The 55,056-nt window shown below is 44.7% G+C and overlaps 1 protein-coding gene and 1 long non-coding RNA gene across 2 annotated transcripts; one reads left to right on the top strand and one right to left on the bottom strand.

The window, feature by feature from the left end:
* Positions 1–9,795: 9,795 nt before the first annotated feature.
* Positions 9,796–15,091, top strand: LOC129715241 (protein transport protein Sec23B-like; the record flags this gene model as incomplete). Its single annotated transcript, XM_055665098.1, has 4 exons — positions 9,796–9,853; positions 11,402–11,488; positions 11,627–11,863; positions 14,975–15,091. Coding segments are annotated over 4 exons (484 nt in total), but the record flags the coding sequence as incomplete, so codon positions are not given.
* A 9,039-nt stretch (positions 15,092–24,130) lies between these two features.
* Positions 24,131–32,336, bottom strand: LOC129715242 (uncharacterized). Its single transcript, XR_008726465.1, has 5 exons — positions 32,153–32,336; positions 29,335–29,392; positions 27,712–27,798; positions 27,337–27,573; positions 24,131–24,223 (listed from the first exon to the last, which is right to left on the bottom strand). It is a non-coding gene; the product is annotated as an uncharacterized LOC129715242 (long non-coding RNA).
* Between the last annotated feature and the right edge of the window lie 22,720 nt (positions 32,337–55,056).

Below are 55,056 nucleotides of genomic sequence, written 5' to 3'. Positions count from 1 at the left end.
AAAAACAAGGATTTCATTGTCCTTATACAGGGATACATGACAATGAAAGCTCACTTGAATTTGACTCGTTAAATAAACCACTCTGACGGATTCAATTATCAAACATTGTCAATGTTCGCTCTGAAGACATTTCCCAACGCAGTAGGGTCAGGGGGGGGGTTGGGTGAATCAGTGCGGGATGGATAGATGGGGAGATGGGGGTTGAGAAGGCAATCGGTGTGGAATGGATGGATGGGGCAGGGGAATTAGTGCGTGTTGGTTGAGTAGGTAAAATTGTGCGGGGTGAGTGTGGGGGAGTACGGGATAGATGGGGGTAATCAGTACAGTATGGAAGGGGGGGGGCCAGTGCAGGATGATGGGGGGGCTCAGTACAGGATGAATGGGTGGGTCAGTACAGTGTGGATCGGGGGGTCTGTGCAGGATGGATGGGAAGGGGGATCAGTACAGGATGAATTGGGGGGACAGTGTAGGATGGATGGGGGGGGGGGGGGGGGGGGGGAGGGGTGGTGTTACATATGCTAACATATTCATTGTACCAGTCCCAACCTCCTGCACTACTTTGTATCGGGCACACTCACCACACACACACACACTGTGATTAGGTATGTAAGCACTTTTAGTATCACTACGCAACACAGAAAAGCAGCTGAATAAAGGAGTACAGTAAGGCAACCAAAACAACCTGAATTGTGTCGTTTATTATCAGGATATCAAACACGAAGACACAACATGGTGGCAGCGGTGACTTTCGAGTACAAAACCGCGCTATTGTGAATCACTATTGGGAATTAGGAACAGCGGCTGCAGAGAAATTGATTTTTTTTGTGCACCCACCTAACAACACAAGATGGCGGCCTCCACAGCAGCTGTTGCAGCAGCAATGAACCTCCACCCTACTATGAACTGGGACGCCGATGATGTGGTGGAGGCGTTCAAGAAATTCAAACAAAAGAGCCAGCTGGCATTCAAAAGCTTCCTGAAAGGAACTACAGATGAAGAGAAGGTCAGTTATATTTTACTATGGCTCGGGGAAAAGGGTCTAGACATTTTTAACAGTTGGAGCTTAACAGAGCCCGACTGCAATAATCCGGGAATAGTCCTTGACAGGTTTGCGAACCATATGGAGCCCAAATCAAACCACAGAATCCATCGGTATGAGTTCCAAGGGCTAAGACAAGACCCACAAGAAACAACCGACACTTTCCTGTCGAGACTAAGGAACGTGGCCAAGAAATGCAGATTTGGTGATGAAGATGACAGAATTGTCGACCAGCTAATATGGGGGTGCGCCCACCAAGAGGTCCAAAAGTCCCTAATAGGGAAAGACACCCTCAACCTAAAAGACGCCGTAGATGCTGCCAGAGCTTTCGAAGCTACAAGGAAACAAATGTCCTCCCTCTCCCTTCAAGTTGGCTCATCTCAGAGCAGCACCAGAGTGAATATAGACGCTCTCTCAAAACGTGGCCCTGGCTCCACCTTAAAGGCTCCAAAGCAGACATTTTCTAGGCATGCAAACAAACAAGCAGGCCAAAGAAGCTGCTGGAACTGCGGTACAGAGCATGCATTTGATGATCGCAGGGATTGCCCAGCATACGGGACTACCTGCAACTCCTGTGGGAGGCCTAACCACTGGAAGAAAATGTGTAGGTCAACAAAATCATACAGCACCAAGCCAAAGCAGCAATGGTCAAAGAACGATAGAAATACGAGAAGGAAACAAATACACGCACACGTCCAACAGGAAGAGGAGATAACCTCAGATACCTCTGAGGAAGAATTCCTTTCCGTTGGGACCATTGACGTCCACGAAATGGGAAACAACAAACCACATAGCAACAGAGATGAAGCATATACTATAATACAACTACAGAAAAAAGTGGGAAAGAAAAGAACAACGATTAAGCTAAGGCTCAAAATTGATACTGGAGCCCAGAGCAATATCTTACCAGTCAATCTTTACGGAAAGATATTCCCTGAACACATGACACAAGATGGCAGCGTCAGGAAAGGAATCCTTGGAAGTAGCGATGTAGTCCTAGCTGCATACGGAGGTTCCATAATCCCACAGCTAGGCAAAACAATCATAGCAGGAACATACAAAGGGAAAGAAGTGAAATGCCCCTTCTACATCACTAAATCGAAAGGACCTGCTATTCTCGGCCTGAACACGTGCCAAAGACTGAAGATTGTGTCAATCAACCATGAAATCAAGACAAACTCCTGCAGAATTGACAGAAAACATACCATCAAAAACCGGCCGCCCATCAGGAACAAAGAAGAATTGATTTGACATGTACCCAGAGTGTTTTGACGATACCGTTGGTTGTTTTGAGGAATACGAATACCATATCACAGTAGACCCCAGTGTGAAACCAGTGATCCACCCACCCCGCCGTGTTCCCTTGAACTGAAAGAGAGGCTAAGGGAACAACTAAACGAAATGGAAAAAAAGGGCATCATCACAGCAATAACTAAACCAACTGATTGGGTAAATTCAATTGTTGTTAAAGAAAAGCCAAACGGAAAACTAAGGATATGCCTTGATCCCAGGGATCTGAACAATGCATTGAAGCGCGACCATTATCCAACTCCAACCCTTGAAGAGATCACACCAGCACTGGCCGGTTCCAAGGTGTTCAGCAAGCTGGATGCTAGCAATGGATATTGGAACATCAAAATAGACCGAAAGTCATCAATGCTCACCACTTTCAACACGCCATTTGGCAGATTCAGATTCAACAGGCTCCCATTCGGGCTGAAGGTGAGTCAAGATGTCTTCCAGCGGAAAATAGATGAAACATACAAAGGCTGTAAAGGGGCAATCGGGATAGCAGATGATATCCAAGTATACGGCAGAGATGAAAACACGCATGATTACAACCTCCATGAGGCTATGGAAAAAACTCGAAGAGCCGGCATAAAGCTCAATGCAGACAAATGCATAATCAAAGAAAGGGAGTGCAAATTCTTTGGACTGATTTACTCTGCAGAAGGAGTGAAACCAGAACCTACAAAAGTGGCTGATATCAACCACCTGGAGGAAACCCAAAGACAAGAAACAGCTAAGAAGTTTCCTAGGGCACATACAATACATGGGAGTCTTCATACCTAAGCTTGCTAATCACACAGCAAATCTCCGTGAATTGATGAAAGACGACGCTGAATTTGATTGGTGTGCTTCACATAGCCAAGATTTTGATAAAATAAAACAACTCATCAGCAAAGAAACGATCCTGCAGTACTATGACAGGCAGAAGCCTGTAACACTCCAAGTTGATGCCTCCATGAGAGGAGTCGGAGCAGTACTGATACAAAATGGGCCGACCTATTGCGTATGCATCCAAAGCACTCACTCCTACAGAATCAAGGTACGCAAAACATAGAGAGAGAACTCTTAGCAGTAGTCTATGGCTGCGAGAAATTTCACACTTACCTATATGGAAGGTATTTCGACATTGAAACAGACCACCGCCCTCTAGAACAAATCGAAAAAAAAAACCTCACCAAAGCACCAGCCAGACTACAGAGACTATTACTGAGGCTACAGCACTACGACTACAACATCAGATACAAGCCAGGAAAAGACCTGCTGCTAGCTGACGCCCTATCCAGACTATCAACACATGACAAACAAGAGATGGAAGGGCTGAGCATAAAGATCCACCACATTGTGAGTGTGACAAGCGTGAAGCTGGAACAGATCAAAGAGGAAAAAGTCAGAGATGAAGACATCCAGCACCTCACCCAAATGGTTATAGAGGGGTAGCCAGAAATGAGATAACAAGTTCAGCCTCTCCTCCGCGAATACTGGACCATCCGTGATGATATTACGGTAAAGAATGGAGTCCGGATGGCACGATCACGAATCATCATACCCAAGTCCATGCAAAAAGAAATCCTCGAAAAGATCCACCAGGGACACTTAGGAATGGGAAAAAGTGCAGACTCCGTGCTAAATCCGCTGTGTACTGGATAGGCATGTACAAGGACATAGAAAAGCTGGTATCTACATGCCACATATGCCAAAAATACAGGAATTCACAACAGAAGGAGGAAATGACACCCAGTGATATCCCAAGCCGGCCATGGCAAACCATCGGAGCAGACCTGTTCACAGAGAACCAGCAATGGTATTTGATTATGGCCTGCTACTACTCCAAATTCCCATTTGTGAGAAACGTAAAGGATCTGAAAGCTAAAACAATTGTGTCAATTGTTAGAGGGTTGTTTGCAGAGCAAGGAATACCTGAGCAGATCGTATGTGACAATGGAACCCAATTCACATCTCGGGAATTCAGAGAGCTAGCCACCGAATACGGGTTCAAAATCACAACATCTTCACCACATTACCCAAAGGGCCATGGGTTTATTGAAAGGCAAGTACAGACAGTTAAGAAAACACTAATAAAATGCCGAGAGGCAAAGGAGGATCCAAACCTGGCACTTTTATCCTTACGGGCAACTCCACTAAAGGCTGACATGAAGTCTCCTGCAGAAATGCTAAATGGCAGGAAATATAAAACCACCCTGCCAAGCAAAATCCAACCCCCTATCGACCAAGAAGAAACAAGGGCAAAATTGGCAGCTGCCCAGGAGGAGGGGCTGAAACAATACAACAAAAATGCACAGTACTTGCCTGAACTATTTCAAGGCCAAAACGTACATGCTCAGGATCCAACAACAAAGAAATGGACCCCAGCACAAATCACCAGCAGGGCTGGAACCCCAAAATCATATATCATAGAGACAGAACCGGGCAGGCAGTTGAGACGAAACAGAATTCACATCCGCCCGACACCTGAAATGTCAACACCTGCAACTTCAAAGACAACGCCAGCAACTCCTAGGACACCACCCACAGCAGCAGCAACACCTACCATTGATGACAACACATTCTCACAAACTGCTACCAGTGAGTCATATAGTCAACCAGCACCAACCAACGGCCAGGAAACAACTCAACAAGTTACCAATACATCGAGTGCAACACTGCAGGCAACAACCAGATCTACTAGATCCAGGAGCAACATCTTACCCCCAGCGCGTTATCGCTAGCACTGGAAGGGACAAGTCACGCCAAGACATGACTCTTGACTGGCTACGCACTACCTGAAAGAAAACAAGCTGCCATTATATATTTGGTTGTGTAGTATAGTAGAAAGCAGAATGCCATGAATGTGGGCAGAATAATCCCACGGTATCTGCTACAGGATTGCCACCCTCGCTCTGGCAATCCTCTAATGTCACTAATTTTTGTTCCTTTCTTTTGAGAAGGGGGGATGTTACATATGCTACATATTCATTGTACCAGTCCCAACCTCCTGCACTACTTTGTATCGGGCACACTCACCACACACACACACACTGTGATTAGGTATGTAAGCACTTTTAGTATCACTACGCAACACAGAAAAGCAGCTGAATAAAGGAGTACAGTAAGGCAACCAAAACAACCTGAATTGTGTCGTTTATTATCAGGATATCAAACACGAAGACACAACAGGTGGCAGGGAGAGGGTGTGGCAGGGGAATCAATGCGAGGTGGATAGGGAGGTCAGTGCAGGACAAGAAGAGAAAGAGAGAGAGAGGAGAATGGGCAGGGGAGGTGGTGAGGAGGAAGGAAGGTCAGTGCTCCTCGGACAACACCGGCATGATCGCCCAACAACCCGCCCCTGTCCACCGCCAAAGGGGGAGGCAGTTGGGATCTCCTCGCCACCGCCTCCCTTCCTCCGCCAGCCAACAGGAAGGTGCGGGGCCGAGCGGTGTAGGTGCTTCAGACGGCTGAAGGGGGCCGCCCCCATCTTTCCTCCCGCCCTCTCTCTCTCCTCCCTCCCGCCCTCTCTCTCTCCATCTCCCTCTCTCTCCTCCCAGCCTCGGCGTTGATGCAGGAGGGTTTGATTTGAAAGTGTTTATGGCCGTTGGCGGAGTGACATTCAGCGGCCGGTGTGAGGGGGAGGGGGAGGGGGGGGGGGGGGGGGGGGGGGGAGGGGAGGGGAGGGAGGGGGGGGAGGGGGAGGGGGGGGGGAGGGGGAGAGGGAGAGAGGGAGAGGGAGAGGGAGAGAGAGAGAGAGGGAGCGGGAGAGGGAGAGGGAGAGAGAGGGAGAGAGAGAGAGCCATCGCCGCCGCCGTTGTTGTTGTTGTGCGGGGCCCGTCGTTCACCCCGATAGAGGCGACGGTGGGGGGGCGGGGGACCGGCCGGGGGGGGGGGGGGGGGGGGGGGGGGGGTGTCGACCCGGCTGGAGACAGCGCCCGCCCCCGCCCGCCCGCGTGTGTTGTGTTGTCGCTGCCGGGACGGGGACTGGGTCCAGAGTCCGTCGTTCCTGTTTCCCGCCCGGCGACGGGGAGAACGGTCTCCCCGCACAGACGGACAGACAGAGACAGACGAGCGGCCGCCGGCAGCGGCGGACGGGACGGGCCCCGCTCACTGGGCGCCAGGCTGACCGATGGGGCCGATAGACCGGGCGGGCAAACACCGCAACGTTTTCACGGCCTCACTCACACTCACTCACCCAGACTAGGCCCGGATCATCGAGGCGATGCGTTTGACAATGGCGGCGATCTGATCCCGCCCCGCCCACTGCGCAGGCGCGGGAGAGGCGACGTCCATTGGTCACCAGCTTTCCCCCCCACTGCACAGGCGCGGAGAGGCGACGTCCATTGGCCACCAGCTTTTCCCCCCACACTGCGCAGGCGCGGGTGGCCACAAATCATCCCGCGCCGGAACCAGAATTTTCCCGAATTTTGCTCAAATTTATTTTTCCTGTGAATGTTTTTTACTGGGAAAAAAAGGGGATTTGGTGAAAACCCAACGGACCAAAGATCCTAGAGGAACAAACAAGATAGACCACTCACTCCTCGAAAAACGCGTAGTATGACGTGTGTGACCGTCGACGCCATTTGTCGAGGCATTTATTGGCTTCCCCCACACTGTCATGGCGTCCTGGTCTAAATTCCATCTCACTGCTCTGCTATCAAGTATTCTAATCGTAAATCTAAACGACCCGACCTGTCATTCTTTAGGTTCCCCAATAAAAAAGAAAGGTGAGAAAATATTTTTATTATTTTCAGTCGATATTCTGTCGTGAAAATGTTATTTTCTGTTCTCTCATCAACGGCCATTGGGAAACTAGGTTTGTCGGTACATTAGAAAGTTATTGGACTTATGTTTAATAAATCTTTACTTACCATAATAATAAAGACAATTTTAACACTTCTGTACGTTTTTGGTTTTGTTTTCTAAGGGATTGGTCTCCACAATATGGCCCGCGGACACATTAGGTCCAGTGACCAGGAGATTTTTCGAGCTCAGATTCAAGTCCGAGAATGGGCGGCTGTTACCCATTATATTCCTCGAACATAGGGACATAGCAAACAACACTCACATACATACATACGACATCACAAGCAAAGATCACAAGCCCGCCGTGAAGAAGGGTGCAATCAAATATTATATAACTCTGCTCTATCATCTTTGGGTGCAATGGTGGGTCGGGGGGTTCGGTGGCGGCGGCCGCAATCAAAGATACTAGTGGAGCTCTGCTCTATAATCTTTGGTCGGAATGGGACGGCTGCGCGTTATAATGTGCTATCGTTCCACTCTCCCTCTCCCCCTTGTCCCTCTCCCCCTTGTTTCCTCCTCCCCCTTGTCCCTCTCCCCCTTCCCTTCTCTCCCCCTTCCCCTTCTCTCCTCTCTTCTCCCTTCCTCCTTCTCCCACTCCTCTTCTCTCTCTCTACTCTCGATCTCTCTCTCCCCTCCTCTCGATCTCTCTCTCTCTCTCTCTCTCTCTCCCCCTCTCTTCGCGATCTCCCTCCCTTCCCTCTCTCCCTCCCTTCCATCTCTCCCTCCCTTACCTCTTCATGAGAGTTGGCAGCTCTGCTATGCTTGGGTCCAAAAGAGGATAGATAGAAAATACTTAATGGTCTTTGTCAGAAGATTTTAATAGGCTCTTCTACATTTAAGGTAAATTGACATTGAGGCAAAACGCATTTTCAATATACAGGTCTCTCCACACAACTGAAAACAATTGCATTTAAGTGATATATCATCCATTGTTCTGGCAAGTAGCAGTAGGTTACAATAACGGTGACGGTGGGAGCCAGGAATGGGTCAGAAAGTCGTTCCATTCCTGTTCGGTTTTCAATGCCATCTCTGGCCTCTCGGTGTTTCAACTAGTAAATTTGTCTGGATTTTAGGACGAGGGGGTTGGGGGGGGAGTACATCTGTTGCCGGTTAATGGGTGTTCAACATGTATTTACCTTTGCAATCCCGCTCACATGCAAAATGTCAGGCCTATGTCATCAGGGGTCAGTTTATATTATTAACACTTTCATTCCTTTCTTCGTGTGATCTTTACAGAGTCCTGCTATTCTGGAGGGTTTTAGTTTTCATGATAGAAGCAATTATTGATTTGGACAGTTGTTTATTCAACATTTAGTGTGGGTTCTAATATAATTGAAGAGCAGACTGAGGGAAATCTGAATGAAATCGTGTAGCTTGCATAGATGGCATCCTTGAACCAATTTGAGATGATAATATTTTGTTCCATGCAGTACCTGTGACACATCTTATTCATTTATTTGATGTTTTAGTCAAGCAGATTGCAACAGAGAATGGAAGAATATCATTTCATACATATGGGTTTTGATTTGAAGGTGTGACACAAATTTGACTGTATTTATGTTAAATAAAATAGCTGATGTTTCAACTATGTTAAAATAATAATTAATGGAAGGTTTTGTTACAAAATCCAGTGAATGCAGAACACTGGATTATTTTTAAACGGGGTTTAATATTGATTTAATTACTCTTATAATGCAATTTGTGCAACAATCCAACATCGGAGGTAATGTACCAAAACGTATCTGGCTCATTTACATGGTAACTGTCGAAGGATTATTTTGACGATTGCCATTATTCAACTCTAAAGGAGACGTGGAGGAATACAAAAACCCTCTGAGCACCAATGAAACTCTGCATTCGAAACAGTGGGCTGGTACACCTCATCAGACAACCACCTCAGCATCTGAAGACATCAACTCACAATGGAGTGAAAATAGAGATTTCTTTAAAAGAAAGCAACCAGTGACTGGCCAGTTTAGACACGACCTTGGTGTGTGGGGGAAAAAAACAAAACATGCCCCGGAAGGCAGTGGAGGCCAATTCACTCGATGTTTTCAAGAGGGGGTTAGATTTACTCTTGAGACTAAAGGAATCAAGGGATATGGGGGGAAAAAAAAGCAGAAACGGGGTACTGATTTTAGATGATCAGCCATGATCATATTGAATGGCGGTGCTGGCACGAAGGGCCGAATGGCCTACTGCTGCACCTATTTGTCTAAATCAATTTTTTAAACAGTCTAATGTTTTTTTTTACCAAATTAGAATATATGGTTTTGAATTGTTTTTTTTTAATGCAATTTGAAATAAAACCAGAAAATGCCAGAAGAAATTAAGGGATCAGACTGCATTTGTGGCAAGAGAAAGGGAATTGACGTTTCTGATTGAAGACACCCTGGAAGAACAAAGGGTTCATTCCATATTCCTCATTCTACAAATGCTGCCTGACCCTCTTGAGTGTTTCTATTTGTTTCTATTACATGCTGCCCATCACAAGTTTCATCTGCGTTTTGTATATAGACATGCGCACCAGTGCAATAATGAATGAAATGAAAGATAAAGTTACCTCATTTAGAAATTAAAACCAAACATAATTATTAATGTATATACATGTAGTGGAGGAATAGAGTTCTTGTTTTACTAAAGTAACTAAGAGATTTACACCTATTTTTAAACAGTCAGGTGGACTATCGAGCAAAGCTCTGGGCGTGCAATTTTTGTTTCCAAAGGAACCAGGTAAGTTCTAATTAAATTGTGTATATTTCAATATGCAAACTATTAAAAGGAAATTAGTTGGCTGGAAAAAAGTAAGGGGAAATAACGTTTTTGTGCATTTTATTTTAATGTTCCATATCTGCATACATGCAAAGTGGTGCACATTTCAGGAGTGGCACTAGTTTTAAAAAAAAAGTTATTCTATGTTAAAAGATATTAGACTATGTTTTAATCAATGCCAAACAGAAAGAGCGCTGTTTACAAATAAAGAGGAACTGGTGTTCTTTGCCTCCTTTGTGAAGAAGAATCCCTCTATTTGCCATGTTTGCGAACTTTGCTTGTATACCAAGGACAGAATTAGAACAATCAGCATTATTCATGCTAAAATGACACAACATATTGCTGTACTTTACAGAGGTTTATTTTCAACAGTAACAAATTATCGAGCATTTATTACTTGCATAACCAGCATGTAGTGTATTCATGCTTACCCTACCGAATGTCTAGCTTTTTCTTTTATCACAATTTTCCAAACTTAAATCTGTGCCCTCTAACTCCAGATTCTGTGTATCTATCCTATTAATGACCCTTATAATGTTATAAACTTCTCTAAGGTTGCCCTTCAGCATCCTATATTCCAATCTTTTCTTATAACTACAGCCCTCCATTCGTTGCAATAATCTTGGTGAATCTCATCTGCACTCTCATGATATTGTATCTTTCCAGCAGTATGGCTAACAAGTGTGGTTGAACCAATATTCCATCCAACTGCAACATGACATAATTCATTTACTCACTGTGTCTACCTATGAAGTCAAGCCTGACAAATATATTTATCACCACACTGTTTGGCTCTGTAACCATTTTCTTGGAGCTGTAGATTTACACTACAAGGCTTCTCTGCACATAACCACTAATTAGGTTCCCGGTCTAACAGAAATTGATTTGCCAAAGTTCATAACCTCACACTTACTGGCATTAAATTCCATCTATTACCTGTCTGCCCAGGTGATAAATGTACAGATGAATCCTTAGACAAACCTCTTTGAGATCCATCACTACTCAAATGTTGTTTTGAAAACTTACTAATCGTACCACCTACATTCTCCTTCAAGTCACACACGCACACACACGCACACACACACACACACACACACACACACACACGCTCTCTCTCGCTCACTCTCTTGGAGGCAATTTGCGTACATTCCTCAGATACCTTGACATTTAACCAGCTCGCCATGCAGGACCTTGTCAGAAGCCTTGCCCTAGTCTTTGTGAACCATGTCTACTGCCCTACCATCAATTCTCTTAGTTAGCTAGCTTCCATGCACATACCAATGTTCAATTATGGGACCATGTGCCAGCAATATTAACTGTTGTTAGAATTGTGTAATGACAGGTCTTGATATTAAATAGGTGCCCAATATTCATGTGGGGATATCTCACATTATTTTCACTACGGGCTGAATCTAAGAAAAGTTATTTCTGTATTTTATCAAGGCCGGCAACAACATTGTACTAATAATTCTTGCATATTCTGATTTTTCCAAATGACCTAATTTGTAGTTTTCACCATCTTACTCGGGCATTTCCGAATTGAATCAACCAGCTGAACTATTGCCTCAGTTTTCAACTATTGAATATGTTGTTCAGGTAATATGAGAAGCATGCCTATTCATTGCATTAATATTCTGTATATTACATAATTTGGCAGAACCGGTTAATGAGAAACGGTTACATTGAAGTAAGAACATTAATTCACTAATTGTTCTTTATTTTTGTGTTGGTCAGCGAGGTTCATCTGCCCCTCTCATCTTCTTGTATGTGGTGGACACTTGCTTGGAGGAAGATGATCTACAGGCCCTCAAAGAATCCCTGCAGATGTCCCTGAGTCTGCTCACTCCCAACTCACTGGTTGGTCTGATTACTTTTGGTCGAATGGTGCAGGTCCATGAACTGAACTGTGAGGGGATTTCCAAAAGTTATGTCTTCAGAGGCACAAAGGACCTGACAGCAAAACAAATCCAGGTGTGTTTTAGATTGCTGGAAAGTTGAAACTAGATGTTGCTTATTATTTAAGAGAAATCATATACTAAATCCCACAGATATTTTGGCTTTAAAACTTATGGGGGGGAAAAAGGTTGTGCATTGAAAACTATATTTCTTCAGCTTTAATATTTTGTAATTCTTCTTTCGTCTTTCTCTAATCAAAGTTAATGCATTTGTAATATCAGTCTATCCTGGTTTATGAAAGTGAAGATTATAAAGCATTGTTTAAATCTGACAGATTAATTTCTTAATGGAATATTGTGACAGGAATTTGACTGAATCGTTTTGAACAGATAATGAGGACTGCTGATAAGGAAAGTGTATTTAATGTGGTCTGTAGATTTAAACAAAATAACTGACAAAGTCCCACAGGACAGACTGCAAAAGAGGCGGTCAGATTCAAAATTAATTCTGATAGGAAGCATGTTGCTGTGGTGACTGAAAGACATTACAATGTGATTCCATCATCAGTGCAAGCTCTTTGTAGTACACATCGGCTACAAATATAAATATAGAGATTATGATTAAGGAAGATCAAGATCTTAATTCAAGCATGCCTACTTGGCTGCAATGATTCCTGTCACCTTGCATGCCTCACTTACATGACTACATTCAGTAGGCACCTTAAAAGCATTGTAGAGACAGCAACACTGTCTCAGCAAAATACTCCTGATCCACAAGCAGCATGTTATGTTTTCCTGGCAACTGCTATGTGTCTGATTACATTCAGCCAGTTTCAATGGACACACTCTATACCCAACAAGTTATGTACTCTAGTCTAAGCTTCATTACAGCAAGAGATTATCAGCTAGACAGAGGAAATGATTTACGAAGATACTGAAAAACAGCATCATCCCCTTTTTGTCATGGGAATCCTTAGCCTGAGAACGATACAAAATGGAGCAGCAGAGTTCAAGTAGGCACTAAGGACCTCAAGACCCTTTGTCAGGAATATTCAGGATCTTAGCATAATTAATGGTGGGAATACACTATCTCCTAAAGTATCCGCTCACCCTGACAAACACTTCCAGCCGCACATGGAGAGTCTGCAGTTCCCACATTGGCCTCATCAGCTACTTCAGAATCCTGCAGAGGTGTAGTGGAAGCAAGTCGTCCTTGATCCCAAGGTACTGTTTGAGATGAGAAGAGGACTGCTTAGCCTTATTGGTAGAGTCATAGTTATAGAAACAGGATATTCTTGCTGGGACTGTGTAAAACAAACTAATTAGACCATAACTAAAGTAATGCTTACAGTTGAGGTCACCATATTATAGAAACTGTTATAGTAAGAGAGAGGTAACAGTGGTTTTAATTGTCACGGTAAAAAGTATATTTAGAGCTTGGTCGCAAATATTTTTTGTGAGTCGAGAAGGCTGAAGGGAATGTAACTCAAAACATAGAGGGGAAGAGGTGGGATGAATACTAGAATCATTTTCCCTTGGAAAAGAAACCAATAATTCAGGAGGGATAGGGATATTTTATTTAAGTGAATCGGCAAAAGGTTTGAATGTCTTCATCCAAAGAGATGTCATGGTCTGAAGCTCATTGCCTGAAGCAGTATTGGAAGCAGAAACCAATCTGGATGAGCATTCAATGTGCTGTAATGTTCAATGTTCCTGAGCAAAAGCTGGGGTGTGGAATTGATCTGAATAACGTGGTGTGAATATGATGAGATCATGTCCTCCTTTGGTGCTTTAAAATTCTATGATAGTTTACAGTTATTTCAGAATCAGTATGCTTTATTATCTTGATCTTTCTTGGATTTTAGCTCCATGTATTTGGCAAGACCACACCAAGTTGAGTATATGTTCATATGCACAACTACAGTAAGATGAAAATCTTGTTTGGAGCAGCATCACAGGCACAGACTCTGACAAACACACAGAAATATAAATGATGCATGAAATTCTGCAAAACAATAAAAAGAAAGAAGACTGTGGGGAAAAAAAATATATTGTTGCGAAAAGGGGGAAAAAAAACATGGTAGTGGGTCGTAGTGTTCTGTTGTCGAGGTGGGATTAGAGTTCTGCAGGTTGATTCAAGAACCTGCTGTCCTTAGGAAAGTAGTCGTTCCTGAACCTTGTGCTGTGCAACCCCCGGGCTCTGTACCTCTTGCTTGATGATAGCAGAGAGAAAAGGGCCTTGGCTGGATGGTGGGGATCCTTGATGATAGAGGTCACTTTCATGATGCAGCACCTCATTAGTTTAGTTTACTTTATTGTCACGTGTATTGAGGTACAGTGAAAAGCTTTTGTCGCGTGCTAATCAGTCAGCGGAAAGACAATACATGATTACAGTGTTTAAGGAGGAACTGCAGATGCTGGAAAATCGAAGGTACACAAAAATGCTGGAGAAACTCAACGGGTACAGCAGCATCTATGGAGCGTTGGAAATGGGCAACGTTTCGGGGCAAAACCCTTCTTCAGACGTAGTCAATACATGATTACAATTGAGCCATTCACAGTGTCATGTACAGATTCATGATAAAGGGAATAACGTGAATAACATTTAGTGCAAGATAAGGCCTGTAAAGTCTGATCAAAAATGGTCTGAGGGTCTTCAATGAGGCAGATAGTAGTTCAGGACTTAATCATATAGATGCTGTTAATGGAGGAAAGGGCTGTGCTGATGGACTAGTGTGTTCCATTTTAAAAGTAGGTTGATAAATATAAAAAGAAGAAAATACGCTTTTTTGTTTTAAAAAACAAAAGCATTTTTGTTTTAAAAGTTACTTTTGAATTCAGTGTGCAAAAACATGAGAATTATGCGGTGAATGAATTGGAGGGTTAATTCGGTTACCTAATATTTGTTGTAAAGAAACTTGAAGCAAGATCAACTTTTAGAATGTAATTATTCTTGCACATCAGAAGGTATAAAACTGAATTATTCAAAATCATACTTATTTCTCCTTGCTAAAGATGAATTTATTTATTATTTGATGTCAATTTTGTTGCGAATATGAGAGCAGTGGAAGAGAAAAAATTGACCTCTGGAGTATTATGTCGTTGACATCAAGCCACTTTTAAAGGAGCAAGGTTCATTTCATGTATTAAAATATATGTTCATTTCTCATTTTCCCTTTTCAAACAGGATATGCTGGGACTTGCAAAACCACCAGCAGGAGTTCAAGGAAGCGCCCCTCAACCACAAGAGCACCCTGGTTTATCCAGCAGGTATTATATCTGCAGTTAGCAATGATTTAGAGGAAAATATCTATAATATAAAAGTAGTTAGATTTCCAAATTTTCATTTTGTAAATTCTTTACAATGTGCCATTCTCTTAAACAAATGCAACACACCGTCTTCTCTTGCAAACTGCAACAAGGAAAAAGCTTTTGGAAAAGCTAATGGGAATAAAGATGGACAAGTCACCAAGACCCAATGGTCTGCACTTAAACATTTTAAGGGAAGTGGCGAAGCGTTTGGAGAACAGTAAATGTGTTTCCTCTGTTCAAGCATGCTGGGAGATAAAAGCGGAATAGACCAGTGAAGCTTATCTGTGGTTGTTATGAAGAAAGGGGGTTTCTTAAATGTGCATATTTTAATGCCAGGAGCATTGTAAGAAAGGTGGATGAGCTTAGAGTCTGGATAGACACCTGGAAGTATGATGTTGTGGCGATCAGTGAAACATGGTTGCAGGAGGGCTGTGATTGGAAACTAAATATTCCAGGATTTCGTTGCTTCAGGTGTGATAGAATTGGAGGGGCAAGAGGTGGAGGTGTTGCATTGATTATCAGGGAAGATATTACAGCAGTGCTTTGGCAGGATAGATTGGAGGGCTCGTCTAGGGAGGCTATTTGGGTGGAACTGAGAAGTGGGAAAGATGTAGCAACACTTATACTTTGAGAATTAAGGGACTGAAGTTTAGGGGTAACATGAGGGGGAACTTCTTTACTCAGAGAGTGGTAGCTGTGTGGAATGAGCTTCCAGTGAAGGTGGTGGAGGCAGGGTTGTTTTTATCATTTAAAAATAAAGTGGATAGTTATATGGAGGGGAAGGGAATGGAGGGTTATGGTCTGAGCGCAGGTATATGGGACTAGGGGAGATTATGTGTTCGGCACGGACTAGAAGGGTCGAGATGGCCTGTTTCCGTGCTGTAATATGGTTATATGGTTATAGGGGTGTATTATAGACCGCCAAATGGGGAACGAGAATTGGAAGAGCAAATATGTAAGGAGATAGCAGATATTAGTAGTAAGCACAAGGTAGTGATTGTGGGAGATTTCAACTTTCCACACATAGACTGGGAAACACATTCTGTAAATGGGCTGGATGGTTTGGAGTTTGTAAAATGTGTGCAGGATAGTTTTTTTTGCAGCAATACATAGGGGTACCTACTAGAGGAGGGGCAGTGCTGGACCTCCTGTTAGGAAATGAGACGGGACAGGTGGTGGAGGTATGCGTTGGGGAGCACTTTGGGTCCAGTGATCACAATACCATTAGTTTCAATATAATTATGGAGAAGGTCAGAACTGGACCTAGGGTTGAGATTTTTGATTGGAGAAAGGCTAACTTTGATGAGATGCGAGAGAGGATTGAAAAGGAGTAAATTGGGTCAGTTTGTTTGATGGGAAAGATGTAGAAGAGAAATGGAGGACATTTAAAGGGGAAATTTTAAGAGTACAGAATCTTTATGTTCCAGTTCAGTTGAAAGGAAACAGTGAAAATTGGAAAGAGCCCTGGTTTTCAAGGGAAATTGGACATCTTGTTCGGAAAAAGAGGGAGATCTACAATAATTATAGGCAGCATGAAGTAAATGAGGTGCTTGTGGAGTATAAGGAATGTAAAAAGAATCTTAAGAAATAAATTAGAAAAGCTAAAAGAAGATATGAGGTTGCTTTGGCAAGTAAGGTGAAAGTAAATCCAAAGGCTTTCTACAGCTATATTAATAGCAAAAGGATAACGAGGGATAAAGTTGGTCCATTAGAGAGTCAGAGTGGACAGCTATCTCCAGAGCCAAAAGAGATGGGGGAGATATTGAACAATTTATTTTCTTCGGTATTAACCAAGGAGAAGGATATTGAATTATGTGAGGTAAGGGAAACTAGTAGAGTAGCTATGGATACTATGAGTTTCAAAGTAAAAGAAGTACTGACACTTTTGAAAAATATAAAAGTGGATAAGTCTCCAGGTCCTGACAGGATATTCCCTAGGACATTGAGGGAAGTTAGTGTAGAAATAGCCGGGGCTATGACAGAAATATTTCAAATGTCATTAGAAACGGGAATAGTCCCTGAGGATTGGCGTACTGCACATGGTGTTCCATTGTTTAAAAAGGGTTCTAAGAGTAAACCTAGCAATTATAGACCTGTTAGTTTGACTTCAGTGGTGGGCAAATTAATGGAAAAGATACTTAGAGATAATATATATAAGCATCTGGATTAACAGGGTCTGATTAGGATGTCAACATGGATTTGTGCCTGGAAGGTCATGTTTGACTAATCTTCTTGAATTTTTTTAAGAAGTTACTAGGGAAATTGACGAGGGTAAAGCAGTGGATGTTGTCTATATGGACTTTAGTAAGGCCTTTGACAAGGTTCCTCATGGAAGGTTGGTTAAGAAGGTTAAACTGTTGGGTATAAATGGCGGAATAGCAAGATGGATTCAACAGTGGCTGAATGGGAGAAGCCAGACGGTAATGGTTGTTTGTCGGGTTGGAGGCAGGTGACTAGTGGGGTGCCTCGGGGATCTGTGTTGGGTCCTTTGTTGTTTGTCATGTACATCAATGATCTGGTTGAAGGGGTGGTAAATTGGATTAGTAAGTATGCAGATGATATCAAGGTGTTGTGGATAATGAAGAGTATTCTTCAAAGTCTCCCTAGTGATTTACCATGTACGTCCTATTTTGATTTGTCCTACCAAGGTGTAGCACCTTGGTAGGACAAATCAAAATAGGACATACATGGTAAATGGTAGGGAATTGACGAGAATACAGTTGAACAGAGGGATCTGGGAATAACCGTGCATAGTTCCTTGAAGGTGGAATCTCATATAGATAGGGTGGTAAAGAAAGCTTTTGGTATGCTAGCCTTTATAAATCAGAGCATTGAGTATAGAAGCTGGGATGTAATGTTAAAATTGTACAAGGCATTGGTGAGACCAAATCTGGAGTATGGTGTACAATTTTGGTCGCCCAATTATAGGAAGGATGTCAACAAAATAGAGAGAGTACAGAGGAGATTTACTAGAATGTTGCCTGGGTTTCAGCAACTAAGTTACAGAGATAGGTTGAATAAGTTAGGTCTTTATTCTCTGTAGCGCAGAAGGTTAAGGGGGGACTTGACAGTGGTCTTTAAAATGATGAGAGGGTTAGTCAGAGTTGATGTGGCCAAGCTTTTCTCTTTGAGAATAGGGAAGATTCAAACAAGAGGACATGACTTCAGAATTAAGGGACAGAAGTTTAGGGGTAATATGAGGGGGAACTTCTGTACTCAGAGAGTGGTCGCGGTGTGGAATGAGCTTACAGTGGAAGAGATGGAGGCAGGTTCGTTGGTATCATTTCAAAACAAATTGGATAGGTATATGGATGAGAAGGGAATGGAGGGTTATGGTATGAGTGCAGGCAGGTGGGACTAAAGGAAAAAGTTGTTCGGCACGGACTTGTAGGGCCGAGATGGCCTGTTTCCGTGCTGTAATTGTTATATGGTTATAAAGAAGTACCTTTGCATTAAGAGGTGTTGAATGCAATCAAACCAAGGAAATGTGAATTATGAAAAGACAATCATGTTTGACTAATTTGCTGGATTCCTCCAAGGATGTAACAAGTAGAGTTGACAGAGGGGGGGCCTATAGATGTGGTGTAGATATTTTATAAGCCTACAGAAAAGTTTGTTTTGCAAGATAAGAACTCACAATATTGGAGGATGTGTGTGAACATGGATTGAAGATTAGTTATCCCATAAAAGACATTTTGAAGAAAACAAGTCTCTTTCCGAGGATGGATGTAGCGATTCCAGTGCCCCAAGAAATGAGTTCATGTCTTTCAATCGTTTGCTATCTGTCTCAATGACTTGCAATAGGGGGCAGAGTGTATGGTCTCCAGGTTTTCTGATAACATAAAATAGGTGGAAGGGCATTCTGCAATGAGGATATTTGTATTCTCCAAAAGGTTATAGACAGATTGACTAAGTGGGTGAAACCTTGGCAGGCAAATGGGAATTTAAAAGTAGAAAAATTGCGTGGGACCTGCGCTTCAGTTAGTAGATTAATATCTAAAAGCAGAGATTGCCAGTCAGTGTACAGAGACATCTATGTGTTCTTGTGTAAGTATCACAAAGTTAGCTGGCAGCTGAAGCAAGTGGTTATAAAGGCAAATGGCATATTGGCCTTTATTGCAAGGGTTTGGCGTTTACATATAGAAAATAATTGTTAGAATTGTACACAGCGTTGGTGAGAACATGCTTTAAGTATGTGTACTTATTAGCCCCCTTATTTAAGAAAGGGTACATGTGCATTGAAGCTGATTTAGAAGAAATTCATTTGCCCAGTGCTCAAAGTGCTGGAGCTCAGTCAGCACATTGTGGAGGGAATGGATGACATTTTGGGTCGGGTCACGTCTTCAGTCTTCAGTGTTCTTGCATGGAGTGAGAACTTGGTGCAAGAAGCGGTAGATGAAGCGTAGATAACTTAGATAATTGGTGTGCCCAAAATGGGAGACCTGGCAGTATAGCCCATTTGGCGGACAAGATGGTGGCGCAGTCAAGTGCTGAGGACTTATTACTCAGCACTTGACTGCGCCACCATCTTGTCCCACGTGGCTACTGCCAGGTCTCCCATTTTGGGCACACCAATTATCTAAGTTATCTACGCTTCATCTACCGCTTCTTGCACAAGTTCTCACTCCATGCAAGAACACTGAAGACTGAAGACGTGACCCGACCCAAAATGTCATCCATTCCCTCCACAAGTGTTGACTGAGCTCCAGCACTTTGAGCACTGGGCAAATGAATTTCTTCTAAATCAGCTTCAATGCACATGTACCCTTTCTTAAATAAGGGAGCTAATAATGTACACATACTTAAAGCATGTTCTCACCAACGCTGAGTACAATTCTAACAATTATTTTCTATATGTAAACGCCATACCCCTAGCAATAAAGGCCAATATGCCATTTGCCTTTATAACCACTTGCTTCAGCTGCCAGCTAACTTTGTGATACTTACACAAGAACACATAGATGTCTCTGTACACTGACTGGCAATCTCTGCTTTTAGATATTAATCTACTAACTGAAGCGCAGGTCCATGCAATTTTCTACTTTAAATTCCATTTGCCTGCCAAGGTTTCACCCACTTAGTCAATCTGTCTATAACCTTTTGGAGAATACAAATATCCTCATTGCAGAATGCCCTTCCACCTATTTTATGTTATCAGAAAACCTGGAGACCATACACTCTGGCCCCTATTGCAAGTCATTGAGACAGATAGCAAACGATTGAAAGACATGAACTCATTCTTGGGGCACTGGAATCGCTACATCCATCCATCGGAAAGAGACTTGTTTCTTCAAACTGTCTTTTATGGGATAACTAATCTTCAATCCATGTTCCCACACATCCGCCAATATTGTGACCTCTTATCTTGCAAAACAAACTTACGTAGGCTTATAAAATATCTACACCACATCTATAGGTCCCCCTCTGTCAACTCTACTTGTTACACCATTGAAGGAATCCAGCAAATTAGTCAAACATGATTGTCTTTTCATAATTCACATTTACTTGGTTTGATTGCATTCAACACCTCTTAATGCAAAGGTACTTCTTTATAACCATATAACAATTACAGCATGGAAACAGGCCATCTCGGCCCTACAAGTCCGTGCCGAACAACTTTTTCCTTTAGTCCCACCTGCCTGCACTCATACCATAACCCTCCATTCCCTTCTCATCCATATGCCTATCCAATTTGTTTTGAAATGATACCAACGAACCTGCCTCCACCACTTCCACTGGAAGCTCATTCCACACTGCTACCACTCTCTGAGTAAAGAAGTTCCCCCTCATATTACCCCTAAACTTCTGCCCCTTAATTCTGAAGTCATGTCCTCTTGTTTGAATCTTCCCTATTCTCAAAGAGAAAAGCTTGGCCACATCAACTCTGACTAACCCTCTCATCATTTTAAAGACCACTATCAAGTCCCCCCTTAACCTTCTGCGCTCCAGAGAATAAAGACCTAACTTATTCAACCTATCTCTGTAACTTAGTTGCTGAAACCCAGGCAACATTCTAGTAAATCTCCTCTGTACTCTCTCTATTTTGTTGACATCCTTCCTATAATTGGGCGACCAAAATTGTACACCATACTCCAGATTTGGTCTCACCAATGCCTTGTACAATTTTAACATTACATCCCAGCTTCTATACTCAATGCTCTGATTTATAAAGGCTAGCATACAAAAAGCTTTCTTTACCACCCTATCTATATGAGATTCCACCTTCAAGGAACTATGCACGGTTATTCCCAGATCCCTCTGTTCAACTGTATTCTTCAATTCCCTACCATTTACCATGTACGTGTCCTATTTTGATTTGTCCTGCCAAGGTGTAGCACTCACATTTATCAGCATTAAACTCCATCTGCCATCTTTCAGCCCATTCTTCCTAAATCACTCTGTAGACTTTGGAAATCCTCTTCATTATCCACAACACATCTTGGTATCATCTGCATACTTACTAATCCAATTTACCACACCTTCATCCAGATCATTGATGTACATGACAAACAACAAAGGACCCAACACAGATCCCTGAGGCACCCCACTAGTCACCTGCCTCCAACCCGACAAACAACCATTACCGTCTGGCTTCTCCCATTCAGCCACTGTTGAATCCATCTTGCTATTCCGCCATTTATACCCAACAGTTTAACCTTCTTAACCAACCTTCCATGAGGAACCTTGTCAAAGGCCTTACTAAAGTCCATATAGACAACATCCACTGCTTTACCCTCGTCAATTTCCCGAGTAACTTCTTCAAAAAATTCAAGAAGATTAGTCAAACATGACCTTCCAGGCACAAATCCATGTTGACATCCTAATCAGACCCTGTTAATCCAGATGCTTATATATATTATCTCTAAGTATCTTTTCCATTAATTTGCCCACCACTGAAGTCAAACTAACAGGTCTATAATTGCTAGGTTTACTCTTAGAACCCTTTTTAAACAATGGAACACCATGTGCAGTACGCCAATCCTCGGGGACTATTCCTGTTTCTAATGACATTTGAAATATTTCTGTCATGGCCCCGGCTATTTCTACACTAACTTCCCTCAACGTCCTAGGGAATATCCTGTCAAGACCTGGAGACTTATCCACTTTTATATTTTTCAAAAGTGTCAGTACTTCTTTTACTTTGAAACTCATAGTATCCATAGCTACTCTACTAGTTTCCCTTACCTCACATAATTCAATATCCTTCTCCTTGGTTAATACCGAAGAAAATAAATTGTTCAATATCTCCCCCATCTCTTTTGGCTCTGGAGATAGCTGTCCACTCTGACTCTCTAATGGACCAACTTTATCCCTCGTTATCCTTTTGCTATTAATATAGCTGTAGAAACCCTTTGGATTTACTTTCACCTTACTTGCCAAAGCAACCTCATATCTTCTTTTAGCTTTTCTAATTTCTTTCTTAAGATTCTTTTTACATTCCTTATACTCCACAAGCACCTCATTTACTTCATGCTGCCTATAATTATTGTAGATCTCCCTCTTTTTCCGAACAAGATGTCCAATTTCCCTTGAAAACCAGGGCTCTTTCCAATTTTCACTGTTTCCTTTCAACTGAACTGGAACATAAAGATTCTGTACTCTTAAAATTTCCCCTTTAAATGTCCTCCATTTCTCTTCTACATCTTTCCCACAAAACAAAATGTCCCAGTTCACTCCTTTTAAATCATCTCGCATCTCATCAAAGTTAGCCTTTCTCCAATCAAAAATCTCAACCCTAGGTCCAGTTCTGACCTTCTCCATAATTATATTGAAACTAATGGTATTGTGATCACTGGACCCAAAGTGCTCCCCAACGCATACCTCCACCACCTGTCCCGTCTCATTTCCTAACAGGAGGTCCAGCACTGCCCCTCCTCTAGTAGGTACCCCTATGTATTGCTGCAAAAAACTATCCTGCACACATTTTACAAACTCCAAACCATCCAGCCCATTTACAGAATGTGTTTCCCAGTCTATGTGTGGAAAGTTAAAATCTCCCACAATCACTACCTTGTTCTTACTACTAATATCTGCTATCTCCTTACATATTTGCTCTTCCAATTCTCGTTCCCCATTTGGCGGTCAATAATACACCCCTATAACCATATAACAATTACAGCACGGAAACAGGCCATCTCGACCCTTCTAGTCCGTGCCGAACACATAATCTCCCCTAGTCCCATATACCTGCGCTCAGACCATAACCCTCCATTCCCTTCCCATCCATATAACTATCCAATTTATTTTTAAATGATAAAAACAAACCTGCCTCCACCACCTTCACTGGAAGCTCATTCCACACAGCTACCACTCTCTGAGTAAAGAAGTTCCCCCTCATGTTACCCCTAAACTTCAGTCCCTTAATTCTCAAAGTATAAGTGTTGCTACATCTTTCCCACTTCTCAGTTCCACCCAAATAGCCTCCCTAGACGAGCCCTCCAATCTATCCTGCCAAAGCACTGCTGTAATATCTTCCCTGATAATCAATGCAACACCTCCACCTCTTGCCCCTCCAATTCTATCACACCTGAAGCAACGAAATCCTGGAATATTTAGTTTCCAATCACAGCCCTCCTGCAACCATGTTTCACTGATCGCCACAACATCATACTTCCAGGTGTCTATCCAGACTCTAAGCTCATCCACCTTTCTTACAATGCTCCTGGCATTAAAATATGCACATTTAAGAAACCCCCTTTCTTCATAACAACCACAGATAAGCTTCACTGGTCTATTCCGCTTTTATCTCCCACCATGCTTGAACAGAGGAAACACATTTACTGTTCTCCAAACGCTTCGCCACTTCCCTTAAAATGTTTAAGTGCAGACCATTGGGTCTTGGTGACTTGTCCATCTTTATTCCCATTAGTTTTTCCAAAAGCTTTTTCCTTGTTGCAGTTTGCAAGAGAAGACGGTTTGTTGCATTTGTTTAAGAGAATGGCACATTGTAAAGAATTTACAAAATGAAAATTTGGAAATCTAACTACTTTTATATTATAGATATTTTCCTCTAAATCATTGCTAAACTGCAGATATAATACCTGCTGGATAAACCAGGGTGCTCTTGTGGTTGAGGGGCGCTTCCTTGAACTCCTGCTGGTGGTTTTGCAAGTCCCAGCATATCCTGTTTTGAAAAGGGGAAAATGAGAAATGAACATATATTTTTAATACATGAAATGAACCTTTGCTCCTTTAAAAGTGGCTTGATGTCAAGGACATAATACTCGAGAGATCAATTGTTTCTGTTCCACTGCTCTCATATTCGCAACAAAATTGACATCAAATAATAAATAAATTCATCTTTAGCAAGGAGAAATAAGTATGATTTTGAATAATTCAGTTTTATACCTTCTGATGTGCAAGAATAATTACATTCTAAAAGTTGATCTTGCTTCAAGTTTCTTTACAACAAATATTAGGTAACCGAATTAACCCTCCAATTCTTTCACCGCATAATTCTCATGTTTTTGCACACTGAATTCAAAAGTAACTTTTAAAACAAAAATGCTTTTGTTTTTTAAAACAAAAAAGCGTATTTTCTTCTTTTTATATTTATCAACCTACTTTTAAAATGGAACACACTTGTCCATCAGCACAGCCCTTTCCTCGATTAACAGCATCTATATGATTAAGTCCTGAACTACTATCTGCCTCATTGAAGACCCTCAGACCATTTTTGATCAGACTTTACAGGCCTTATCTTGCACTAAATGTTATTCACGTTATTCCCTTTATCATGAATCTGTACATGACACTGTGAATGGCTCAATTGTAATCATGTATTGACTACGTCTGAAGAAGGGTTTTGCCCCGAAACGTTGCCCATTTCCTTCGCTCCATAGATGCTGCTGTACCCGTTGAGTTTCTCCAGCATTTTTGTGTACCTTCGATTTTCCAGCATCTGCAGTTCCTCCTTAAACACTGTAATCATGTATTGTCTTTCCGCTGACTGATTAGCACGCGACAAAAGCTTTTCACTGTACCTCAATACACGTGACAATAAAGTAAACTAAACTAATGAGGTGCTGCATCATGAAAGTGACCTCTATCATCAAGGATCCCCACCATCCAGCCAAGGCCCTTTTCTCTCTGCTATCATCAAGCAAGAGGTACAGAGCCCGGGGATTGCACAGCACAAGGTTCAGGAACGACTACTTTCCTAAGGACAGCAGGTTCTTGAATCAACCTGCAGAACTCTAATCCCACCTCGACAACAGAACACTACGACCCACTACCATGTTTTTTTTCCCCCTTTCGCAACAATATCTTTTTTTCCCCACAGTCTTCTTTCTTTTTATTGTTTTGCAGAATTTCATGCATCATTTATATTTCTGTGTGTTTGTCAGAGTCTGTGCCTGTGATGCTGCTCCAAACAAGATTTTCATCTTACTGTAGTTGTGCATATGAACATATACTCAACTTGGTGTGGTCTTGCCAAATACATGGAGCTAAAATCCAAGAAAGATCAAGATAATAAAGCATACTGATTCTGAAATAACTGTAAACTATCATAGAATTTTAAAGCACCAAAGGAGGACATGATCTCATCATATTCACACCACGTTATTCAGATCAATTTCACACCCCAGCTTTTGCTCAGGAACATTGAACATTACAGCACATTGAATGCTCATCCAGATTGGTTTCTGCTTCCAATACTGCTTCAGGCAATGAGCTTCAGACCATGACATCTCTTTGGATGAAGACATTCAAACCTTTTGCCGATTCACTTAAATAAAATATCCCTATCCCTCCTGAATTATTGGTTTCTTTTCCAAGGGAAAATGATTCTAGTATTCATCCCACCTCTTCCTCTCTATGTTTTGAGTTACATTCCCTTCAGCCTTCTCGACTCACAAAAAATATTTGCGACCAAGCTCTAAATATACTTTTTACCGTGATAATTAAAACCACTGTTACCTCTCTCTTACTATAACAGTTTCTATAATATGGTGACCTCAACTGTAAGCATTACTTTAGTTATGGTCTAATTAGTTTGTTTTACACAGTCCCAGCAAGAATATCCTGTTTCTATAACTATGACTCTACCAATAAGGTTAAGCAGTCCTCTTCTCATCTCAAACAGTACCTTGGGATCAAGGACGACTTGCTTCCACTACACCTCTGCAGGATTCTGAAGTAACTGATGAGGCCAATGTGGGAACTGCAGACTCTCCATGTGCGGCTGGAAGTGTTTGTCAGGGTGAGCGGATACTTTAGGAGATAGTGTATTCCCACCATTAATTATGCTAAGATCCTGAATATTCCTGACAAAGGGTCTTGAGGTCCTTAGTGCCTACTTGAACTCTGCTGCTCCATTTTCTATCGTTCTCAGGCTAAGGATTCCCATGACAAAAAGGGGATGATGCTGTTTTTCAGTATCTTCGTAAATCATTTCCTCTGTCTAGCTGATAATCTCTTGCTGTAATGAAGCTTAGACTAGAGTACATAACTTGTTGGGTATAGAGTGTGTCCATTGAAACTGGCTGAATGTAATCAGACACATAGCAGTTGCCAGGAAAACATAACATGCTGCTTGTGGATCAGGAGTATTTTGCTGAGACAGTGTTGCTGTCTCTACAATGCTTTTAAGGTGCCTACTGAATGTAGTCATGTAAGTGAGGCATGCAAGGTGACAGGAATCATTGCAGCCAAGTAGGCATGCTTGAATTAAGATCTTGATCTTCCTTAATCATAATCTCTATATTTATATTTGTAGCCGATGTGTACTACAAAGAGCTTGCACTGATGATGGAATCACATTGTAATGTCTTTCAGTCACCACAGCAACATGCTTCCTATCAGAATTAATTTTGAATCTGACCGCCTCTTTTGCAGTCTGTCCTGTGGGACTTTGTCAGTTATTTTGTTTAAATCTACAGACCACATTAAATACACTTTCCTTATCAGCAGTCCTCATTATCTGTTCAAAACGATTCAGTCAAATTCCTGTCACAATATTCCATTAAGAAATTAATCTGTCAGATTTAAACAATGCTTTATAATCTTCACTTTCATAAACCAGGATAGACTGATATTACAAATGCATTAACTTTGATTAGAGAAAGACAAAAGGAGAATTACAAAATATTAAAGCTGAAGAAATATAGTTTTCAATGCACAACCTTTTTTCCCCCCATATGTTTTAAAGCCAAAATATCTGTGGGATTTAGTATATGATTTCTCTTAAATAATAAGCAACATCTAGTTTCAACTTTCCAGCAATCTAAAACACACCTGGATTTGTTTTGCTGTCAGGTCCTTTGTGCCTCTGAAGACATAACTTTTGGAAATCCCCTCACAGTTCAGTTCATGGACCTGCACCATTCGACCAAAAGTAATCAGACCAACCAGTGAGTTGGGAGTGAGCAAACTCAGGGACATCTGCAGGGATTCTTTGAGGGCCTGTAGATTATCTTCCTCCAAGCAAGTGTGCAACACATACAAGAAGATGAGAGGGGCAGATGAACCTCGCTGACCAACACAAAAATAAAGAACAATTAGTGAATTAATGTTCTTACTTCAATGTAACCGTTTCTCATTAACCGGTTCTGCCAAATTATGTAATATACAGAATATTAATGCAATGAATAGGCATGCTTCTCATATTACCTGAACAACATATTCAATAGTTGAAAACTGAGGCAATAGTTCAGCTGGTTGATTCAATTGGGAAATGCCCGAGTAAGATGGTGAAAACTACAAATTAGGTCATTTGGAAAAATCAGAATATGCAAGAATTATTAGTACAATGTTGTTGCCGGCCTTGATAAAATACAGAAATAACTTTTCTTAGATTCAGCCCGTAGTGAAAATAATGTGAGATATCCCCACATGAATATTGGGCACCTATTTAATATCAAGACCCGTCATTACACAATTCTAACAACAGTTAATATTGCTGGCACATGGTCCCATAATTGAACATTGGTATGTGCATGGAAGCTAGCTAACTAAGAGAATTTATGGTAGGGCAGTAGACATGGTTCACAAAGACTAGGGCAAGGCTTCTGACAAGGTCCTGCATGGCGAGCTGGTTAAATGTCAAGGTATCTGAGGAATGTACGCAAATTGCCTCCAAGAGAGTGAGCGAGAGAGAGCGTGTGTGTGTGTGCGCGTGTGCGTGTGCGTGTGTGTGTGACTTGAAGGAGAATGTAGGTGGTACGATTAGTAAGTTTTCAAAACAACATTTGAGTAGTGATGGATCTCAAAGAGGTTTGTCTAAGGATTCATCTGTACATTTATCACCTGGGCAGACAGGTAATAGATGGAATTTAATGCCAGTAAGTGTGAGGTTATGAACTTTGGCAAATCAATTTCTGTTAGACCGGGAACCTAATTAGTGGTTATGTGCAGAGAAGCCTTGTAGTGTAAATCTACAGCTCCAAGAAAATGGTTACAGAGCCAAACAGTGTGGTGATAAATATATTTGTCAGGCTTGACTTCATAGGTAGACACAGTGAGTAAATGAATTATGTCATGTTGCAGTTGGATGGAATATTGGTTCAACCACACTTGTTAGCCATACTGCTGGAAAGATACAATATCATGAGAGTGCAGATGAGATTCACCAAGATTATTGCAACGAATGGAGGGCTGTAGTTATAAGAAAAGATTGGAATATAGGATGCTGAAGGGCAACCTTAGAGAAGTTTATAACATTATAAGGGTCATTAATAGGATAGATACACAGAATCTGGAGTTAGAGGGCACAGATTTAAGTTTGGAAAATTGTGATAAAAGAAAAAGCTAGACATTCGGTAGGGTAAGCATGAATACACTACATGCTGGTTATGCAAGTAATAAATGCTCGATAATTTGTTACTGTTGAAAATAAACCGCTGTAAAGTACAGCAATATGTTGTGTCATTTTAGCATGAATAATGCTGATTGTTCTAATTCTGTCCTTGGTATACAAGCAAAGTTCGCAAACATGGCAAATAGAGGGATTCTTCTTCACAAAGGAGGCAAAGAACACCAGTTCCTCTTTATTTGTAAACAGCGCTCTTTCTGTTTGGCATTGATTAAAACATAGTCTAATATCTTTTAACATAGAATAACTTTTTTTTTAAAACTAGTGCCACTCCTGAAATGTGCACCACTTTGCATGTATGCAGATATGGAACATTAAAATAAAATGCACAAAAACGTTATTTCCCCTTACTTTTTTCCAGCCAACTAATTTCCTTTTAATAGTTTGCATATTGAAATATACACAATTTAATTAGAACTTACCTGGTTCCTTTGGAAACAAAAATTGCACGCCCAGAGCTTTGCTCGATAGTCCACCTGACTGTTAAAAATAGGTGTAAATCTCTTAGTTACTTTAGTAAAACAGAACTCTATTCCTCCACTACATGTATATACATTAATAATTATGTTTGGTTTTAATTTCTAAATGAGTTAACTTTATCTTTCATTTCATTCATTATTGCACTGTTGCGCTTGTCTATATACAAAACGCAGATGAAACTTTTGATGGGCAGCATGTAATAAAAAAAAATAGAAAACACTCAAGAGGTTCAGGTAGCATTTGTAGAATGAGGAATATGGAATGAACCCTTTGTTCTTCCAGGGTGTCTTCAATCAGAAATGTCAATTCCCTTTCTCTTGACACAAATGCAGTCTGATCCCTTAATTTCTTCTGGCATTTTCTGGTTTTATTTCAAATTGCATTAAAAAAAACAATTCAAAACCATATATTCTAATTTGGTAAAAAAAAACATTAGACTGTTTAAAAAATTGATTTAGACAAATAGGTGCAGCAGTAGGCCATTCGGCCCTTCGTGCCAGCACCGCCATTCAATATGATCATGGCTGATCATCTAAAATCAGTACCCCGTTCCTGCTTTTTTTCCCCATATCCCTTGATTCCTTTAGTCTCAAGAGTAAATCTAACCCCCTCTTGAAAACATCGAGTGAATTGGCCTCCACTGCCTTCTGGGGCATGTTTTGTTTTTTTCCCCCACACACCAAGGTCGTGTCTAAACTGGCTAGTCACTGGTTGCTTTCTTTTAAAGAAATCTCTATTTTCACTCCATTGTGAGTTGATGTCTTCAGATGCTGAGGTGGTTGTCTGATGAGGTGTACCAGCCCACTGTTTCGAATGCAGAGTTTCATTGGTGCTCAGAGGGTTTTTGTATTCCTCCACGTCTCCTTTAGAGTTGAATAATGGCAATCGTCAAAATAATCCTTCGACAGTTACCATGTAAATGAGCCAGATACGTTTTGGTACATTACCTCCGATGTTGGATTGTTGCACAAATTGCATTATAAGAGTAATTAAATCAATATTAAACCCCGTTTAAAAATAATCAAGTGTTCTGCATTCACTGGATTTTGTAACAAAACCTTCCATTAATTATTATTTTAACATAGTTGAAACATCAGCTATTTTATTTAACATAAATACAGTCAAATTTGTGTCACACCTTCAAATCAAAACCCATATGTATGAAATGATATTCTTCCATTCTCTGTTGCAATCTGCTTGACTAAAACATCAAATAAATGAATAACATGTGTCACAGGTACTGCATGGAACAAAATATTATCATCTCAAATTGGTTCAAGGATGCCATCTATGCAAGCTACACGATTTCATTCAGATTTCCCTCAGTCTGCTCTTCAATTATATTAGAACCCACACTAAATGTTGAATAAACAACTGTCCAATCAATAATTGCTTCTATCATGAAAACTAAAACCTCCAGAATAGCAGGACTCTGTAAAGATCACACGAAGAAAGGAATGAAAGTGTTAATAATATAAACTGACCCCTGATGACATAGGCCTGACATTTTGCATGTGAGCGGGATTGCAAAGGTAAATACATGTTGAACACCCATTAACCGGCAACAGATGTACTCCCCCCCCCAACCCCCTCGTCCTAAAATCCAGACAAATTTACTAGTTGAAACACCGAGAGGCCAGAGATGGCATTGAAAACCGAACAGGAATGGAACGACTTTCTGACCCATTCCCGGCTCCCACCGTCACCGTTATTGTAACCTACTGCTACTTGCCAGAACAATGGATGATATATCACTTAAATGCAATTGTTTTCAGTTGTGTGGAGAGACCTGTATATTGAAAATGCGTTTTGCCTCAATGTCAATTTACCTTAAATGTAGAAGAGCCTATTAAAATCTTCTTACAAAGACCATTAAGTATTTTCTATCTATCCTCTTTTGGACCCAAGGCATAGCAGAGCTGCCAACTCTCATGAAGAGGTAAGGGAGGGAGAGATGGAAGGGAGGGAGAGAGGGAAGGGAGGGAGATCGCGAAGAGAGGGGGAGAGAGAGAGAGAGAGAGATCGAGAGGAGGGGAGAGAGAGATCGAGAGAAGAGAGGGAGAAGGGGGGAGAGGGAGAAGGGGGAGAGAGGGAGAAGGGGGGAGAGGGGAAGGGGGGGAGGGAGGGAGAAGGGGGGGAGAGGGAGAAGGGGGGGAGAGGGACAAGGGAGGAGAGGGACAAGGGGGAGAGGGAGAGTGGAACGATAGCACATTATAACGTGCAGCCGTCCCATTCCGACCAAAGATTATAGAGCAGAGCTCCACTAGTATCTTTGATTGCGGCCGCCGCCACCGAACCCCCCGACCCACCATTGCACCCAAAGATGATAGAGCAGAGTTATATAATATTTGATTGCACCCTTCTTCACGGAGGGCTTGTGATCTTTGCTTGTGATGTCGTATGTATGGGAGTGTTGTTTGCTATGTCCCTATGTTCGAGGAATATAATGGGTAACAGCCGCCCATTCTCGGACTTGAATCTGAGCTCGAAAAATCTCCTGGTCACTGGACCTAATGTGTCCGCGGGCCATATTGTGGAGACTAATCCCTTAGAAAACAAAACCAAAAACGTACAGAAGTGTTAAAATTGTCTTTATTATTATGGTAAGTAAAGATTTATTAAACATAAGTCTAATAACTTTCTAATGTACCGACAAACCTAGTTTCCCAATGGCCGTTGATGAGAGAACAGAAAAAAATAACATTTTCACGACAGAATGTCGACTGAAAATAATAAAAATATTTTGAAACTTTTTCTCACCTTTCTTTTTTATTGGGGAACCTAAAGAATGACAGGTCGGGTCGTTTAGATTTACGATTAGAATAATTGATAGCAGAGCAGTGAGATGGAATTTAGACCAGGGCGCCATGACAGTGTGGGGGAAGCCAATAAATGCCTCGACAAATGGCGTCGACGGTCACACACGTCCATACTACGCGTTTTTCGAGGAGTGAGTGGTCTATCTTGCTCCTCTAGGATCTTTGATCCGTTGGGTTTCACCAAATCCCCTTTGTTCCAGTAAAAAACATTCCGAGGAAAAATAAATTTGCGCCAAATTCGGGAAAATTCTGGTTCCGGCGCGGGATGATTTGTGGCCACCCGCGCCTGCGCAGTGGTGAGAAGCTGGTGACCAAAGATCGTAGAGGGACAAGATAGACCACTCCTCGAAAAACGCGTAGTATGACGTGTGTGTGACCGTCGACGCCATATTGTTAAGCATTTATTGGGCTGTAATGGCGTCCTCAGCTAAATCTACATCTCACTGCTCCGCTATCAAGTATTCTAATCGTAAATCTAAACGACCCAACCTTGGGTCCCTGAAAGGAGTTGAGGGGGGAGGTAAAGGGACAAGTGTTGCATCTGCTGCGGCCGCAAGGGAAAGTGCCCGGGGAGGGGGTGGACCGAGAGGGAAGGGAAGAATTGACAAGGGAGTTATGGAGGGAGCGGTCTTTGTGGAAGGCAGATATGGGGGGAGATGGGAAGATGTGGCCAGTAGTTTACCCAAGCAATCGTTCCAGGTGCGACAGAGGTTTACCTGCATCTCTTCCAACCTCATCTATTGCGTCCGCTGCTCTAGATGTCAGCAGATCTATATCGGTGAGACCAAGTGGAGGTTGGGCGATCGTTTCGCCGAACACCTCCGCTCGGTCCGCAATAACCTAGCTGACCTCCCGGTGGCTCAGCACTTCAACTCCCCCTCCCACTCCGCCTCTGACCTCTCTGTCCTGGGTCTCCTCCATGGCCACAGCGAGCAGCACCGGAAATTGGAGGAACAGCACCTCATATTCCGTTTGGGGAGTCTGCACCCCGGGGGCATGAACATCGACTTCTCCCAATTCTGTTAGTCCTTGCTGTCTCCTCCCCTTCCTCAGCTCCCCTGCTGTCTCCTCCCACCCTCCAGCCTTCCGGCTACTCCTCCTTTTCCCTTTCTTGTCCCCACCCACCCCCACCCCTGATCAGTCTGAAGAAGGGTTTCGGCCCGAAACGTTGCCTATTTCCTTCGCTCCATAGATGCTGCTGCACCCACTGAGTTTCTCCAGCTTTTCTGTGTAACCTTCGATTCTCCAGCATCTGCAGTTCCCTCTTTAAACCTATTTTTAGTCGCAGCCGGTTTTGAATTTTTTGAAATAGTCGCCGGAACATAGAAGTGGAAACCACTTTCGACCATTAGGGAGACTGACAAAAACCTCCGGGAACCGGACGGAAACCTTGGGTGGGGCGCAAAGTCTCCAGAGGTTTCCGTTCAGGTTTCCTAAGTGGGACAGGGGCATTGAGGGTCTAAATACGTATGTAAATGTGATATTTCAGTTATTTCTATTTAAAATTACAAATATTTCACACCTGTTTTCGCATTTTTATTATGGGATATTGTGTGTAGATTGATGATAAAAAAAATAAATGTAATCCATTTTAAAGTAAGGCTGTAACGTAACAAAAAATGAAGGGGTTTGAATACTTTCTGAATAACCATATAACCATATAACAATTACAGCACGGAAACAGGCCAGCTCGACCCTTCTAGTCCGTGCCGAACACATAAGCTCCCCTAGTCCCATATACCTGCGCTCAGACCATAACCCTCCATTCCCTTCCCATCCATATAACTATCCAATTTATTTTTAAATGATAAAAATGAACCTGCCTTCACCACCTTCACAGGAAGCTCATTCCACACAGCTACCACTCTCTGAGTAAAGAAGTTCCCCCTCATGTTACCCCTAAACTTCAGTCCCTTAATTCTCATGTCATGTCCCCTTGTTTGAATCTTCCCTACTCTCAGTGGGAAAAGCTTTTCCACGTCAACTCTGTCTATCCCTCTCATCATTTTAAAGACCTCTATCAAGTCCCCCCTTAACCTTCTGCGCTCCAAAGAATAAAGCTCTAACTTATTCAACCTCTCCCTGTAACTTAGTTGCTGAAACCCAGGCAACATTCTAGTAAATCTCCTCTGTACTTTCTCTATTGTGTTGACATCCTTGTACTGTACTGTACTGTACTGTAATGCACTGTAAGCGAGGTTGGTATTCCGACTGCGCATGACCAGGTCATGTCACTCTCTATAAACGTTCTCGGCAACTATGTTGCTGCGTTGTGTGCAGGCCTGCATTTTGTCCGTGGTCGGGCCCGGGTCTCCTGTGTTGAGGGCGCTGTTGAGTTGCTACTGGGCTGTCCCCATCCCCTTCCGGGCTCCAGCTCAGCTCCGCCTGTCCAGCTGGGTTGGCCAGCAGCGGGGGCGCAGGCTTGGAGCGGTGATGGCCCTGGACTTGCAGCTGGCACGGGAGGGGAGGGGGAGATGCTGGCCCGGTGGGGCTGGTGGAGTTGAGCTGGGGTTGGCACTTCTCCGCGCTGGCTGTGCGCCTGGGGGCCGGTGTCCCATCGGTCCCGATGTCTCCGTCCGCCTCATGGGTAGGGATAGAACACTCGGGAGGGGGGGTGGAATGGGGACGGTCCAGTGGGGGTTCAATCCTTGTTGCGGATGAGGCGTGGATCTGTGTGCGCGCAGCAGCCAAGAATGTCTCTCCGCCAGTCTAGTCTCCCCCTACCCCATCTCCCACTCGCGTCTGCCCCCTCTATCTCGCTGTCACACCTCGCTCCCAGCTACCTGGCACCCCTGTTCCTCAGATTAAATATATTTTTACACATAAATCATGAATAAGAATTTATATACAGTCAGCACTTGTTAGCTTTTTCTTAAAGCGAGTGATCTTTGATAATTCCCATAATTCATTGCGTTTTTTGGAATACCGAACTCTCTTATTGCAACTAACACTTGACTCCTTTACTAAAAGGATGATGCTTGGTTGGAAATGATTTCTAACCACACTGGAGTTGGGACAAGGCCATTACAAACCATCCAGGCTTACACCACAAACTTAATAAAGCACTCAGGAGTGTTTAATGCCATATGCTCCAGATATGAACTGGAACAATGAAATTCGTACTTGCCGCACATTTTATAGACACATTGGACGTAACAGCGATAAATATTAAACAAATTGTCAGTTACTGTCAATAAACCAGACCATGATAGAGCAAAAAGTATATAGAGCAACTATAATAGTGCAAAGTACATACTATGTGTAGGAAGGAACTTCAGATGTTGGTTTAAACTGAAGATAGACTAAAAATGTTGGAGTAACTCAGCAGGTCAGACAACATCTCTGGAGAGATGGAATGGGTGACGTTTTGGGTCATCTGAAGACGAATCTCGACCCGAAATGTCACCCATTCTTTCTCCCCAAAATACAGAGTAGTTCAATGCTGAGGTAAGGCTGTGGTTAGGATTGTGCAGGGTGGTTCATTACCCAACGTTTGATAAGAAGAAGCTGTTCTTGAACCTGGAGGTTATGCTCCTCAGGTTTCTGTACCTCCTATGCAATGGTAGCAGTGAGAAGAGAGCTTGACCAGAGTGGTGTGGGTATTTAATGACATTAGCTACCTTCTTGAGGCAGCTCTTCCTGCAAGTTCCTTCGACTGTGGGAACTGGGCAATGTTGTTAATTTTCTGCAGCGCTCTTCGATCCCACTTCTTACAAAACATCTTAGAAGAATCCAATAAATTTACAGTAGCAAAGTCAAATGTGGGTCCCTTGAAGGCATCACGGGTGAAATTATTATGGACAACAAGGAAATGGCATACGAGTTGAATAGGTACTTCAGATCTGTCTTCACTAAGGAAGAAACAAACAATCTCCCAGAAGTACTGGAGGACAGAGGATCTAAGGAGGTAGAGGAACTGAAATAAATTTTCATTAGGCGAGAAATAGTATTGTGTAGGCTAATGGGACTGAAGGATGATAAATCCCCTGGGCCTGATGGTCTGCATCCTAGGGTCCTCAGGGAGGTGGCTCTAGAAATAGTGGATGCATTGGTGATCATTTTCCAATGTTCAATAGATTTAGGATCAGTTTCTGTGGATTGGAGGAAAGCTAATGTTATCCCACTTTTCAAGAAAGGAGAGAGAGAGAAAACAGGGAATTACAGACCAGTTAGCCTGACTTCGGTGGTGGAAAAGATGCTGGAGTCAATTATTAAAGAGGTAATAATGGGGCATTTGGATAGCAGTAAAAGGATTAGTCCAAGTCAACATGGATTTATGAAAGGGAAATCATGCTTGACTAATCTTCTGGAATTTTTTGAGGATGTGACAAGTAAAATGGATGAAGGGGAGCCAGTGGATGTAGTGTATCTGGACTTTCAAAAAGCCTTTGATAAGGTCCCACATGGGAGATTGGTGACTAAAATTAGAGCACATGGTATTGGGGGTAGGGTGTTGACCTGGATAGAAAATTGGTTGGCAGACCGGAAGCAAAGAGTAGGAGTGAACGGGTCCTTTTCAGAATGGCAGGGGTGGCGAGTGGAGTGCCGCAAGGCTCGGTGTTGGGGCCGTAACTGTTTACCATATATATTAATGATTTGGAAGAGGGAATTAGGAGCAACACTAGCAAGTTTGCGGATGACACAAAGCTGGGTGGCAGTGTGAACTGTGAAGAGGATGTTAGGAGGTTGCAGTGTGACCTGGACAGATTGAGTGAGTGGGCAGATGTGTGGCAGATGCAGTATAATATAGATAAATGTGAGGTTATCCACTTTGGCGGCAAAAACAAGGGGGTTGAATATTATCTCAATGGGGTTAGGTTAGGTGAGGGGGAGGTACAGCGAGACCTGGGCGTCCTTGTACACCGGTCAATGAAAGTTGGCTTATAGGTACATCAGGCAGTGAAGAAAGCTAATGGAATGTGGACCTTCATAACAAGAGGATTTCAGTATAGGAGTAAAGAGGTTCTTCTGCAGTTGTATAGGAGTATAGAAGTTGGGATGTAATGTTAAAATTGTACAAGGCATTGGTGAGGCCAATTCTGGAGTATGGTGTACAATTTTGGTCGCCTAAGGAAGGATGTCAACAAAATACAGAGAGTACAGAGGAGATTTACTAGAATGTTGCCTGGGTTTCAGCAACTAAGTTACAGAGAAAGGTTGAACAAGTTAGGGCTTTATTCTTTGGAGCGCAGAAGTTTAAGGGGGGACTTGATAGAGGTTTTTAAAATGATGAGAGGGATAGACAGAGTTGACGTGGAAAAGCTTTTCCCACTGAGAGTAGGGAAGATTCAAACAAGGGGACATGACATGAGAATTAAGGGACTGAAGTGTAGGGGTAACATGAGGGGGAACTTCTTTACTCAGAGAGTGGTAGCTGTGTGGAGGTGGTGGAGGCAGGTTCGTTTTTATCATTTAAAAATAAATTGGATAGTTATATGGATGGGAAGGGAATGGAGGGTTATGGTCTGAGCACAGGTATATGGGACTAGGGGAGATTATGTGTTCGGCACGGACTAGAAGGCCGAGATGGCCTGTTTCCGTGCTGTAATTGTTATATGGTTATATGGTATAGGGCTCTAGTGAGACCACATCTGGAATATTGTGTACAGTTTTGGTCTCCTAATTTGAGGAAGGACATCCTTGTGAGTGAGGCAGTGCAGCGTAGGTTCACGAGATTGATCCCTGGGATGGCGTGACTGTCATATGAGGAAAGATTGAAAAGACTAGATTAGATTAGATTAGATTCCTTTATTGTCATTCAGACCTTTCGGTCTGAACGAAATTTTGTTTCCCTGCAGTCATACATATAATAAAAATGACAAAAACACACAATCAACACAAATTTAACATCCACCAAAGTGAGTTCACCAAACACCTCCTCACTGTGATGGAAGGCAAAATCTTAAAGTCTCTGTCTCTTCTCCTCTTTGTTCTCCCTCTGCGCCGAGGCGATCCAGGCTCCAAATGTTATGACCCCACCGGGTGATGGTAAATCCTCATATATGTACATCATGCTCAACCGGGCTCCGTGAACGGTCCGATTCAAACTCCGCGAGTGGTCGCTGCCGCCGCCACAGCTCCGGGCCGCGAGTTGGGTCTCCGCTGCCGTTGCTGCCGCTGGAAACAAGACACCCTCGCGCTGAGTCTGACTATCTTGTTGGTCAATCCTGCGTGATTGATTATGAAATCTGGCAGCTGATCCCTGCAACCGAATAAGCGTTAGGTTGTGGCGAACCGCTTCCATGTGTGGCCATACATTGATACTCAAGATAGCCGCGTTATGAATCTGAAACCCACATACGGCTAATGTGCGGCAGTGGAACACAACCCCCTCGCTCAGCAACGAGAAACCAAAACACAGATCGCCATTTGCGAACAGGGACGGTGATAATTTGCTTCTCACACCGTTCCACAAAACACCGTATGGGGATATCTATGTGTGGTGTGGCGCCGCTCGATGTCCTAAAAATCAAACCATTGTCAGGGAATGATAGACTATGAGGCTGGGGCAGAGAATATGTGTGAACGAATATCCAGACAGAGCCAACTGACGGGCCACACTTTATCTGGTCTAAAAATCAAACACGAAAGAGTCTGCACGAAGTGCCAAGCAGCGGTCGATACCAGGCGTACAAACATAAAAACATAGGTACACCACCACGGGAACAAAAGGGGCGAGGAGGGGGGGTAGAGCTTCCCACACCACCACTCCTCCTGTAGATGTAGGCAAAGTCTCATTCGCCACGTCTTCTCCCATCAGGGGCCTGGTGGGAAAACATACAACACGCACTGTGAACTGACACGGGCGATACAACAGGGGAAAAGGGGCACAAACCCCGAAAAAAAAGGGGAAGGGGGAGGGTGGGTGAGGCGGAATTTAACTCATGCGCCGCTAATCAGGCACATAGGCAGACACACAGCCCCGGGGGTGAATATAAAGCAGAAAAAAGGGGTTAGCCCGTGCGCCAAGCCCCACCAGTCCAAACAAAAACAGCAGACGCGGGGGAAAAAAAAAAAAGCGTCGTGCGAGACCGCAAACAAAAACCACGAACCCGCCGGAAACGTCAACCACACAACCAGCCAGAACCCGTCCCGTGGCTGTCACCTTCTCCCCCACCAGACCGGAGGCCAACTAAAAAAAAAACAACCAACGCAACACTGCTGGTGTAGGCACGAACCTAAACGGTATGCAAGGCCGCCTAGGCCCTGCAGTCAAAGCTGCACAGCACCAGGGGCCAAAAGCTGACTCTCCCGGCGGCCAGTCTCGCTACCGCAATACTCCGAGGCTGCGAAAATGCACCAGGACAGTTACACACCCTCGCTAACTAAGGCGCAGTGCCAGCAACCGGCACACACAATCCCAACCTCCTATGCCCGAGCTCACCGAGACACAGCAACCGGCCCAACAAAGCGGGACATCGCCAAACTCTAGAGCGAGTCCGAGCTGGGCTGCCAAACCTGCACCAGCGTCACGCCCTGAGGCCGTCGAGGATCGCGTCCAGCATCTCCGGGCGATTAGGACCGCGGAAGGGAGTCGCAGCACACAGACGGAGGGCAGATGAATAAGATCCGCCACCAAAAGTCGGAGATCCACTTCGGAAGACGCAACCACGCACCGATAAATAAAATAGGGGCGACCCCACCCCCCCCCCACACAGAAACATCAGCGACAACTAAAAACACAAACGAGACATAATAAGTGAGCTACGAAACACATAAAAACACGCAACACGAGACCTCCAACGAGAACAGAAAGGCACGGTACCCGCTGGGCGCAAGCCCGCCGCCCACCACGGGGACAGGGGGGACTTACAACAATTAGGGAACACACATCACTACATCTCAGCTCTGGCAAAAAAAACCAGCCTTAAGCAAGGCGGTTCATTTGATGTGGAGGGGTGGGTGTGTGAAGGCGAGCACACCTTGGGTACAAAAAAGACACGGTGCTTGGGGACGTCCAACGATATCTAAGGTGGCCGGTGTGCGGAAAGAGGAAGTACCAATGATCGGGGGTCAGTTGGGCAGCAGGCAATAAAAGTAAGCTGCTGCAGAGACACACCGCATTGCAGGGAAAAAGGAATCTCTTGCAGGTCCCACAAGAGATTTGGGGCAGATCTAGGAGAAGTAGGTCCTCTGCAGAGTTGTCGTACGGCCCTAAGGTCACCCACTGAGAGTCCGTGCCGTTGCCGTTTTTGATCACCCATTGAGAGGAAGCTTGGCACAAACATAATAGCGAGTGCGCGTGGTTGCACACCGTCGTGCGGTCACCGGGAGGCATACTTCATAATCTGAAGGAAAGACGTGCCTGGGCTTGAGGATACGGAGGAAATCGTCAGAGGAAAGGTAGAAAGGGAGAGTTCTTAGTGGAAACACGAGATATTTCTAGTCTGTTCGGAGCGGCCAAACATAGGCGGAAAATAACGTAGATCAAAGAGGTGACAGGGGGTCAAAGCGAAGCCACTGAGGCGCGACGCTGTCGCGAACACAGTTACGAATATGGCAAGGTGAAAACGGGGAAATAAGAAAGCGACAACTTGCCTCGAACAGGAGAAAAGAACGTGGGCTGTGGGACCCTACGCTCAATCAACACTGGAAAGGCAGGTGGGGAGAGGATGTCTCAGTAAAGGATATTCAAGGACATGAGACGCGCCAACGGTAAAGATAGGGTGAGGGAAGATATGGGGAAGGGGGCAACACACGTAATTATTCCGTAGGTGATGGTTATTTCGCCACTGTGTCGCGTGGCTACGATCACAACTATCATAAAACAACGTGTCGCTCTCACGCCCCCCCCACAAACAGTCGCACGAAGTCTCGCAGTGTTATCACCCCGTACCAGAGACCTTTTTCCTAGGCTACACACTTGGTTTTTATAAGTTGCTGCGTCTGTCCATCAGGCCTTTATCCTCTCACCGCGAGCTGTCATACCTGCTCGCATCCCATGCCCCTACATCCTTTAAAAAGCCTCGCACCAACTAACAGTCCGTCTAGCCAGAACATAGCTGTCCGCTGAGGGTCACACTCCATTGGATGTGGGAACTAATCTACAGCAGTCAGCCTTCTCTTCCCCACGGGGCGAGACGGACCACATATTAGGGGTCCGACATGTCAATCTATATGATTGGCCGAATTTCGCTCAAACATCGAAGGGGCAAACAGACACTTAGTTGTAAGCGGCGGTGCAGAAATATCTTGCATCATGCTCTGATGATCCATGACGCTCTTCAGAGACTAGTGGGCGGCGCGACTCCATTCACGGCGGCTCTCTAGCTCCGAGTCAATAGTGCTTTTGGTTAATTCCACTCACATCAAAAAGACTGTCCCTTTTAAAGAATTTAAATGGTCGTGTGTATGGGGGGGGTTTGGGCGGGGGTGAAGTGTGCGGGTGAAGGCGGGTGGGATCGGGGTGCGGCGTGGTGGGGAGGAATGGTGAGCAAGAGGGTGGTGTACTTGGTATGTGATTGGTGGGGCTCTGATGTGTGGATAACCAGGGGTGTGGAATCACAATAGTGTCGGGTATGTGTCTAGCGGTGTGAGGTATGTGGAGCTTGTGGGGCGGTGGGTTAGATATGGGTAGGGAGGTGGGGTGACGGGTGTCCGTGTGGGGCGTATATGGGACGTATGTAGGTGTGGGGGATGTGGGGGGTAGCATAGCGATGTGGTGTGTGTATGTGGGGGTATGGTAATGTGGATGGGTATGTGGATGTGCCTGTGCTGTGTGTTAGCTGCGTGTGCTATGTTAAGTGTAGAGCGGACGTGTGTAGGGGAACTCTTCTGGGGCGAAGCAAAGCAAAACGGGGTGCAGGGGGGCAGAACTTTTGGGTAGCGCAAAGAATCTATCCCCCGACAACCGAGCGGCTTGGTCAGCACGCGTCTTATCTCCGTCGCGCGGGTCTGTCTGCCCCCCCCCCCCGTTGAGATCGTAAGGGGAGGAGGGGTCGCCAGCACCGGAGCTGCAGCGGCGGGACATGCAACGAACGTGGGTACCAGTCCAGATGCAGAGAATGACCACGGGACAACGCACCCCACTTTGTTGGGGCTCTGGCCGACGGTCCGCGCGGGAGGAGCGTGGGGGCGTCGCTGCCTGTGGCCCTGACCTCCCAGGGGAGTCGGGCATGGGACGCTGAACAACGACACAGGATCTAGGCAAGAAACGGACCCGACCGGTCGAGCCCGGCGTCACCTACTCTGGAGAAACGCTTTTCCAGGGCTTCCAGCACGTCTCGATATTACAACACCCGGCAACAGAGTGAGCCCGTCACTAAAGTTGAAAAGAATACCAATAGGATCCGGGAGGCCATTAAATCACCAGCCACCGCAAGCGAAAATGTCCGGGATTGTCACGGGCTCCCACAACAACAGACCGGTGAGCGTGGCTCCACTCTCACAGCATCACCCGAGCGCGGCTTAAAATGAAATGGCGCCGCTTGGGAGCAGAATGCTCGGTGACGCCCGTCCGGGGGCTTTGACTTTGACTCGGGGGGCGGGGAAATGGGGAATGCACGGGAGAGAGTAGATCTTTGCCTTCTCTCACACGTCACGGGGCGGAGCAGAGGAAGTGGTGGAATAGCGCTGGATGGTAGTTTCGTGTAGATGGTGATTGTGTCTTAGTTCTCTTTGGGTAGTGGGGATGACGACTGCGACAGACACACCATACATCAGGGTGTACAATGACAAACTTAAACTTGTATTGTATTGGTAGTGCAACTGTCATTTAATGTCAATCTTGTAACCCGTATTATGAATGGCTAGTGGGGGTTCCCCTCCCCCCCCCGACCCACTCTTATCTTGCGTCCAGAGTCACATAGAATTGTGGAACGCAGTGTATCAGCACATTGGGGTGTGCTGAGGTCTGCATGGGATAGCTCATGGCAGAGTGCGGACTTCTGGAGTTGTTGCTATTATTCGCACGAGGCTGAAGGTGCTGTGTACCGATAGAGACAAGTATCGGAGCGGCGGTATTGACTAGTAATTGTATTGGCTTTTCTATAGTAAAGAGAGTCGGATTTCAACTGTTTTGTATTCGGTGTTTGACTGGCCCAAACAAGGGGGGTAAATTTAGACCGGGAATTACAGTCCTCATCGCAAATGAATCTCGTTCTGGAATTGCTTCTTTCTGCTTTTCTCATAGAAACATAGTAACATAGTAAACATAGAAAATTAGGTTGCAATATAGAAAGCGACATTCGGGGGGGGCGCACCTTTCGAGCCACCGAAACCATTCCATTCTTCACATCATGGCTGAGTTGTCCCCCATCACTCAAACCACGTGACCTGCCTTCTCCCCATATCCCTGAGCTCCACTATCCCGATATGATCTCTATCTAACTCGTCTCTTATATCCATTCCAGAGTGCCTTGGCCGCCACTGCCCTCTGTGTCAGGGAATATCCATAACATTACCACGACTCTCTGGGTAAAAGTTTTGTCCACACCTCAGTCTTAATGACTCCCTATTATCTAAGGGACTAACCGGGGTTTCGCCCCTGTTCTGGACTCACCCAACATATGGACCGGAATTGTTCCTGCACCTAGCTTGTCAGCTCCTTTTATACATTGGATAAATTTTCCCACCACAGAGGCAACAGCAACCACCCAGCAACAACTGGTTGATGTCCATGAAATTGCAGACTTTCAAGCAGTCCCTCATTGCAATGGACAAAGGATATTGGCAACACAAATACTAAACATTTGTACTTTTTTCATTGACCATGGACATTGCTGGCTGTTGCCCAACAAACATTAATACTATTGTGCCTCTTGAAATGGGGGGCCTATATATTTAAAACCCTGCAGTAATTTCTACAATGGGGATATAAATTTAAAATTGTTATAAAATGACATGGCCTTTACTGTTAGTTTTTCTAAAATCTGACAATGTTGCACTTTAACACACCGTGTGAGTTTTCTTTGTCCCAATGCTTATGAAATGGTATTTCTCATACAACTTGGTGGTAAAAGCAAATTTTCAGGGGCCTGGCGGATAAATAATGAGAAATTGCAACGTCCCTACCTTTGGAGCCAATTGCCCATTATCAGAGGGCCGTGACTGGATTAATCCTGAACCTTTCATTGGAAACAAAATTGGCCCTTGGCTGGGGGGCAGGACATGGAGGGGGGGGGTGGGGGACGGGGGGAGCAACTCTGCGGGGGGGAAGCGTGGGGCCAAAAAACCTGTTGCACAGAAAGGGTCCCAAGATGGCGGAGAGGGTGCGGCGTGAAATCCTGGGTCAACCGTTCCCTCATATGGGGGAAGCGGTTTTTGGAAGGGCATGGGTAAATTGCCGCGGGGAATGGCAAGCAGGTGTCACCTCGGATTACAAGCTCGGGTCCCTGACAACAAAGGAACCTTTTACGTCCCCGCAGCGCGAGAAGAAGGCTGTGCTGGGAATCTCAGGGAGAAAGAAGGGATGGACCCCCATGGGGGGGGGATGGGGCATAAGGGGGAGGGTGGGGGAAAAGGGGAGGGCCTTGATCGCAACGAGGGGGGTTCCACTCGGATATGAGCTTGAAGGTGGCATCCCATCCCCAAGAAAATGAACACACAACAGCCCATTCCCTCTCGACCAGAACCAAGATAGTGGGCCCTAATATTAACTATTACCCGGGAACGGCCTTGGGGTGCTTGACGTATGCCCGGTATATCGAAGGGGCTGGAGGTATTGGTCCCCCTGTCCCCCCCCTGTCCTGTGTCAGCGTCAAAGGTCAGCGTTGGTCATCCATCCACGTCACTAAGCCGTGCCGGCCCACAAGCACAACTCCCAGCACCAATCAACATCTTTGTGAAATCCCTTTCTTTTTGCCCACCACACTGCTTCTTAACAATATATATGCTTCTTGTAATTGGTTCTGTGACCCAAATAGCAACACACAACACACCATAACCACTCACTCTCTCCCAGGGTTATTTGCCACACACAATAACAATCACCAAAGTATCCCCCTTTTTGTACCATAAGCTGTTCAACATGTGATTGTTATCCCCCCCCCCTACAATCAGAAAGCAACAGCCATCAAGGCTGTGTGACGTTACCACCTGCCGATCACCATCCCCTCCCCCCTCCCAACGAACCACCTCCCCCCCCTAACGACGTGTCCAACGTGGCACTGAGTAGGACTAATGGCCACGTAAAAAAGCCCCTGGTTGCCTGGCCCTGACGGCATCCCCGGGCCCCCCGGGCTTCATTGGCCTGTGCTGCCCCCCCCAGGGCCTGTTGTCTTTGAACCCTGAACATCTTCCCACACCCCTGTCCCCCCCCCCCATCGTGGCCCCCAGCAGTTTTTTGATTCCTGGCCCCGACTATTGCCTTAAAAAGCCACCATGCCAATCGTGGCCCCAGGTTGGGCCAGAGGCACCCAGAGGAGGGAGAACCTTGGGGATGGTGTGGGGGGTAGAACGCAGGGGGGAGAAGTGAGAGAAATACCAGAGTAAGGGAAACCCCCCCCCTGGGTTGAAGGACATAAGGGGGGGGGGCAAACCATTTATTTGGGTAAAACGGGGTCATTGAGGGTGGAGGACCACTGGGGGGGGGGGGGGGAGAGTGGAGGGGGGACAGCCAGCACCCTATGGAGGGTACCTTCCAGGGGGTGAAAACCAAGGAGGTCTTCAGATAGGGGGAACTAGTTACACACTAAGAGGGACCTGGACCGGGTGGTCTATGCAAGGAAAGGAAAACTATATGTTGCCCCCCCGATAAATAGGCCGTGTTGGGGGTGGAGAGCCATCCAACAGAAGAAGTGGGGAGGACTAAAAGGCTGGATTTTGACCCATTCATGCTAGCATGGCAATTTTTTCCAACGAGGGAGGAAATTTGTGGGTTGTTGTTTTATATAAGCCAAGCCCCGTTGCAAACTGCTCGGCATATGAAAACGTGGTAACTGGGGAGTCAGGTGCTGTACGTTGAAATTAAACATAGATTGGCCCCCAGCAAGGTTCCCCCTGAAAAGCAAAGTCCGTGGGGAAGGTCCCTGGAACATCTTGGGATTTAGGGCGCCCGTGGGCTTAGAACAACACCTCTAACAAAACCTGAAAGGGTAACCACCGCTAAAGTTCCCGGGAAACAGCCTTTATTGGATAGCCCCGCTCTCTCATGGGAAGTAAATATTCGCTGGGTTGTTCGTTGGGGTAATTGGCATGCGAAAACCAACTCCATCTCCCACCACAATTTTGTGAAAATAAACATTTTCTTTCACTTTGCTTTTTTTCATTCATTACCGTTTACTTCAATTTCAATTGATTCATGAAATCTGAGGAACCTAAAACCCCTACACCTTGCAACCCCCAATGGTCTGTCCTGCCCCAACCACTAATTGTCTTTCTGTTCCCGTTTGTAAGAATACAAAAAGTGGCATCTGCGGAACAGCCCACTCGGTGGGAGTTTTCTCACCGGGAAAGGTTACGGGGGGGCAAAACGTCTCCCCGATCCCCCCGGGCTGGGGCATTGTGTCCTACCCCCCCCTCGCGGGTCCCCAACAAGGAGATGTCAAATGGCATTTCCCCTTCATTTAAAAATTGGGGAGACGCAAACACGAATAGGGAGGGGTGGTTTTTGCACGAGGGCGGCCAGGTGTAAATAACAAAGTGGGGAGATGACCATGTACTCACAGTTGGGCCGTTTTCCCCGTAAAGCGGTTCCCCCCCCCCCCCCGTTTCATACCCCTGAGAAAACGTCAATGAAAAACGGAGGGATAATCCTGCATGGGTAAACTCAATTCGACGAATGGTGTTTTGGAAGGAGCCTAAGTCAAAGCGGGCTCGTATAAAGGGTCCGGTTTTTTTTATTCCCTCCGCACGAAGGGCAAGAGCAAAGACCCCGTTTCCTACGGAAAGGACAGGGAAGGAGCAGGGGGAGATTAATCCCCAACCCAAGAACAAAATGGCTTTTTCAGAACAAAGGGGAAAGGACAATTACCAGAACCAAAAATAGCACAGGGAGGGACTCCCCAACCATTTTTTGGGGATCCCCAGAACAAATCGGAACCGGATTCGCCAGTAAAAAACGGGGATGAAGCTGTGTGAAGCCCCATTCGCCCAGTGCCAGCAGTCACGGCGGGGCCTGAAACAAAAGCCGTGGTGTTATTTGCGCCTAGACCAGGCAGACAACTCCAAATGGCCCCCAAGACCCCCCCTCTGTTCGGGACTACGGGAGACCGGTAAACACGTTGTTCCGAGTGAATGACACATGGCGTTCTGGGTCCACGTTTAAGTAAGAGAAATGTGCAAGTCCTTCTTCATTTCAAATATAAACAGGGGGTGGAGCCCGTGGGGTTGGAAAGACCAGAGTACACAATATTGTGAAACATTTTTCAATAGAGCAGAATGGTAAGAAGGAACGGGGAAGTGGGTTCCATGAAAATCCCTGCAGAGTTGGGAAAAAGGACCCCCCTTTGGTCAGGGTGCGGCTATGACATTTGAAATGACAACTAGGTTGTTGTGAACCCACAATCTGTATCATTTGCGTAGGAGACTGAGGCGAAGTCTTCAAGAAATGTCCAAAAAATCCCTAAAAGAAGGGCATAAGGTAAACGGATGTAGAGAGAGAGCATGAAGGGCCTCTAATTTGAACAAAACCTCCCTCGCTGTTTTTTTGAAATCCAGAAGGTAAGTAGTGGCTTCCCTAACCTTCAAATCCAATCAATGTATGCTGAAAATTATGAAAATGTGTGGTTTTCCCAACCGCTTGGGGGGCCAACACAGACCGTGATCATTTCAAAGTTATACGCCGAAGAAGGGGGGCGTCCCACCGGCAAAGGCCCCCTTGCACTCCTGGCCCTGACACGTTTTTAATGTATTTAGGTTCGACCAATTTTCGCCAGTGAAGGTTGGACCAGAGGCCCAACTTAATTCGAACAACACTTAGTAGCTAACTTACCTTGGTCCTAACTGTACCGTTGCATCCAGGGAGCCTTCAATATGGCATGAAACCTGACCCAGGCAAGGATAATCCAGCCTCTGCAGAGCTCTGTATTGCACATAAAAGAAGATTTCCCTCACATCCAAATTTTCAAAACCCTAAAAACCATGGGCTTAAACAATAAAGTGACAGTGTTCATCCCATCCCTATTGAGCAGTGGTTTGTTGATTTTTGTCAAGTACAGGCAATATTTGGGTCCGACATCTATCAACCACAAAACACGACTCCCTCTACAGGATCCCCCTTGGAGGCCCTGAAAGCAAAAGAATTTCTCCCCCATTCTAACCCCGAACTCCATACCAAAACAATGCCTCCACACAAAGTCAAGGTTTCCTTAGGCCGATTCCCACCGAAAAAGAGGGAATATGGGCCAAAGCAAGAGCAGGGCATTTTTGATGATGGAAGAATTGGCCTCCCCTCACCCCGAAGTTGTTTCTTGCACCGTTGAACCCGGGTTGGTGAAAACACGAGAACAAGCCCTTTTGCCGGCCCCGGATTTGCACCTGTCTCATGGGCGGGAGTACTCAAGTCAAACCTCCCCTAGTGCAGTTAAACTCTATCCAGCTAGCTCCAGACTAGGGCTCATATCATTATTCATGCCCTCCCTCAACCTTTCCCCACCGGGACAAACCGGTCCCCCCCCCCCCCGTGGGTTCCCCCTGCCTTTGCTTTCAACCAAAAATACACATCAGATTTGTTTACCGTTCTTATAACCAAAAAACATGCCTCCCCAGCCCCCCCCCTGCCTGGGGAATGAGTCTAACCGTCCGGTGGGCCCCCTTACCTCGGTAAGTCCCCATGAAATGCCCCTGAGAGGCTTGGTGAACATCACATTGCGCCTTCCCCCGTCGGAACCTGGACCCGTGTGCAGGTTTGCCATACCGGTCCCTAACAGGTCCAATCGACGAATGAGTCGGTCTCACCCGGTCCGGGGGTGTGCAACGGCAAGTTCCAAGCCCGCGATCTTATCGGGGCCTAGACATGACCGCATCAACTCCTGTATGTCCTCGATCTCCCAATGCGTCATCAGAACCGTCCACGAAAGGGGGGCTAGCGTGAGGACTGCCCTGTTCAAAATAGGGGATGGCCTACACATGTAAGTTCAGGCGCTTTCCACACATCGTCCCGCACACTCAACTGGCCGGACGGAAGCAACGGTTGTGCAAAATTAAAAAGCGGGGCTCAGCCCACAACCAGCCCTTTTGTGCTCTGGGTCCTGGACTTTCCTCAGACCGGCCGTTCCCCAGGTAGTGCAAGAATTGGAGTAGGTAAATACAATCGAGGTTCCACATACACGCCTTGAGGGGAGTCACAGGCACACCCCCAGGGTTTAATTCGGCTCCTGCACCGATCCTACACAGATATCGATATAATATGTACTGCCTTGTAACACACATAAATCAAAACAAAACTAGTGGCTAGTTTCAAGCTCCAATTCAATACTTAAGGTTTGCTGATAGAACAGGGTTGGGTGGTTTAGGGCCTGATCTACAGACAATGATGAGAGGGCGCGGGCTACCAGTCTAGTAGGCTGTGCCTGATCGTTGCACTCTTGTGCCACGGAGAACAGCCTCCTCTTGAACATCACAAAAAACCGAAGAAAGGCAATGCTTGTGTCGCATCGCGCACTGGCTGTAGGATGGCACATCACTCCAGGACGTACGCTGCCAATATGAGTAGATAGAAATGGGGATCCTAGTGGATAGGGTGAAACACGGGGGTGGATGTTTAAACCTATCCACTTTGGGAGTGTCCCCACACCTTCGGCGACTCGGAATCATAACTATATCAAAAATGGTCATACACACGCCGTGCGAGCACGGTGAGTAAGGCAAGATGAGAGCCTTTACCACCAACATCAGGCAATTGACGGCGTATTATGTGTCCCTGAGGATCCCTCAGTGCGATGAGTTCTTACCGTTTCTACGACAGCAGGGCGGTGGGGAATAGGCCATTTGTGGGGTCCCGAACAAGATTACAAAATCATGGGTTCGGGGAATATACTGTGTGGGGGGGCGGGGGGGTGGATGCCAAGAGGGACAAGAACAGTCTCATGCAGCAGGAATGTAAGTGTGCGGCTTCTGTAGCCAGGGGCGGACACTATGGGAACACGAGTGTGCACTCCCGCCCCACCTGGCAGGAACGCTAATACACACAGAGGTGAGCAATACTACTATCTTACACAGAGTCAACAAAATTCATCAGAATCACAATTCTTTTTTCCACACCCCTTCAACGACTGTGTTCCAGCCCAGCTTGCGGTCATTGCGTGAACCGCGGCGCCTCCCCGCGTGCCAAACGCAGTGAGAGACAATAGAACGGCCATTGTGAAATAGAATTATTCTTCACCAGAGGCAATGCTGACATCGGAACTGTAAACGCGCTTTACTCAACGGCGCGTGTACATAATAACGTATAGAAACGTAATTTTTTTTCTTTCCCCATTCAATGATCATTTATTACGTAAAATACAATTGTGGTTAGGATTGAGTGGTGTTATAATTGTTATGGTTGTTCTTTGTTGGTTTCCTTCGGAAGCATCTTGCTGTGCCCACTTTCCAACGTTCATTATCACTCATTCACTGCACACATCGAACGTCTCGTTATATGGGATGTTTGGGACAAATAAACCGTTGACGTCAATGACGCTGGTGCGACTATAAATTAGCCCAGACACACTCCCGCCTGCTCTAACTGTGTTAGATGACACTAAATAAGGCCCCAGACGACCCTACACCCGAAACCACTCTTTGGGACGCTCTCCGCACAAAGTGGTGAAGACAGTAAGGATTTGGCTGTGCCAATCCAAGCAAACAAGCGAATAATGCAAACCCACGTTATTGGACAAGATGAGGTTTGAAAACAGAGGCTGCATTTCCTATCAAAAAAAACAACTGCAAATAAATATGACAAAACAACGATGGAACAACATACTTTGACAACACGTCAGTGTTGGGCAACACCATAGGATTTCTAAGAGATGTCGACTAGATGAATTACACTCATACCATATAAACCATCTACACAGCAAACTGGTGTAACAGGCCGCTCTTGGCCGCTACAGGACTGCCGTTCCGAATACACTCAAGAACCTAAGCTAAATCCTTACGGCGAAGGAAATACGGCACATCTTGTGGATTGCACAGCGTACTGTAACAGCATGACATCAGAAATTCCTCACACTAGACGGTGGACCGTTACCAACACCTTGAAATACAGTAGACTCCTGTTATCAAATTCGCAAAGCATCGCATTATGACCATGCACCAACATGCACCATGGTTTCCCGCACAACATGGCGGTAAAATTGACATTAACATGACACTACGAAAATTAATTTTGCGCCATTACACATAACTTGCCTATGTGGTTGGTACTGCTCTACCAGCTGCAGAAACGTGTAGGGGCTACAAGTAAAGGGCACTAGGACCTATTGCGAATATTTATAAGCACAGGGACAATATCTATCCATTGCCACGAGTGACGTACAATTGAATTCTTAGACCTCCCTACATGCAGTTGTGTTCATATTATGTCAGTGAGGGTGCTGGTGTGTTATACCTTTGCGCGTACATACACAAGCGGTAGTTGTACTCTATGCCAATAAAGTGTTTTAAAAAATTGACGTATATTCTATTAAAAATAAAAAAATTAGAGAGGAGAGAAAGGAGAAGATATAGAGAGAGGAGAAGGGAGATCCAAAGATAGAGAGAATTCGCCCAAGGGAGAGAGAGATGAGATGAAGAGGAGATTATAGGTAGGATAGAAAGGGAAGAGGGGAAAGGGGGGGGACCTAATGGGGAGAAAAAGGACAGAAGGGATCTATATAGAGAGAGGGATATAGAGTGGATTATAGAGAGGGATATATAGAGATAGAGAATAGATATATATCTATGAGAGAGGGAGAGAGAGAAAGATAGAGAGAGAGGGGGAGAGCGGGGAGATAGAGAGATGGAGATGGAGATAGATAGAGAGATGGATAGAGGGATAGATAGATAGATAGATAGATAGATAGATAGAGATGATGATAGATAGATAGATGAGAGAGAGAGAGAGATAGAGATAGAGAGAGATATATATAGATATATCAATATATATCTAGGAATTAGAGAGAGAGGGAGAAGAGATCGAGTGAGAGCCTGTATTTCATCGGCAAGGTAGAGACCATGTTCCACGTGTATATGGAGTGTGTAAGGTTGCTGCCCGTGTACGAATATCTGAAGGGGCTGCTCCTCAAGATCTGGTTACATTTTAGGTCCCATGATCCTGGAGTTTGGGCACAAGGCAGGGAGTGGGGAGGGCCGGCCTCAACCCCACTCGCTCCCCTTGGCCCCGCCCACAGCCACGCTCCTCCCGTGGGGGCTATGGGTTAGTGGGTGCAATTTGCATTGTGGAACGGGTTGCGTTGGGGGACCAGGCCTCCCGTGTGACAGGGACCCAATGGGGAGCAAACCCAACGGGTCTGCACTTGGACTAGTTATTCTTATTTTTTGTTATTTTCGGCAAAGTTCATCCCTTCTGTCTCACTTTCACCTTTGTTACTATCTTCATTTTTTTTGCTATTGTTTTGGGCGACGTTTGGATTGTGTTTTTCAGTGAGTCGAGCAAGCTGCTGACCTTAACTGGGCTGATGAGCACCTGGATCAGGATGGTGTGCAGGTAGAAATTCGTTTATCTTGGGCATAGACACTGTGGGCCGAAGGGCCGGCTCCTGTGTACTGCTCTGGGTTGTGTTTTGTTTTTGTTTTGTAAGCGGTGCAGAAGGAGGCCATTCGGCCCTTTCGAGCCAGCACCGCCATTCATTGTGATCATGGGGGGAGGCGCAGGGGGGAGATTGTGAGCGCGCATTCCAGGGGGGGCAAGAGGACGCGAGAGAGGGGCGGTGGGGGGGGGGGGGGGGGGTTGCGAAAAGAGATGTGTCCATAAATTAATACATTTTGTTCTTGGCTTGATAGCTAATAATTGATTTTTATGATGGGATTCTGTTAAAGAAAAATAGGTGGTATCAATCTGAAACCAAAGGATGATTGCTACACAATGCAACAATGATCATTTAGCATCAGGGGGACTCTCCACGGCGTGCATGAGTGTTATCCATTCATTATTTCCTATGTTCAATTACATCTGTCAGCCCTGATGGAATATCAACAACACCCTGCCTTTGACTCGGCGAGAGAGAGGGGGAGAGAGAGAGAGAGAGAGAGAGAGAGAGAGATAGCGAGCGAGAGAGAGAGGGATGGCGAGAGAGAGAGAGAGAGAGAGAGAGAGAGAGAGAGAGAGAGAGAGAGAGAGAGAGTTCAGAGAGAGAGAGAGAGTCCATCCTCATTCCTGTTTCTATCAAAACAGTTGGTGTTGTTAACGATTATGCGTATGCGGCTTGAATCATAACAATAATGCTTTGAGAATTTGAAAAGTTTGCACTTTAAGGAGGTAGTTGTTGGACTTGACTTGGGCTTGATTTCCAACCACACTGTGTGGGTGCATTGTAAATGGTATGAATTGAGTGAATGCAGTTGAACAAAGGGATCTAGGAATAACTGTGCATAGTTTCCTGAAGGTGGAATCTCATGTAGATAGGGTGGTTAAGAAAGCTTTTGGTATCGTGGCTTTTATAACTCCGGAGCACTGAGTATCTAAGTTGGTATTACTGTTTAAAATAGTATTTGCAGGTGAGAGCCATTCTGGAAGTATTGTGTACAATGTTTGGTCGCCTAATTAATAAGGAAGGAGTGTCTAACAAAATTGAGAGAGTACAGAGGAATGTTTTTGAGAATGTTGCCCTGGATTTTCAGCAAACTAAGTTACAGACAAAGATTGAACAAGTTAGATCTTTATTCTTTTGGACGCGCAGACAGGGTTAAGGTGGGGACTTGATAGAGGTCTTTAAAATGATGAGAGGGATAGACAGAGTTGAACTGGATAGCTGCCTTTTCTCCATTGAGAGTAGGGAAGATTCAAACACCCCCGAGGACATGACTTGCAAAATTAAGGGACAGAGGTTTTGGATAAGGGGTAAATGTAATGGAGGGGGAACCTTCTTTACTCTCATAGAGTGGTAGCTTGTGTGGAATCCGCCCCCCCCAGCTTCCAGTTGGAATGGTAAGAGGCAGTTTCGAATTGGTATTATCATTTCAAAATAAATTGGAAGGTATATGTGACGGGAAAGGAATGGAGGGTTTATGTGTCTGAGTGCAGCAGTAGATGGGACTAGGGGAAAATGAGTGTTCGGCATGGACTTGATGGGCCTTAGCAAAGCAAGCTCTGGTCTGCCAGAGGGGCGCATCAGCAACGCCAAGGACTGCTCTCCGCCGCCCAACCATGGACTGTTTACCCCCTCCTACCATCGCGGGAGTGGCGCTTACCGGTCTCGCTCCGTTGCCGAACCAGCAGGTCCTAGGAACAGCTTCTTTTTCCGGCGGCTGTCGTCTACTAAACAAACGTACCTAGGTGACTGCCAATCACCCCCCCCCCCCCCCCCCGGACACTTATTATTTATTTTTTTATTCAAATCGTTTGCTATGTCACTCTTCAAGGGAGATGCTAAATGCATTTCGTTGTCTCTGTACTGTACACTGACAATGACAATTAAAATTGAATCTGAATCTGAATCTGAGATGGCCTGTTTCCGTCCCGTAATTGTGTCATATCTGTTATATTGCATCTTAGGTCACGGCTCTGTGACATTTCTATCACATGTCCTACCGATTTCATCCCGGCGTCCCTCTATTCCTGGCTGTAGAGGCTTTGTTTGCAGATCCCATACCCAAATGCCATTCTCGGTGTCTTTCCTTTGAGAAACGCCCACTTACAAGAGATCCAGCTGTATCAAGACTGAAATGAAGTACGGGAAATCAGTAACTGGCATTGCAGCAATAAAGTCTTTGAGCTGCGAAGTTAATTTAATAACATGTTAAATTATTAAAAATAGCACC

Source organism: Leucoraja erinacea, unplaced genomic scaffold (genome assembly GCF_028641065.1).
Source record: "Leucoraja erinacea ecotype New England unplaced genomic scaffold, Leri_hhj_1 Leri_1070S, whole genome shotgun sequence".
In the NCBI taxonomy this organism is placed as follows: Eukaryota; Metazoa; Chordata; class Chondrichthyes; order Rajiformes; family Rajidae; genus Leucoraja; species Leucoraja erinaceus.
Note: the sequence above shows the minus strand (reverse complement) of the source record. Positions and strands in the feature narration are given on the sequence as shown.